Source organism: Pelophylax lessonae, assembly GCF_965119305.1.
Source record: "Pelophylax lessonae genome assembly, chromosome: 9".
Taxonomy (NCBI): domain Eukaryota; kingdom Metazoa; phylum Chordata; class Amphibia; order Anura; family Ranidae; genus Pelophylax; species Pelophylax lessonae.
Genome location: NC_138776.1, coordinates 231,933,176 through 232,005,264, shown reverse-complemented (window position 1 = coordinate 232,005,264; position 72,089 = coordinate 231,933,176). Strand labels below are relative to the sequence as shown.

The 72,089-nt window shown below is 52.0% G+C and overlaps 1 pseudogene across 1 annotated transcript; it reads left to right on the top strand.

Annotated features, from left to right (window-relative positions):
* Positions 1-14,498: 14,498 nt before the first annotated feature.
* Positions 14,499-34,847, top strand: LOC309564328 (annotated as a pseudogene). Its single transcript has 4 exons — positions 14,499-14,603; positions 32,273-32,369; positions 34,135-34,362; positions 34,447-34,847. The product of its transcript is annotated as an uncharacterized misc_RNA (transcript).
* Positions 34,848-72,089: the final 37,242 nt, after the last annotated feature.

Genomic DNA, 72,089 nt, shown 5'->3' with positions numbered 1-72,089 from the left:
ACGCAGTATGATCTCCTTCCTAGCATAATACAGTAACAAAGAAATCAGCCAGTCTTGAATACTTAGAGCGTCTAACTTGATCCGGGATACCCAGGAGTGCCAGCTCCAGGGTACACGTGACAGTGAGGTTGAGACGAGTGTTCAGTAGGTCAAACACCGCGCCCCAAAACTCCTCCACCCGCGGGCAAGTCCAGAACATATGTAGGTAGGAGCCCTCAGCCACCAGACATTTAGGACAGTCAGCCGATCGCGCAGGGTACATTCTATGCAGTCTCAATGGAGTGAAATAGACTCTGTGCAGAAATTTAGTGTAAATAAGTTTATCTCTGGAGGCAATAACCTAACCCGACCCCAGACCCAGGCAGTCCTCCCAGTCCTCTCTATCCAGATTAGGCAGATCCGAAGACCATCGCTGCCACAAACGCTCCAGGGCGGGAAAGTCCGCAACAAGCAGGGTGGCGTATAGGGCAGACAGTGGCTTGGGGAGCTCGGCCTGCGCGAGGACCTCCTCCAGACGGTCAGTCTGAAGTACTGGAGTGGTCGGAAATTGGGCACGAATCGCATGGCGCAGTTGGAGGTAGCGGAAACCTATCCAGCGGGGGAGGGCAAAGGAGCCACGCAAGTCCGGGAGCGTGCGCAGTGTGCCAATTGGCATTATGTGCCTCAGTCTGCGGACGCCGCAATCGGCCCACACCTGCGGGTCGGGAAGCATCCGCAAATGAGGGAGGGACGGGTTGCCCCACAAAGGCTGATAGGGGGACCAAGTGTTAGGTTGGATAAACCGCACTCTAGCCACCTTCCAAACCTGGAGGGTAGTCCTGGTGGGGAGGGGAAGAGACGGATAGGCACCCGCGTCACGGTAGGGCAGGTTGCCAAGACCCGCCAAGGAGCCCAGACAAGCAGCCTCGAGACACGTCGCCGCGTTCGACCGGGAACCCGCAAACCACCAATGGACGGTGACCAGGACAGCCGCCCAAAAATAAAAAAACATACAGGAATTTAAGCAAAAAAATCATTTTGATGATGTTGATACGGCCCAACAGGTTCAAAGGCAAGGACCCCCAGCCCGCACAGCGCTCACGAAGGCGGTCCAGGATAGGGGTAACATTGCGGGAGAGGTAATCTCCGTTGTTTTTAATAACCTGGATCCCCAGGTATTTGAATTCCTCCACCCACAACAAGGGAGTGCATTCCCTCCTCCTCCACCGTGCATTCGAATCCAGGGGAAACAACACCGACTTGGACCAATTAATATGGATCCCCGAAAACCCGCCGAAGGATTCAAAAATGGCCAGGGCAGCCTGCAGGGACGAGGACGCATCCGCTAGATAAAGTAGGGTGTCATCGGCATACAGGGACACCTTCTCCTCGAGGGAGCCCACCCGCCAACCGCGGACAGCCTCCGAGGAACGAAGCAGGGCCGCCAGGGGCTCCAGCGCCAGGGCAAACAGACCCGGGGAGAGCGGGCACCCCTGCCTCGTCCCCCTACCCAGAGGAAAGGCAGCAGAAGCGACACCATTAGTGCGGACCCGAGCCGACGGACGACGATAGAGCAGGCGCAACCAACCCAGAAAGCGAGGACCAAACTCAAAGCGGCGGAGAACAGACCAGAGATACGGCCACTTGACCGAGTCGAAAGCCTTCTCTGTGTCGAGGGAGGCCACCACCTGCTGGCCAGGGTTGAGATGTGAGGCAGAGAGGTTCAGGTGCAGGCGGCGGAGATTAATATCCGTCCCCTTCCCCGGCATAAAACCAGTCTGATCCACATGACCGAAGTCAAACGAATGGCCAGGACCTTGGCCAAAAGCTTGGCATCGGCATTCAACAGGGATATAGGACGATACGAGGCACAGTCCTCCGGGTCCTTACCAGGCTTGAGGATGAGCACTATGAGGGCCTCAGAGAAGGAATCCGGCAAGGCGTCCAGGTCCGTGAATTTACCCAAAAGCTCCACCAGGCGAGAAGCCAGGGGCTCTTGAAACGTGGAATAAAATTTCACAGGGATTCCATCCAGGCACGGGGCCTTGCCAGGCTGCATCCTCGACAGGGCCGTCTGGACCTCCTCCAACGTGTTGGGGCCATCCAAGCGGTCCCTAGCCCCATCATCTAGTTCCAGGAGTGAGACACCAGCCAGAAAACACTCCAGGTCATCTGCACCATAGTCCACCCTGGAGGTGTAGAGAGTATGATAATAATCACGGAAGCAATCATTGATGGCAGCTAATTCAGACACCGTGCCACCAGAAGGCGACCGGATCCGACCAATGTGCATGACGGCAGTCTGTTCCCTCGACAGCCAGGCCAAGAGACGGCCATTCTTGTCCCCATGTTCAAAAATGCGTTGAGCCGTCGAGAGAAGGGACTTCTCTGTGTCAGCAGCCCTGCACACCGAGAGCTCCCGCAACGCACGCTGGAAGGATGCATAATGGGCCGCATCAGGGGATGCCACATAAGACTCCTCCGCCAGGCGGGGGAAGCTTCCAATTGTTCCAGAGACTGCACAGAATTTCTGCGGGCCGCCGCAATACGTGTAATATACACACCTCGTAGCCAGGCCTTAAAGGCGTCCCACAAAACTAAAGGGTCAGGGTGCTCAGCATTGCGTAACCAGAAAATGGACAATTCAGTCGGCAGGGCCGCAAAAATAGAGGGTTCCATAATCCAGTATCTAGACAGCCGCCACCCACCACCCGACCTCCCATCAGACAACCGGAGAGAAAGTAATAGGGGAGCATGGTCAGATATGCCCCGGGGCAAAATAGAGGCAGATGCAACCATTCTAACAACCTCCATAGAGGCCAGTGCTAAGTCTATACGGGAAAAAGACAGATGAGAGGCCGAGTGACATGTAAACGCCCCGTCCGATGGGTGTAAGCACCGCCAGACGTCCACCAGGGAAAAGATGGACATCCAGCGGGCCAAGGCGTCAGACCAGACCGAGGGGGGGTGGAGGCGATCCAGATCCGGAGTGGGAGACATATTAAAATCACCCAACAATAATACATTAATAACATCAAAAGAGACAATCAATTGCATAAGAGTGTAGAGAAAAGCATGGTCAACCGGAGGAGGCAAGTAAAGACCCACCAAAAGGAAGGGCACAGAGTGTATGGTAGCATGTAACAACACATATCTTTCCGGCCGGGTCAGTCCGAACCTCCAGCAGCTGAAAAGGCAGTGAGCGATGCACAAGGACACTAACCCCCCTGGCGTAGCATGAATACGTGGCATGGTAGTGGGAGCCCACCCAGGCCCGCTTAAGGCCCTGGGTACGAGAACCCAGCAGGTGAGTTTCCTGTAAGACACAAATGTGCGGGGCATATCTGTGCAGGAAAGTGAAAACCAGGGAACGTTTGACCGCAGAATTCATACCCCGCACATTCCAGGAAAGTACATCAACCTTTGCCATAAGTAGCTGGAAGTTCCATCAGTACAGGATAGGCATACAACACCACGCCACCGACAGCAGGAGGGCCAGGCCACCCGTCCACCGCCCAGGCTTCATCAAAGGCCAGGCAAGGGGCCTCAGCCACACCAAACAATTTATAAAGAGCAACCATGAAAGCAATACAGTTAACAAATAAACCCCTGATCTTGTAAAAAAACCCAGAATGAGCAGTAGAAATAGCAGCATAAGAATCAGAGTTCAACAACCCTCGGTTCCCCCCTCCCCCCACCCCGCCCGACCCCAAAACAGAGGTAGGCATGGATCCCCAAACCCCACAACAGTCAAGTCAATAAGGTGACATGTAACCAAGGGCCAACGGGCACCCGGTCAGGGCAACAGATCTAGGCACAACCGGTACCAGTTCAGTGCAGCTGCGTGGTGCAGCCGAGAGCGAGAAACACCGGATCCAAACGCTTGAATAAGGGAAGCCAAAGTCAGCCAGCCAGCCGACAGAGAGGACAGGACAGCCATCCGAAGATGTCCAGGCGCAGGGCTTTAACACAACAGGGGCAATGTAGGTTACCACCAGCACGGCAACAGGGACATGAAAGAGTCAGGGAGGAAAGGAGCACAGTAGCCAGTGGTAACATAGAAGGGGGTAAAATAGTCTCAAGGCAGAAACAAAATGGAGAATACCCACTCAGCCACGGTATACGTGTTATAGGTAAGTAGTCTAACGTGGCTACCTATAGCGCTTGCTAAAATCAATTCATTCAATAAATATACATAAAATTCATAAATTAATTACATAAAGTGATAATAGTGCTAATATGGTGATAAATATAAATGAATACGTATGTAAAATTTCATATAAAAATTCCATAAAGTGACTAAGTGATATATTGTAGAAAAAGGTCCAGGAAATGTTTTCAATCAGTGATCCAATGAATAAATACAGTGAGTCTCTTGTGCACAAAGTGCTTATTCCAAATAATAAGTGCAAGTGCTCAGTATGATGATTTTTCAATTCGATCCGTGGTGCTCAGTCTAACTTTTATTTTCACCGTGACAAGTGGTAAGAGTGGATCACTTACCAGATGGCGTGGGTCATTTATGCCTTATGGCACCAAGAGCAACCAAGCTTGAGTAGCCTTCCAGGCTATGGTGCAGTCTCCTCGTGGCTTGCTAAGGTTGGGTGAGATGGCGAGTTCCCCCTCTCTCTCCTCTCACCTCAGGCCAGGTATGAAGGAAGAAAAAAAGGTCCGGATAGTGTAGTAATTTTGATAAAGTTTTATTTTCCAAATTGGATAAAAAACATAATAATACAGGGTCTTTAGAGCAATATAAGCCAAAATAAAAGATTTGCCAATTAAAAAAGCCGAGATCGGCCGCTCGTGAGCGTGGGTAACAGTGCAAACCGATTGCAGGGAAGCGAGCGGGAGAACTTGCTTGCGTTCCACCTGCGTTCCACGTCACGTACACTGTGCGTTTCGTCACTTCCGAAGACGTCACCGGAAGTGACGAAACACGTAAGATTGGAACGCACAGCGTACGTGACGTGGAACGCAGGTGGAATGCAAGCCGGAAGTTCTCCCGCTCGCTTCCCTGCAATCGGTTTGCACCGTTACCCACGCTCACGAGCGGCCGATCTCGGCTATTTTAATTGGCAAATCTTTTATTTTGGCTTATATTGCTCTAAAGACCCTGTATTATTATGTTTTTTTATCCAATTTAGAAAATAAAACTTTATTAAAATTACTACACTATTCAGACCTTTTTTTCTTCCTTCATACCTGGCCTGAGGTGAGAGGAGAGAGAGGGGGAACCCTACATCAGCAATGCTTTCCACCAATATTTTAGAGCTCCCCCAAACTTACATGAGGTCTCTTTAGTATTGCAACCTTTAATTAAAGAGCAGCCTTCATCAGAGAGGACAAATATATTCCATTGACCCCAGGTTTTCGTATATCGTTCGTGTTGGGGAGGTGTCGAGAGAACAAGGTTTTCCTGTCTATTTATTTCTTTGACCTTTTTGAGCCACATGCAAACAGTCAGGGTATGTGGGTTTTATAATTTTTTTTTTTTTTGAGAAAAATTTTATTAACGTTTTGCAACATTACAGGGAGAAAAGAAAACATGAAACCATCATGAACAGTACCATTCAAAAATCGTACAATACAGACAGCAGAACTGGATGGATCAAGCTAAACTGAGGGGGGGGGGAAGAGGTGAGGAAAAGGGCCCACAGTGTCCTTAAGTGGTACAGCAGAGGAAGGTGCAGTTCGGTAGCAAAAGAAGGGGTTGAGGGATTCCAAAGTTTGATTGGGAAGACCAGAGTCAATAAAGGCACACCAGCGTCTGTGAAAACGTTTCATGGACGGAGGGTGGTTGAAAACCGTATAAAGTTTTTCCCTATGTAACAATTGATTGAGATCCTGTTTAACCTGAGAAACAGAAGGGCAAGAAGTGGAAATTCAGTTTCTCAGAATAACTCTGCGGGCGATAAGAAGGCAAAGGAGGGACCACTCCTTGTGGTTAACAGGTTGCAGGGGAGACCATGTGAGAAGTTGTTTGTCCCAGTGTCCAAAAATCAATAGTAGGGGGTCCTTTGGTAATTGTAGCAGCGTAACACTGTGTATGAAAGAGAGGACTTGATCCCAGAAGGCCGATATGAAGGAGCAGGACCAAAAACGATGTGAGAGAGTAGGACGCGCTTGTTTGCAATAAGGGCACAGTGCCGAGTCCGGGTTATGTTTCTCAAGAATAAAAGGGATGTGGGCTCTGTGCAAGATTTTCATTTGTGATTCTCTCCACTGTTCGCATTGAATGAGTCTGATAGTCGTATTGTAGCCAGCCAGAATCTTGTCCAATAAATGCGGATCTGGGAAATCCTTATGCCAAGCAGTCGACAACGAGGAGTTTGCATGAGAGGAGATCTGTTTTGCCAGATGTTGATACAGTAAATGTCCGAGATTTTTTAAGAGCTTCCTTGGAGAAGCAGGTCCAGAAAACAGGGTTGAAAACGTTTATGTCCAACCGAGCAGGAGGAGCGTATGTAGTGTATACATTGCAAATAGTGAAAAGTGTGGGATGGCGGCAAGGAAAATTTCTGAGCGACAATTGTGAAGGGGAGAGGTGCCCCCCCTGTGTCTTCACGGCACAATAGAGAGAACTTTGTAAGTCCTTTTGCGCGCCATTCAGTAAATATAGTGCAATCCATCCCTGGGACGAAACCTGGATGTCCTTGGGTGACCTTAGAAATGAAAGGGGGCAGACAAAGGCATTTACGTGATTCCCTCCATGCAACAATAGTGTCTCTAAGAAGTGAGTTTTGTCTCAGGTCCCTGGGGATAGTGGTGAGTTTGGAGTGAAGCATAGCAGACAAAGAGTATGGATGTGCCATAGCCGATTCCAGTCCATAGTTGCAGTAATGAGAAGATTCTGATATCCAATCTAAACCAATTCTCAACAGAGCAGATAAATTATAAACTCTGATATTGGGAAGGCTAATACCCCCTTCGCTTCTGGGACGGTAAAGTCTCTTGAGAGCAATGCGCGGTCGTCTTCTCTGCCAAATGAATTTTGTGAGGGATTTATTGAGCAGTTTGACATCTACATGTTTAAGGAGTAATGGGATGGTTTGCATAGGGTAAAGTAGCCGGGCAAAACTGACCATTTTAAAGAGATGACACCGACCCAGAAGTGAAAGGGGGAGATCCATCCAGTTTTCCAACTCAGAGACAATCTTGCTGATCAAAGGGGGATAGTTTAGTGAATAAAGAGATGAGGGTAGTTTCCCTATTTTAATGCCCAGATAGGTAATGTGGGATTTTGCTATGGTAAAAGGAGAAAGGGTCGACCAGGCAGGGGTGGATGGACCGCAAAGGGGAAGAATTTCACTCTTGCCAAGATTTATACGGAGACCCGAGTAGATCCGAAAATCATTGAATATTTGTTTTATGACGGGCATGTCTTCCGTGGGGTTGGTGGTAAAAATAAGAACGCCGTCGGCAAACAAGGCAGTACGGAGATCATGGCCATTTATGTTGATACCATGGAGGGGAGCATGAGTTATAAGATACCTGGATAAAGGTTCCAGGGCCAGATTGAACAGCAGCGGGGACAGGGGGCAACCCTGCCTAGTGCCCTTATGCATTCGGAATTCATCTGATATCGTACCCGCTACCATCAATCTGGCCGTGGGTTTAGAGTACATGGAGTGGATCAGGGACATGAAGGAGCCGGAGAAGCCTAGTTTAGTCAACACCATGGAGAGCCATGAAAAACTGACATTGTCAAAGGCTTTCTCCGCGTCCAGGGTGATGATGGCTGTGTCTTGATCAGGGTGACTCTTAGCATGATCTAAAATCAAGAGGACTTTGCGTATGTTAAGGGTTGCCGATCTGCCCTTTACGAATCCTAAGTGGGCTGGGTGAATGAGGGAGGGGAGAATATCCGCTAGTCTTGATGCCACTATTTTGGAAGGGATTTTTATATCTAGATTAAGTAGCGAGATGGGCCTATAGGAGCCGGACTCTAAAGGGTCTTTGTTTTTTTTTGCTGAGAAGTATAATGGTTGCTTGGTTCCCCAATGGCAAGTAAGGTCCTCCAGACCAAATAGAGTTATAAACCGCCAGAAGAGTGTCCTCTAGCGGTTCACGAAGGGTCTTGAAAAATTCTCCTGTGAAACCGTTTGGACCCGGTGCTTTATTAGGCGCTAGGTGGGATATAGTGGCTGAGAGTTCCTGGGAGCATTGAGCAAATCTATTTGGGCTTGGGAAACCGTGGGAAGAGATAGTTTGTCTAGGAAGCTCATGGCGGCTGACATATCTATTGGATCAGGTGCATATAAAGAAGAGTAGTACCGATACATAGAATTGGCTATGGCTGTCAGAGTTTTAGCGATGGAACCGTCGGAATTCCTCAAAGCAGTGATATGGGTGGGGGAGTATGGGCCTTTACAGAGCCGGGCTAGGAGTTTGCCAGCTTTATTACCATGTTTGAAAAACACTGCATCTGACTTAGCTCGTTTTGTCAGTTCCAATGTCTGGGCCCAGGTATCAAAATCCTTTTTGGCTCGATACCATAGGTCCCTGTTTATGGTGGAGGGGTCGGCAGAGAGCTGGCGCTAGGCAGTTTGAAGTGAGGAACTAGCCAATTTATACTTGGACAACGCCGACCTTTTGTAGGCTACTGTGTAGGTGATAATTTTACCTCTGAGGAAGGATTTCACTGCGTCCCAGAACAGGTTAGGGTCATCTTTATGAGGGGCATTTGCCGTGGTATATTCATCCCACGCCTGGACGAGAAAGGATTTGAAATCAGCGTTTTGATATAGGAAAGCTGGGAAACGCCAGGAGGAAGGAGATGAAGCTGCATGTAAGTAATTTAACGATACGGAAACGGGAGCGTTGTCCGATATAGCTATCGCGTCAATGTTAGTGTCAGTGATAGCAGGGACAACACTATAGGTGCAAAAAAAAACATAATCTATCCTAGTTAGGACGTTATGCGGGGCCGAGTGAAAAGTAAATTCCCTGTCCGTAGGGTGAAATAGTCTCCAGGTGTCAATGAGACCTAAAGAATCCATGGTGGAACATAAAAGTGTGGGTGCTACGTGGTCCTTAGATTTGGAGGGAAATTCGGGGGGGGGGGGAGCGGTCATCTGTTGTATGGTAAATACAATTGAAATCTCCGCCTACTATATGGGGCAAATGCGGATTTTGCAAAAGTTTTGTGGAGAGGTCAGTGAAGAAGTGGGCATTCGGATTATTGGGAGCATATACGTTAGTGATAACTAGGTCCTTGTGGTAAATTCGTAAGTGTATTGTTATCAGGCGACCAGAGTCATCTTTATCAGAAGAAATCAATTCAAAGGGGAGATTTTTATGGAGAAGTATCAGGACTCCAGCTTTACGGCCCACGGCATCTGAACCAAGGACCGTGCCCACCCAAAATTTTTTCAATCTAGGGAAGTCTGATGATGTCAAATGAGATTCCTGAAGAAGGGCAATGTCGGCTTTCAACCTTTTGAGGTGTCGAAGAACTTTAGTACGTTTAATGGGGGATCGCAATCCCTTAACATTCCACGATATGATGTTCATATAAGGAAAAGTAGGGGAAAGATCTGAGCTGAATACTGCATACAGTACCGAACCGAAGTGAACGGGGTGAATGATGCGGGAAGCTGTGGGTAAGAGGAGGGAAGCAGAAAAGGCAGGTATACCCAGATTACTGTGTATGGCCAGGAGGGATTATCATGGAGTGGAAGGGCACCAAAAAAAAATTAAAGGAACAATAAAACAAAATCATAAGAGAAACAAAAACCTTGAAGAACTTCACTTTCTTCCACATGACAGCACCTTGAATCAGCTCCGGTGCAGCCACAGACCCATGGATGCGTATAGGTGCCCCGCTCATAGAAAAAGCATACGCAGAGGCCCCAGACAGGCATCCTGGTGGCCCAAAGGATAAGGCACAAAGTACAAAAAATGCATGAAAACAGGATACAATGAGTAGTGTAAAATAAAATACAGCAAACTCGCCGATATCACCTGAGAGAGGAAGTTCTTTACTAAATTAGCCAACAGTGGCTGCTGAAGACCAAGGAGTGGTAGGAGAACTTGGAATGGTCGCTCACCATGGATAATCAACGAAAGTTGTGCCGAGAGTTGGGACCTGAGAACCGCTGGCGTTTGGGGGAGTCTTTTCGTGGACTGCGTTGTTCCATTTGTCTACCAAGTGGATTAGCTCGGGAAGAGGGGTTGTTGGAGAAATCGGGTGCAATAGATTTCAAGAAAGCTTCCGCGGCAGAGGGTTCTTGGAATGTAAGTTGCTCGCCGTTGGGGGCCTTCAGATGCAGAATAGCTGGGAATGCCAGGGTGAATCTGATGTGGCGGCGATATAGTTCAGAGCAGATCTGTTGAAAAGCTTTTCGCTGCTTGGAAACTTCACTGGAATAATCGTCAAAAATAAGAATCTTGACACCATCCACTATTAAGGAGGAAGACTGTCTGTACTTTTGGAAAAGAAGGGTTTTTCCCGCGTAGTTGAGGAACTTAGCGATTATGGGATGCGGAGTGGTGCGTTCCGTTGAAGGAGAACCCAGCCGGTGTGCACGTTCCACAACACATGGGTTAGGGAGACCCAGAGCTTCAGGAATGCAATTTGAAACGAAATGTGAGATATCTGCGGTTTGCAGCGATTCGGGAATGCCCACGAATCGCAAATTACTTCGCCTGGATCTGTTTTCCAGATCCTCAAGCTTCTGCATCATGTATTGGTTCATTTTATCCTGCTTATGCTCGGTCGCTTGGGACTGGTACAGTTCATCCTCTATACTGGAGACCCTGCTCTCCATTTCATTCAGGTGTGATACATGTTCCCCCAGTTCCTTCTTAATCATTAACATAGCCGTGGACATTGCCTTCTCCACTGAAGCTGTTATTGTTGGAGTAAGTATAGCAGCTACAGCCTGGGTGATATCGTTGGTGTTAAGAGCCCCGGAGGGTGGGGGGAGCTCACCTCCATTGCCGGCGGTATTGTTAGTGCGGAGGACTGGGCCGCATCCCCGGCCTCAATTTGAGCGGCGGGCGGGAGCGATCGCACGCCGCTCTTCTCCAGGAAACGGTCCATAGGAGCAGAGGGAGCAGCGGAGATGGTCCGGGACCCGAAGTAAGTGCTGGGGGGGATGTAAATGCTGATTAGGGAGGCCCGGGTGTGGGAGCTGTAGCGCGGAGCTACTCCGTCATGAGGCGCCGGAACCGGAAGAGTTATCATTTAAGAGGGATGCACATTTTAGCAGCATTCAGAAGGTGACGAATGACAGAATTTTTATAGGTCTGGGCCGGGATGCTAGAAGCATGGAGAAGGAAGAGAGCAGGGTCTTTGGGGAGCGGTCGGTTTATAAACCTCTGAGACATTTCACGTACTATCTTCCAGAACTCCACTAGTTTAGGACCTGACCAAAAAACATGTAGGAGTGTCCCCCAGCCCTTCCTGGCATCTCCATCACTGATCAGTGAATGTGGGGAAGAACCTGCTCAACCTTGATGGCGTGTGGTACCACCTTGTTAGGAGTTTGAAGTTGTTTTCTTGTATTTACATGCAGATGGATGATGTAAATGTAAACGGAATGATGCAATTTTGTTGTTCTGGATTAAAGTTACAGTCTAAAGCTCGTTCCCTCTTAGCTAAGAATGGGGGTTGGTAAGTCCCCTGGGGTGTGATCAGTAATGCATAGGTCATGGATAATACCTGTGTCAGTATTCTGTCTTGAGAGCAATGTTCTTCGAAGGGTGTAAGTTGTGTGTTGCGTTCACTGGGAGGTGGCAATGAGTTTAAGAAATTATGGAGTTGTAATGCCCTCACAGAGATGTATAGTAACTAAGTAGAACTACTTCACTACTGTACTTAAGTACTTTTCGATGATTTCAATACTTCTACTCTGATATATATTTTTTTTTTTTTTGTGCTGCATAGTTACTCGTTACAGTTATAAAAATTACCACTGCCAGAACAGTAGATGGCAGGTTTCATGAAGTTCAAAAAAATGTGTATAATGTCATGTGTAAATCAACACATATGAAAATAAATGCTACTGTATGTATAAATAAAATGGTCTACATATCTGCTGTTAAGAGGAAAGAGAACCTCCCCCAACCAAGGAGAGTCACAAGCGTACATAGACCTTTTTTCTGGTAAGAGGCTGATTTTGCTTTTTTCACTGGAAGTTGAGAGCACAGGTTTTGCAGTTTTGTTTAACTGGAAGAGTCTATTTAGATATTCTTTTGCACTTACCTTCATCCGCTGGGTAAGGGAGAAATCCACAAGGTGGTGGGAGTCTGCACCTATTATTTGGAATAGCACCTGTTTGATTCCTGCACCTTTGAAAATATATTCATCTTGTTTTGTCACATATATATATATATATATATATATATGGTATTATGGCATTATGGCATTATATATATGGACTTTTTATTGACTTTGATTTCATACACTCTTCCTTTATTTCATTATTGGAATATATTGTTGTATATAACATTGGTTTATATATGATTTTGCTCACCAAAAAGCTGTGGAGAAAAAAAAAACATGCAGGGAAGAGAAGGAGGGATGCTTTCAAGGGGAAAGGGAGGGACATACTTTATCTGTTTTTGTTTACAAAAAGTTACAGCCAAAGGAATTGCGATTTGTCCTTTAGGTTAATCATTTGAAATAATAAAAAACAATATGATGTTCAAACTTTTGACTTCTTTCTTTAATAACTACATAACACAGTACTTGTACTTTTACTTTTAGTACTTGAGTAGCAAAATTAAAAAAAAAACTACTTGCAGTACTTAAGTACAGAAAATGTTGAATACTTTAGTACTTATACTCAAGTCACTTTTTGATAGAGCACTTCCGCTTCTACACAAGTCACTTTTTGATCGAGCACTTGTACTTTTACTCAAGTATGGCCCTTCAGAAACCTAGACGGTAGGGTCCCGAGGAGTCTATGAGGTCTTTGAGTGCAGGCCAACTAGATGATGTTGAAAAATGGGAGGCTTGGAAATAGCCTGACTCCATCAAGGTCCTGAATGTTTTATCTTGGTAGCCCGGGGTAAACTGGGGATTCCCCAGTATGGGTGTCAGCGGCGAGTGCGTCGGGGAAAGTGGAAGTTGTGTGAATAATTTAGAGCAGGTTCTTATCGTGTGACCTATGAGGGGATGGCGTCTTAAGGAGTCTGGTAGTGAATGGTGGCACGATGGAGCTCTATAAAGGGGTATGTCACATTGGGCCTGTTCTAATCTGGGCCAAAGCTTTGCTTCACCATGACGACACCAGTCTATGAGTCTCCCCAATTGTGCAGTCTGACAGTACTTGCATAAGTCCAGCACTGCCAGTCCACCTGGTCATTTAGGAAGCAAGAGTAGTCTCCTACATAGCCTAGGTCGCCTATGTGCCCAGATAAAATCCACTAGTAGGGTGTCCTCTTGTGTAAAGTAATGCGAAGGGATGAATATCGGAAGTGCTTGAAAGAGGTATAGTAACTTAGGGAGTATGCAGATTTTAATAATGTTGCATCTCCCAAACCATGAATGGAGATCAGATTTCGATTTATCTTATAGAATGTGGACTTTCTTTAGGAGGGGGAAAAAGTAGAGCGTGACGATGTGTGATAATTTGAGTGGTATGAGAGTGCCCAGGTATTTCAGCGCTGAGTTCATCCATTTTAGCTTAAAATGCAATCACAGTTGGTGGAGGAGGGGGTTTGATAAGCCTACTCCCATAGCTTCAGATTTAGTAAAGTACATTTTTAGATTGGACAGAGTGCCATATGCCTCAAATTCGTGAAGAAGATTCGGTAGAGAAATTATGGGATTCATGAGGGAAAATAACATATCATCTGGATACGCTGATATTTTCTGCTGGGTCACCCCAAGAGTCATGCTTGAGATATCTGGGTGGAGGCTTATTCTACATAAAAAGAATTCTAGTGATAATGCAAAGCGTAAGGGTGACAGAGGGCACCCCTGTCTTGTCCCATTCCTAATTATGAAGTAGTCCGATAAGACACCTGTTTGCCTTAACCTGGGCGGCAGGGGCAGAATAGATCTGTGAGATCCAATTTATCATGGTTTTGCTGATGCCCACTTGTCGAAGTACTGCAAACATAAAATGCAAATGTATTCAATCAAAGGCCTTCTCTGTGTCTGAGCTTAGGAGGACACAGGGTGTGCGGGTCTTGGTGGCTACATGTAGGAGGTTGAGGACCTTGGTTGTGTTATCCCGTGCCCCACGTGTAGGCACAAATCCAACTTGATCCGAATGGATCAGTTGCGTCAGATGTTGTTGGATCATAGTTGCTAGGATTTTGGTGAACAGTTTAAGATCAACATTTAGCAAAGAAATTGGTCGGTAGCTACTATAGGAGGTGAGATCTTTTCCCTCTTTAGGGATGACTGAAATGTGAGCTTGTAAAGTCTCCTTGGGGATATATGTCCCAGAGCCCCATGTATTAAACATGTCAGCCATAAACTGTCCAAGTTACGGCAAGAGTTTTTATAATATTGGGTGGTAAACCCATCTGGTCTCGGGGCCTTCCCCACTTTGGAACCACCTATGGCCTGTTTTAATTCAGCCAAGGTGATGGGATCCTCTAGGGATTTACTGTCCGTGTTGGACAACCAGGGCATCTGGAAAGAGAGCAGGTATTCCTCTATTTGGGTCTGTTGGGGGTTGGTGTTTGTAAGTTATAGAGCGAGGCATAGAAGAATTTAAATTAATGTGTGATATGTCTAGGTAACGTGGCTTTTTGACCTGTGCGGGAGATAATCGGTTTCTTCTCGGAGGGATCTAGTCAATAGTCTGCCACACTTATTTCCCGACTCTACCTCTGAGGAGAGTGACAGAGCTTGTTTGTGATGGGACTCCAACGCATGAAAAGCTTTGAGTAAAGCCCCATACACACGCACAGATTGTTTGTTTGCCAACTGATCGGCCAACTTTTGTCCAGTGTTGTTTGTTGGTTGAAATGTGCTCTAGACTTGCACTGGACTTTTGTTGGCCAACAAAAACCAACATCAGAAGTGATGTCATGTTCTGGTTGACTTTCAGTGTGTTTTTTCTTCTCTGAGCATGCCCAGTCTTGCTCATCTGATTTTTGTCTGCCGAAATCTGTACTGACTGAGGAACAATTGGCCGTTATTTGTTGGCCAACAAAAATTTTATAGCATGCACACAAGATTTTTTTCGGCCGAAAATTCGCAGTTGGTTGTCGGAAGCATCATACTAACAAGCCTACAATCGGCAGATCGGACGTTGGCCAACAATTTACGGCCAACAATCTGTGCGCGTGTACGGGGCTTTAAGCCCCATACACACGTACCGATCGTCGGCCGAACAATCGGCCGTCTTTTGTCCCTGGGCTGTTGTGTCCGCTGAAAAGTGTAAAAGACTGCACACAAATTTTGTCCGCCAACTGCAGAAGTGATGTCATGTGATGGTTAACTTTCCCTGTGTTTTTTCTTTTCTGAGCATGCCCAGTCTTGCAAATCTGCTGTCTGTCGGCCGAATTCTGTACTGACTGGCGAACAATCGGCCGTTCTGGTGTCGGCATACACAAATTTTAATGCTTGCACGACAGATTCTGTTCGGCCGAAAGTGCGCTGTCGGAAGCATCATACTAACAAGCCGAAAATCGGCCGTTCGGTCGTCGGCCGAATCTTTTCGGCCGATAATCTGCACGTGTGTACGGGCCTTTAGGAGTCTAGTTGTGCTGTACGCTGTTTTTTGATCCAGGAGCAATGCTTTATGAGCACCCCACGAATCACTGCCTTGTGTGCCTCCCAAATGATTCCAGGGTCAGTATCTGCAATGGTGTTAGTCTGAAAGAAATGGTCTAATTCTTTAGTAACATCTGTCAAAACAGTCTCATCTTGGAGTAGACTTTCATTTAGTCTTCACATCTGGGTTCTGGACCTTCGAAAGTCTGTTAGTGCGTAAGAAAGTATAGCAGGGGCATGGTCGGACCATGTAATAGAGCCTAATAAAGAGTCACAGATCGCGTGTAATTGACAATGCGGCATCAAGAAATAGTCTATTCTTTCTATTCCTCACCTCACCAACTATACTCTCGTATAGTCTCGTTCTCCGGGATGCATAAGGCACCAAACATTTATCAATTGTGCACTATGGAGGGACTTTGTAATACGTTTGCGGACGCCAGAGGGGACAGAGGAGGATCCCAGAGATGTATCCTACTAAGGAATCAGAGGGATATTAAAATCTCCCCCAATAATTAGTTGACCCTCAGAGAAATCCAGGAGCTTCTCCATACCTCTAGTAATGAACGCATTCTGCTGGCGGTTGGGAGCATAATAGGTGGTCAAAGTCACTCTGACGTCACCAACATCGCCCTTCAGAAACAGAAATCGGCCATTGGGGTCTTTTAGAATATGTGCACAGTGTCCATGGTACCGTACTAGAAAAAATGATAGAGGCTCCTTTTCGATTTAGCCTTCGGGTTAGTAGAGTGGTAGGCTAAGGGGAAAAACCGGTCCTTAAATAGTGGAAGCTTGTCATCCCTGAAGTGGGTCTCCTGTACAAAGGCGATATCAATTTTAGATCATTTAAATCGTTCAACAAAATTTGCCTCTTTTCTGGGACGTTAAATCAGTTCGCATTGATCGAGAGGATCCTGATGTTATCCATATGTTAAGAAGGGCGAGGGGAAGGTTGGGAAGTGAGGTTAGGAAGAGGTAGGGGAGGGTAAGTAATAGGGGGCAGATGAAGAGAATGGAGATAAAAAGAATGGAGGCAAAGATGGTATGAGAAAGGAAGAAAGGAAAGTCAGGCAAGCAAAGAATATGAGAGAGTGAAAGAGAAGGGGGCAATCCCACAGAGAGGCCTCAATTTACTAAGAGATAGCAAAACAAATGCTAAGACGCTCACTGCAAAGAGCCGGATGAATGAGCGTGTGCCTATGTGGGGCTGTGGTTGGAAAGAGCCAAGGAACGGGCCCCCGACCCGACCAAGGGACGGGCCGCCGACCCGACCCCCCCAGCCCAGCAGCTTTCTTGAATAAATGAAAGGTATATAAGGTGTAGCACTGCCCCCTAGAGGACTGTTGAATTTTCACACGTTAAGGATTCCCTTGGGTTACCTGTAGCAACTGCTTGCAGAACTTGCAGAAATCTTAACACTTTATGTTCTTGGCTCAGTCAATGATCAGTCTAGAGGTAGTTGTTTTTGTGGTTTTATTTCATATTGGGATAGGAGAAGGAATGAGTGGGATACTCCAACTGTTGAACTATTCACAATTTTGAGGACTTCTAGCTTGAGAATGCGGCAAGGCTGCTACTTCACCCTGCCACTTGAATGAAGCTGAGGTAAGTGTTCCTATTTGTGTTTCTCTTCAGGGTACTCCCAACAGTACCCCCTTTCTCTGTACTAGCTGACATCCGTCCACTGACTAAAAACTCTGGAGTGGTCCCCTTCCTGGGCAGACCCCTGGGCAAGATCCTCTGTACTCACGATACAGTTTTTCCAGATTTCTCGCAGTGCCCCAACTCCTCCAGTCAGCTCTCCTGGACCTCTGGGTTCAGCTCCTCTCCACTGGTTCACCAGGCCGACTGCCTGTGACAATCACCCACTGCTGCGGAAGAGGAGGCAGCCGCCACCCTCCTTCTGTGACTTTGCTTCCTGCCAAAAGACCTCTACCTCATGTGCCCCTGGCTTTTTATACCCTGCCACACAATTCACCGAGACAACCCCTCTGTGCCAATCCCTGGGGCTGTATCAAAAGTCTGTGTGTTATTGGCCAGGTTTCCTCCAGCATCAAATGTGCCTCCACATTGGATCAGCTGGGGACACTCCCTTAGACCAGATGAATCACACACTGGGCACACTGAGCAGACCTAACTCCCAGATCCTGCTCTCTGATAAGCAGAGTGCAATATAGAATTTACCTGCTGCTCCTCTGATAGGCAGACAGAGCCAAAACGTTACTCCCTTTCTAGACCTGACTAGGACGGTGCTACATCTTTAACCATTTGCCGCCCGCCGCATGACTATTTACTGCGGCAGTCAGCCCCCTACAGGCAAAGCGACGTAGTACTACATCGCTCGCCCACGAGCCTGTAGGGGGCGAGCGCACGCCGCCGGTGGCGCCCCCACTCATTCCCTGCCTAGCCAGCGCGTGTGACCAGCAGCTCCGATGTCCGCCAGCCACTTACGATTTCCCTCAGGAGGGGGAGAAAGACAGACGGCTGATGTAAACACAGCTGTCTGTCATTCTCCCTTAAATAATGACAGAGGCTATGCGATCCTGCTATGTAGGATCGTATGTGTCTGTGATTACTTCACTAGCCACGCCCCCTAACAGTTAGAATCACGCCCCTAGGGACACACTTAACCCCTTGATCACAAAGTTAACTCCTTCCCTGCCAGTGTCATTTTTACAGTAACAGTGCATATTTATTACTGTAGTAATGTCACTGGTATCCCCAAAAGTGTCAAATATCAGTCAGGGGTCCGATCTGTCCGCCACAATGTCACAGTCCCGCAAAAAAATTGCAGATCGCCGCCATTACTAGTTAAAAAAAAAACCCCAATAAAAATGACGGCATTTTTAAAAGGCACTACCTGCCTAGAGTTTGCATGTTCTCCCTGTGCCTGCGTGGGTTTCCTCCAGGTACTCCGGTTTCCTCCCATACTCCAAAGACATGCTAGTAGGTTAATTGAATCCTGTATAAAAAAAAAAAAAAATTGGCCCTACTGTGTATGTATATGAGTTAGGGACCTTTGATTGTAAGCTCCTTGAGAGTAGGGACTAATGTGAATGTACAATGTATATGTAAAGCGCTGCGTAAATCGACAGCGCTATATAAGTACCTGAAATAAATAATAAATAAATAAAATATTTCCCGTAGTTAGTAAAGGCAGTAACTTTTGCGCAAAGCAATCAAAATATGCTTATTGCGTGTTTTTTTTTTTTTTACCAAAAATATGTAGCAGAAAACAAATTGGCCTAACATGTTAAAAAATGTTTATTTTTAATTTTTTTTTTTTTATTTCATATTAAAAAATGTGAAAAATATTGTTATTCAAAATTGTCGATCTTTTTTTGTTCATAGCGCAAAAAATAAAAATCGCACAGGCGATCAAATACCACCAAAAGAAAGCTCTGTTTATGGGGAAAAAAAGGACGTCAATTTCATTTGGGTACAGCGTCGCACGACCCCGCAATTGTCCTTTAAAGTCACGCAGTGCCGAATCACAAAATAGGGCCTGGTCATTGAGCAGCCAAATTCTCCGGGGCTTAAGTGCTTAAAAGACGTGGATATCTGGGTAAATTTGAAAAGTTGTGGGACATGTGGTTGGATACCCCTGACCTTGGTCCACAAGAATTAACACTTCAAAGATTAGTCCTAGGACCACATTGAGGGTACCTTTGACGCTGACAGTGTGTTTGCTGGGTTTGGTGGAGGAAATGGCACCTCTTGGAGCACAAAGAATTTTATTGTTGGTTTCTCTGTTCTATGCGCGCAAGGCTATTCTTCTGCATTGGAGGAAGACCGAAGCGCCATTGGTAGAGTATTGGAAGTCACCAGTGAACAAGATGCTGCCATTTTACAAAGCCACATACCTGAATAGAGGATGCGTTAAAAAGTTTCAAAAGACATGACAAGGTTGGAATGAGAGCCCATCTACTCTTCTCGAAGGTGGTTGTGGTCTGCCACCAGTGAAGGTGATGGTCACCTTAGAGGGGTGAGTTGAGGTCCCCTAATACTTAGGGAGGTAACAAATGAAGTCTATGCCTAGCAGACAACAAGCAGTGGTGAGAGGGTGGGGGAGGTTGGCGTATGGACCTGGGTGAGAGTCTGTGTGGGGGAGACACTGCTGCGTTGAGGTTCTCCTTTTGCATTTTCTTATAAGTATTGTAGTACATGAGCATTGCACTGAGGTTGGGGGGATGGGGAGTTGTTTTAGTTATAAAGAAAAGAGGAGGCCAATGCGCTACCAATGGGGTATAAGTGGGGGATGAGTCTGTATATTTCAACCAAAATTCCTGAAACAGACAGCCAATTCTGAAGTGCCACCACTTACTAACAGACATATGAAAAAGAAGGGGGGGGGGGGGAAATTGGCGCTTGTTTCACTAGATAATGATCCAAAATTATGATTCAAAATGAAGTTCCTAGAACGAAGTATGTCACGAAATCCTGGTTGCTGTGTAATACACGCTCCAATGGGTAAATGTGATGAAACAAAATAATAAAGTGGATACAAATCGAATATGTGACTTCAGTGAAAAGTTTTTGTGACTTTAGTGAAAAAATAAAATATTCATAGGTGCATAAAACATATACGATAAAAGGTTGGTTGATGCAATAGAATGATAACAAAATATCCACAATAGGAAAATGATAATCAATAAATATATAGATAAAAAAATAAAATAAAAGAATAAATATATAATTGTGGGGTGATATTAAATTTATAAAAAGCAGTCCATGTGCAAGAAAGAGAGGCCCGGAGTAAAGGAGAGGAGAGACATCGACGGAGGGCCGGCATGACAGGGGTTAAAGGGGTTTGGGACAAGGAGGGGTTTTCAGCCCAGTACGATAGAACCACTGCTGTATTTTAGCCTAGGCCGACAAGGCCTAGGCCTAGGGCGGCACTTTGCGGGGGGCGGCAAAAAAGCCACCCCCCGCATAAAAAAACCCGATCTGAGACATGTCTGCAGTGCTCCGGGAGTCCGGTCATCTTGTGTGCGAGTCGCACCGCCTTGTCAGCTCCTGTCACTCACCTGGTCATTGCCTGCCTCCCGCCGCCTCCCACACACAAAGTCCGGCTTTCAGTAGGGGCGTACTTGCAAGGGAGGGAGGAACTCGCGCCCCCATAGAGCCGCAGTGAGTGGCCAAACCTGCTGCACTTCAATCAGTGGGTGGGGGCGGAGCCTAATGCTCCGCCTACCCTCCTCCGTGCGGCCTGTGGGATACTAGCTTCTCCCTGCGGCGGGGCGTGGTCTATGTCGAGGAGGAGGAGGAGAGCGAGGAGGACAAGGAAACCCCCGGCCAGGCCAGGATGACCAGACAGCACAGCAGGTAGGAACGATTTTAGGTTACCATCACTGCTATATTGGCAATTGCAATAAATAATAACATTTAATTTTTGCAGCAAATATATGTTCAACAACAAATATGGAGCAGTTTGCAGTACAGTACATGAACTTTCACTCCATGAGAACTGTTAAATGAGTGTGCATTGGTTTCAGCATGTGCAAAGTACTCCATGCATGCTGAAATCAATGCAAACTCATTTAACAGTTCTCATGGAGTGAAAGTTCATGTACTGTACTGCAAACTGCTCCAAGCTTTAACCACTTCTTGACTGGAAGATTTTCCCCCTTAATGACCAGGCCATATTTTGCAATTCAGGACTGCATTACTTTAACAGACAATTGCGCGGTCGTGCAACGCTGTACCCTAAAAAAATGTATGTCCTTTTTTTTCCCACAAATAGCTTTTTTTGGTGGTATTTGATCACCTGTGCGATTTTTATTTATTGCGCTATAAACAAAAAAAAGTGCAACAATTTTTTTTCACATTCTGCTATATAACATTCCCAAAAAAAAATTAAAAATCTAAATTTTTCATCCTTTTAGACCAGGGGTAATTAATTAGAATTCAAGGAGGTCCGGTCGCTAAAATTTTCTTTGGGCCGAGGTCCGAATCTGAAGTCTGTGCTATGACTCAGAAAGATGGGCAAAACAAAACGTGTCCATCAGCGTTGCTCTTAACATAAAATATGCCCATTTGAGTGCCCCTTAACATAAAATGTGTCCATCAGCGTGACCCTTAACATAAAATTTGCCCATCAGCGTGACCCTTAACATAAAATAAGGGGCACGCTGATGGGCACATTTTATGTTAGGGGGCACTCTGATGGGCACATTTTATGTTAGGGGGCACGCTGATGGGCACATTTTATGTTAGGGTGCACGCTGATGGGCACATTTTGTAAGGGGGCACACTGATGGGCAAAACAAAACGTGTCCATTAGTGTTGCTCTTAACATAAAATGTGCCCATCAGAGTGCCCCCTAGCATAAAATTTGCCCATCGGCGTGACCCTTAGCATAAAATTTGCCCATCAGCGTGCCCCCTAGCATAAAATGTGCCCATCGGCGTGACCCTTAGCATAAAATTTGCCCATCAGCATGCCCCCAACAAAAAATGTGCCCATCGGCGTGACCCTTAGCATAAAATTTGCCCATCAGCGTGCCCCTTAACATAAAATATGCCCATCAGCGTGACCCTTAACATAAAATAAGGGGAACGCTGATTGTCACATTTTATGTTAGGGGGCACTCTGATGGCCACATTTTATGTTAGGGGGCACTTTGATGGGCACATTTTATGTTAGGGGGCATTCTGATGGGCACATTTTATGTTAGGGGGCACTTTGATGGGCACATTTTATGTTAGGGGGCACTTTGATGGGCACATTTTATGTTAGGGGGCATTCTAATGGGACCATTTTATGTTAAGGGGCACGCTGATGGGCAAAACAAAACGTGTCTATCAGTGTTGCTCTTAACATTAAATATGCCCATTAGAGTGTCCCTTAACATAAAATATGCCCATTAGAGTGCCCTTTAACATAAAATATGCCCATTAGAGTGCCCCTTAACATAAAATATGCCTATTAGAGTGCCCCCTAAGATAAAATGTACCCATCAGCTTGCGCCTTATTTTATCTTAGGGGGCACTCTAATAGGCATATTTTATTTTATGGGGCACTCTAATGGACACAAATGTGTGCCCCTTAACAAAATATGCCCATCAGTCTGTATTTTATAAAACTGTGCCCCACATACCTTTGGGAGCGAAAAATGTGGGAGCCAGGAGCAGCGAACATCAGGGGGGCAGGGCGTGCATGTGATGTCCCGCGGCTAGGCTGAGTGTGAGAGTCAGGAGCCGCAGTTAGGAGCAGGGGGGCGGGGCACGCACGTGACGTCACGCCCCAACTCGCGGCTGGCTGGGAGGGAGCCGAAGAAAGAAGCAGGGGGCGGGGCGCACACACGGAATGTCACTGGTTGCTGGGACACCCGCGGTCCCAGCAAACCAATGATTACTTACGGTGGCGGCCTGACGGGTCCGGGTGGAAGCCTCGTGCGGGCCGCTCCTGGACCGCGGGCCGCCATTTAGTGACGGCTGTTTTAGACCAATTTGTTTTCTGCTACATATTTTTGGTAAAAAAAAATCCCTATGAGCATATTCTGATTGGTTTGTGCAAAAGTTATCGCGTCTACAAACTAGGACAAAGATTTATGTCATTTTTATTTATTTATTTTTTTTTTTACTAGTAATGTCGGCGATTTGCGATTTTTTAGCGGGACTGCGACATTGCGGCGGGCAGATCGGACCCCTAACTGACATTTCTGACGCTTTTGGGGGGACCAGTGACAATACTACAGTAATCAGTGCTAAAAATATGCACTGTTACTGTAATAATGACACTGGCAGGGAAGGGGTTAAGCCAGGGGCGATCAAAGGGTTAAGTATGAGCCTAGGGGGTGGTTTCTAACTGTATCGGGGAGGGACTTGTGAAATTACCATAGAGACCTGTGATCCTATATAGAAGGCGCTCTGTGATCATTTCAGAGAGAAGAACGGTCGGCTGTGTTTACAACATCTGACTATTCTTCTCTCTCAGCGGGGAGCAATTGCGGCCACTGGCCCTGTGCATCGGAGTCCCCGCTGCCTAGTGGATGCGGCCCCCTAGAACCACGCGCGTGACCGACGTAGTACTACATCGGTTCGCACAGCTGAGCCAGCTTGCCGCAGTAAAACTGCAGCGGGTGGTCGGCAAGTGGTTCTAGGGGGCCGCCCCCACTAGGCAGCGGGGACTCTGATGCACAGGGCCGGTGGCCGCAATTGCTCCCCGCTGAGAGAGAAGAATAGTCAGATGTTGTAAACACAGCCGACCGTTCTTCTCTCTGAAATGATCACAGAGCGCCTTCTATATAGGATCACAGGTCTCTATGGTAATTTCAAATGCCCCCCACAGTTAGTAAACACTCCCCTAGGCTTACATTTAACCCCTTGATCACCCTCTACGTTAACCCCTTCCCTGCCAGTGTCATTATTACAGTAACAGAGCATATTTTTAGCACTGATTACTGTAGTAATGTCACTGGTCCCCCCAAAAGTGTCAAAAATGTCAGTTAGGGGTCCGATCTGTCCGCCGCAATGTACAGTGGTGGGATTCAAAAATTTTAGTAACCAGTTCCGACTTTCCCAGCAGAATGACCAGCGTGCCCCCTTTTAATGCACAGTGACCAGCGTGCCCCCTTTCAATGCACAGTGACCAGCGTGCCCCCCTTTCAATGCAGAGAGACCAGCGTGCCCCCCCTTTCAATGCACAGTGACCAGCGTGCCCCCCTTTCAATGCAGTGACCAGTGTACATGCCCCCTTCAATGCACAGTGACCAGTGTGCCCCCCTTTCAATGCAGAGAGACCAGCGTGCCCCCCTTTCAATGCAGAGAGACCAGCGTGCCCCCTTTCAATGCACAGTGACCACAGCATTGCCCCCAATGATTGCAGAGTGCCAGCCACAGCATTGCCCCCAATGATTGCAGAGTGCCAGCCACAGCATTGCCCCCAATGATTGCAGCGTGCCAGCCACAGCATTGCCCCCAATGATTGCAGAGTGCCAGCCACAGCATTGCCCCCAATTGCAGAGTGCCAGCCAAAGCATTGCCCCAAATTGCAGAGTGCCAGCCAAAGCATTGCCCCAAATTGCAGAGTGCCAGCCACAGCATTGCCCAATGATTGCAGAGTGCCAGCCAAAGCATTGCCCCCAATGATTGCAGAGTGCCAGCCACAGCATTGCCCCCAATTGCAGAGTGCCAGCCACAGCATTGCCCAATGATTGCAGAGTGCCAGCCACAGCATTGCCCCCAATGATTGCAGAGTGCCAGCCACAGTATTGCCCCCAATGATTGCAGAGTGCCAGCCACAACATTGCCCCCAATTGCAGAGCGCCAGCCACAGCATTGCCCCCAATTGCAGAGCGCCAGCCACAGCATTGCCCCCAATTGCAGAGCGCCAGCCACAGCATTGCCCCCAATTGCAGAGTGCCAGCCACAGCATTGCCCCCAATTGCAGAGTGCCAGCCACAACATTGCCCCCAATTGCAGAGTGCCAGCCACAGCATTGCCCCCAATTGCAGAGTGCCAGCCACAGCATTGCCCCCTATTGCAGAGCGCCAGCCACAACATTGCCCCCAACTGCAGAGTGCCAGCCACAACATTGCCCCCAATTGTAGAGCGCCAGCGATTTCCCCCCCCCCCCGCGAGACCCATGCACTTACCTCACGGACGGTCTCGCAGTCGGCTCCCCGCGTCTCCAAGTCCTCCCGTGGCGCCTCCTCCTCATCCAATGGCACGGTGTTTGCCTTTCGGCCAATCAGGAAGCGGGAGGACCCGCTCCCTGATTGGCCAGGAGGAGGATCATGTGACAATAGCGAATTCTCATTCGCTATTGGCACAGAATGGGCGGGTCGGGCCGCACTGCTCCGCCCCCCGGCTGCCACATCTGCCCGAGCGCGGGACATTCAATTGTCCTGCGTAGACGCGCAGAGGGATTCAGCCGGTTCTGCGAACTTGCAGAAAGTTAGCAACCGGTTCTATGGAACCGGTGCGAACCGGCTGAATCCCACCACTGGTTACACCCAGTGGTGGGATTCAAAAATTTTAGTAACCAGTTCCGACTTTCCCAGCAGAATGACCAGCGTGCCCCCTTTTAATGCACAGTGACCAGCGTGCCCCCTTTCAATGCACAGTGACCAGCGTGCCCCCCTTTCAATGCAGAGAGACCAGCGTGCCCCCCCTTTCAATGCACAGTGACCAGCGTGCCCCCCTTTCAATGCAGTGACCAGTGTACATGCCCCCTTCAATGCACAGTGACCAGTGTGCCCCCCTTTCAATGCAGAGAGACCAGCGTGCCCCCCTTTCAATGCAGAGAGACCAGCGTGCCCCCTTTCAATGCACAGTGACCACAGCATTGCCCCCAATGATTGCAGAGTGCCAGCCACAGCATTGCCCCCAATGATTGCAGAGTGCCAGCCACAGCATTGCCCCCAATGATTGCAGCGTGCCAGCCACAGCATTGCCCCCAATGATTGCAGAGTGCCAGCCACAGCATTGCCCCCCAATTGCAGAGTGCCAGCCAAAGCATTGCCCCAAATTGCAGAGTGCCAGCCAAAGCATTGCCCCAAATTGCAGAGTGCCAGCCACAGCATTGCCCAATGATTGCAGAGTGCCAGCCACAGCATTGCCCCCAATGATTGCAGAGTGCCAGCCACAGCATTGCCCCCAATGATTGCAGAGTGCCAGCCACAGCATTGCCCCAAATTGCAGAGTGCCAGCCACAGCATTGCCCAATGATTGCAGAGTGCCAGCCACAACATTGCCCCCAATTGCAGAGCGCCAGCCACAACATTGCCCCCAATTGCAGAGCGCCAGCCACAACATTGCCCCCAATTGCAGAGCGCCAGCCACAACATTGCCCCCAATTGCAGAGCGCCAGCCACAACATTGCCCCCAATTGCAGAGCGCCAGCCACAACATTGCCCCCAATTGCAGAGCGCCAGCCACAACATTGCCCCCAACTGCAGAGCGCCAGCCACAACATTGCCCCCAATTGCAGAGCGCCAGCCACAACATTGCCCCCAATTGCAGAGCGCCAGCCACAACATTGCCCCCAACTGCAGAGCGCCAGCCACAACATTGCCCCCAATTGCAGAGCGCCAGCCACAACATTGCCCCCAATTGCAGAGCGCCAGCCACAACATTGCCCCCAATTGCAGAGCGCCAGCGATCCCCCCCCCCCCCGCGAGACCCATGCACTTACCTCACGGACGGTCTCGCAGTCGGCTCCCCGCGTCTCCAAGTCCTCCCGCGGCGCCTCCTCCTCATCCAATGGCACGGTGTTTGCCTTTCGGCCAATCAGGAAGCGGGAGGACCCGCTCCCTGATTGGCCAGGAGGAGGATCATGTGACAATAGCGAATTCTCATTCGCTATTGGCACAGAATGGGCGGGTCGGGCCGCACTGCTCCGCCCCCCGGCTGCCACATCTGCCCGAGTGCGGGACATTCAATTGTCCTGCGTAGACGCGCAGAGGGATTCAGCCGGTTCTGCGAACTTGCAGAAAGTTAGCAACCGGTTCTATGGAACCGGTGCGAACCGGCTGAATCCCACCACTGGCAATGTACAATGTAATATAATACAATACAATGTACAAATATACAAGTGGGCACTTTGTACCCACCTTTAATGTACAGAGAGGAAGAGGTGGAGATCTAAGAGGAAAAGGTGAATCTTAAAGAGGAAGGAGAGTGGTTTACGGATGACAGGGCGGGACTGAAACAGGTAGGGGTGTGGCCTTGAAAGGAAAGGGTGGGTCGTAGTTAAATTAGGGGGTGCACAAAGGTAGTCTGGCCTAGGGCAGCACAAAACCTAAATACACCACTGGATAGAACATATAAGTGGTGGGACTTTTAATTGGTGTTTTGGCCAGGAAGGGGTGGAGCAACAGGGAGAGGTCAAGCTAGGGAACTCTGGAAGTCTTCAGTCAGAGGAAAGCTGCATTGGAGAATATTTCCCACCCTCCCTCCCATTTTCTTGTTTTTTTTTCGGACTTTTGGTTTTTGCAGTTCACCGCCCTTGTTTTTGGTTTTTGTTTTAACAGAAGCTTTCTTCTTTTGGGGTGGTTCTTTGTCATGGCAGCAAGCGGGGTACAAGGTCCTGGTAGGTTAGTATGGTGCAAACTTATATTCTTTGGCAGGGACCCGTCTGAGGTACGGCTCCCTGATGGTGCAAACTTATACTTGGTAGGGACCCGTCTCAGGTACGGCTCCCTGATGGTGCAAACTTATATTTGGTAGGGACCCGTCTGAGGTACGGCTCCCTGATGGTGCAAAATTATACTTGGTAGGGACCCGTCTGAGGTAGGGCTCCCTGATGGTGCAAACTTATCCTTGCTAGGGACCCGTCTGAGGTACGGCTCCCAGTAGTTGGTATGTTGGTACCTGCGACTGGTTGTCTCCGAGCCGGTGCCGTGGCGGCTGGAGGCCTAATTAAGTCGGACGCAGGTACCTCCTTCTTTGATGCCTACCGGGACCTTGAGGCTCCAGTAAAAAAACTGGGTTTAACGTGTTATATACCGGTTATGTATACAGTTTAATAAAAGGCTGCTATGGCCATTTAACTCCAACCTGTGGTCATGTGGTTATTTATAATGGAGGAGGAGAGTGATGGTCAGAGCATAATGGAGAAAAATCATCTTTAATCCCCTAGTCAAGTGCAAATATTGCTTGAACGGAAAGGTGAATTTCATGACCGTGTCACTAGAAGTGAGCTATATCCTTTAACCGCTTGCCGACTGCCGCAAGTACAAATACTGCGGCGGTCAGCCCCGTGCAGGCAAAGTGACGTATATATATATGTCACTCGCCTGTGAGCCAATATGGGGGCGAGCGCACGCCGCTGGAGGCGCGCTCCCGCCCCCGCTCGTTCATGGACCCCCCCCCGCGTGTGTGAGCGGCGGACCGGCGTAACAGCAGAGATCATACGGTCCTGCTATGTAGGACTGTAGATCTCTGCTGTTACACCTCAAGCCACATTCAATAACAGTTAGAATCACGCCCCTAGGGACACACTTAACCCCTCCTTCTCAAATAAAGTTAACCCCTTCACTGCCAGTGTCATTTTTACAGTAACAGTGCATATGTATAGCACTGATTACTGTAGTAATGTCACTGGTACCCCCAAAAGTGTCAAAAATGTCAGTCAAGGGTCTGATCTGTCTGCCGCAATGTCGGAGTCGCACAAAAAAAAAAATCGCAGCTCGCCGCCATTACTTGTTAAAAAAAAAAAAAAACACCAAAAATTACAAAAATCTTTCCCTTAGTTAGTAAACGCAATAACTTTTGCGCAAACCAATCAAAATACGCTTATTTTGATTTTTTTTTTTACCAAACATATGTAGCAGAAAACAAATTGGCCAAACATTTTAAAAAATTTTGATTTTTACATTTTTTTTGGGGAATTTCATATAAAAAAAATGTGAAAAATATTATTTTTGCAAAATTGTTGCTCTTTTTTTGTTTATAGCGCATGATCAAAAAAATCGCACAGGTGATCAAATACCACCAAAAGAAAGCTCTGTTTGTGGGGAAAAAAAGGACGTCAAATTTGTTTAGGTACAGCGTCGAACAACCGCGCAATTGTCCGTTAAAGTCACACAGTGCCGAATCGCAAAATAGGGCCTGGTCAGGAAGGGGATAAAATCTTCCGGGGCTTAAGTGGTTAACAGGTGTAATGGCCGCTCACCTCCAAAAAACACCTTTTAAAGGTGTTTTAGTGATAACAATCACTGGACCAGGATATTTAATCCTCCTCCACTGGTGGGGACTTCTATTGGGATCTCTGGGATGTCCTTATTGTGTCTTAAATGGATGTTGTCTGCCTCGTTTATTAGTGGGTATTAATCCTCCTTTAATACTCCACCAGTACGCTCAGAAAAATGAATGGCTACTCGTAGTGAAGTATATCAAGGCATTTATTAAAAGCAAAACAAATAAACTTACAGTTGAGGTAAAACAAGTTCAACAGCCGCCGATGCGGTATTAGCTCCGATACTTCCGGTCCCGGCCATAGACCGGAAATGATGTCACCTGGCTTCTCCAGACGCGTTGCGTCACTAAAACACGTGACTTTTAACACTTTCTTGCACATGGACTGCTATTTATAAATTTAATATCACCCCACAATTATATATAATTAATATTTATTCATTTTTTTCATCTATATATTTATTGATTATCATTTTCCTATTGTAGATATTTTGTTATTCTATTGCATCAATTAACCTTTTAACTTATATGTTTTATGCACCTATGAATGTTTTATTTTTTCACTGAAGTCACATATTCGATTTGTATCCACTTTATTATTTTGTTTCATCACATTTACCTATTGGAGCATGTATTACACTGCAACCAGGATTTTGTGACATACTTAGTTCTAGGAACTTAATTTCGGATCATCATCTAGTCAGGGGTGTCAAACTTCATTTTATCGCGGGCCGCATCAGCATTATGGTTGCCCTCAAAGGGCCGGTTATATCTGTAGGATTAGATGTCCATAGCACCCCATGTCCTGGGGAGGCAAAGAAGAGCCTTTCTACAGCTGCACAGAGGAGTGCAGGATCTGGCAAAGGAGTTCTGTCCTCTCTGCTGTCGACTACAGAGACAAGGTGGGGGCAGAGACGGGGGGGGGGGATGCAGCTGCAGGAGAGGTGCGAGGGCCACATGATATGGCCTGGGGGGCCACATTTGGCCCGCGGGCCTTGTGTTTGACACCTGTGATCTAGTGAAACAAGCGCCGATTTCCCCCCTTCTTTTTCCGAGTTGTTTTAGTTGCCTTGTTGTTTCGTGTTATTTTTACTTTACATGGGCTGGAGAGGTAACCAGTAACAATGGCAGACCCACATCAGGCCACAGGCCTAGAAAACCTGCTACACGCGCAAGGCTATTCTTCTGCAATGGAGAAAGACCGAAGCGCCATAGGTGGAGTATTGGAAGCCACCAGTGAACAAGATGCTGCCATTTTACAAAGCCACATACCTGAATAGAAGATGCGTTTAAAAAGTTTCAAAAGATATGATAGGGTTGGACTGATAGCCCATCTACTGTTCTCGGATTGTGGTCTACCACCGGTGAAGGTGATGGTCACCTTAGAGAGGTGAGTTGAGGTCCCCTGATACTTAGGGAGGTAACAAATGAAGTCTATGCCTAGCAGATGACAAGCAGTGGTGAGAGGGTGGGGGAGGTTGGTGTATGGATCTGGGTGAGAGTCTGTGTGGGGGAGACACTTGTGCGTTGAGGTTCTCCTGGGAGGTTCTCCTTTTGCATTTTCCTATAAGTATTGTAGTACATGGGCATTGCACTGAGGTTTAGGGGGATGGGGAGTTGTTTTGGTTGCCTTGTTTGTTTCTTGTCTGTTTTTTTGTGTTATTTTTTCTTGTCTGTTTTTTTGTGTTATTTTTACTTCTATGTTTAAAAATTAATAAAAAAAAAAAAAAAAAAAGATGAGTCCTAGGAATGAATAAACAGTAGGGATCACGGGATAAGGCGCAGGCCAAGGAGATAAACTTAATGAGATGTTGGGGGAGTGGGTGGAGTCAGTGGAGGTGGCGAATGGAAACATGCAGGATTGACTATATATGAAGGTTACGATCGCTGTGTCTATGACTGTACAAAGCGTAAATATTGTGTACGGAATGGAATGGACTTTTCTTTCTTTATAATAAAACTTTTTCTGATTTAAAAGAAAAAAAACACTCCGAAAAGATGAGTAGGGAAAATGTTAGTGGCCTCCACCTGTAAAACCATTCCTGTTTTGGAGGTTGTTTCATTGTTGCCCATCTAGTGCACCTGTTGGTAACAACCCCCTCTGCTACTTCACTGACCAGATGAATATCCCAGGAGTTTCCCTGACTTGATGCTATACTCTGATTATAAAGTGTTGAGCAGTGTATATGAGTGTGGAAAACTCTTGGCAATTTTTCTTGTCTTCTGACAGACGGACTCTGTGGTGGGAATAGAAGGACATCGGAGGAAGATGTGACTACAGAAGATAATGACATGGCATCTTCTCCAGAAGTAAATCCTGTTCCTCATAATATACATGACAGATCTCACCATTGGAGGAGATCATTGGATATGTCTAATTCTGAGGAATCTCCTGATACTTCACATAGTCCTCTAATATCTGACAATGCAGACGGGTGCAGGAAACCATCTAATCTCAGGGAATCTTCTTTATACCATAAAAGGGGTTCATACAGGAGAGAATTCATTGTCATGTTCAGAGTGCGGGAAATGTTTTAAAACCTTCATCAGCACCAGAGAATTCACACAGATGAGCTTCCCTATACATGTTCGGAGTGCAGGAAATGTTTTAAACACAAAAGAAGCCTTGTTAGCCATCACAGAATACACACAGGGGGGCGTCCCTATTCATGTTTCGAGTGTGGGAAATGTTTTAATCAAAAAGGAGGCCTTCTTAGAGAATACACACAGAAGACTTTCCCTATTCATGTTCAGAGTGTGGGAAATGTTTTAAACACAAAAAAAGCCTTCTTAGCCATCAGAGAATACACACAGGTGACCTTCCCTATTCATGTTCAGAGTGCGGGAAATGTTTTAATTTTAACGAAACCTTCTTCGCCATCAGAGAATACACACAGGTGAGCTTCCTTATTCATGTTCAGAGTGCGGGAAATTATTTAATCATAAAGGAAGCCTTTTTATCCATCAGAGAATACACACAGGTGACCTTCCTTATTCATATTCAGAGTGCGGGAAATGTTTTAATATTAAAGTAAACTTTCTTAACCATCAGAGAACACACACAGGTGAGCGACCTTATTCATGTTCAGAGTGCTGGAAATGTTTTGGTCACAAAGGACATCTTCATGAGCACCAGAGAATTCAGAAAAGAGAACATTTTTTGTCTACGATTTGCCACACATATTGTCTAGTTTCCTCCATCCCTATATTTATATATAAACAAGGATAAAAACAAGGTTGTGGGACTTTGAGTGAGGCAACTAAAAAGAGTTTATTAATTAAATAGCTGTACATATAACAATATTGGTATCATGAACACATACAGGGATATAGTATACAATGAATTGCATAATACATATTAATGATATATATAAATCCGCGCTTAGGATATTAATAGATTCCTTATTCGTAATGGCTGCTGCCCACCTGTTAAACTATATTTCCGAAGATATATAGTATGAAAATAAAAACTCCAAGCAGGTGTATGGCGCTGCCAATATACCAAATCTTCTGTATACTTAATCCTCCATACACATCTCCACAAGTGTAAAGTGCAAAATAAACAATCTTAAATGTAATAAATAGTGTTGGACTCGTAAAGTGCTAAGTGCAATGATCCTGTGCTATGTGTATTATAAATCAATAAATCCGTGATAAGTGACCCCTTTAGGGTAAACAATCACACTATCAATCCACTTAAAGTAACCATATGCCAACACAAATAGAAATATAAATATGTAAATAGTGATATACTGATGAAAAGTGGGTGTGGTATATAACAAAAGTGATAAAAATCATAAAAAATATATGTTTAAAATATATAAAAATATATAAATATATATAAACACCTATATAAATCTGTAGGAGGAATGGCATAAACAACTTTAAAACACTGTAAAAACTAGCAGCAGATGTATAGAGACAACCATAAATTATAGCAGCATTAATCAAAGTAATATAAGAACCAATAGGTCATAAACATTTGAAACAAAATGGATTATGAGTCCATAAATATAAGGTGCAAACAAAGTGACTTCAGTGCAGGTGCATTCAAATGCTGTTTTGAGGGTGCCCGGATTCCAGTGACCACTCTGTGCTCCCTGCACCCTTAGGACCACACTCACCGACAATAATCACCCCTGCAGGGGTATCAGGCCTTGGAAATATTGCCACTGTATCCCCTCTGCTCTCCCTGGGTGGTCTTATAAGTAGGGGTATGGTCCCGACCTGCCCGAGTCCTCTGTCGCACTGTCCTTGGAAACTGGGGTATCCTCGGGTATGTGGGAAATAAGGCTCACATAGGGTAGTACCGTTTAACAAGGCTTTATTAGTATAAAAAAAGGTACTCACAAACATAAAGAGTCGATCGGCAGGTATACAACTATTGCGGTCGCGCACTTCCGGGACGCCGTGCGTTCCACAGACCGGAAGTGCGTTCCACCAGGCGGATGTGACGCGATGACGCTCTACGCGTTTCGTCAGAATGACGTCTTCAGACTCCTGAACTCCTCCTACTCCTACTCCTTTGTAGGCATTTTGTGGACCTCCGTCCACTCATCAGGAGCTTAAATGTAAGTTTGTGTGTCTAAGAAGAAAAATATATATCATAAAAATGAGCATCATCAGCACCAGAGAATTCACACAGATGAGCTTCCCTATACATGTTCGGAGTGCGGGAAATGTTTTAAACACAAAAGAAGCCTTGTTGGCCATCACAGAATACACACAGGGGAGCGTCCCTATTCATGTTCCGAGTGCAGGAAATGTTTTAATCAAAAAGGAGGCTTTCTTAGAGAATACACACAGATGACTTTCCCTATTCATGTTCAGAGTGCAGGAAATGTTTTAAACACAAAAAAAGCCTTCTTAGCCATCAGAGAATACACACAGGTGACCTTCCCTATTCATGTTCAGAGTGCGGGAAATGTTTTAATTTTAAATGAAACCTTCTTCGCCATCAGAGAATACACACAGGTGAGCTTCCTTATTCATGTTCAGAGAGCAGGAAATGTTTTAATCATAAAGGAAGCCTTTTTATCCATCAGAGAATACACACAGGTGACCTTCCTTATTCATATTCAGAGTGCGGGAAATGTTTTAATATTAAAGTAAACTTTCTTAACCATCAGAGAACACACACAGGTGAGCGACCCTATTCATGTTCAGGGTGCGGGAAATGTTTTGGTCACAAAGGACACCTTCATGAGCACCAGAGAATTCACACAGGGGAGCGTCCCTATTCATGTTCAGAGTGCGAGAAATGTTTTAATAAGAAAAGAAGCCTTCTTTACCATCAGAGAATACACACAGCTGAGGGTCCCTATTCTTTTTCTGAGTGTGGGAAATGTTTTAGTCTAAAAGGAAACCTTTTTCGGCACCAGAGAATTCATACAGGGGAGCGTCCCCATTCATGTTCAGAGTGCGGGAAAGGTTTTAATAAGAAAATAAGACTTCTTAAGCATCAGAAAATGCACAGAGATGAGCTTTCCTATTTATGTTCAAAGTTCGGGAAAAGTTTTAATGACAAAGGAACCCTTTTTTAGCACCAGAAAATTCATACAGGGGAGAGTCCCTATTCATGTTCAGAGTGCCGGAAATGTTTTACTTGTAAACGAAACCTTCTTCACCATCAGAGAATACACACAGGTGAGCGTCCCTATTCATGTTCAGAGTGTGGGAAATGTTTTAAGGAAAAAGGAACCCTTCTTAACCATCAGAGAATACACACAGTTGAGCATCCCAATTCATGTGCAGGTGTGGGAAATGTTTTAATCAGTAAAAAAACCTTGTTAGCCATCAGAGAATTCACATGGGTAAGCTTCCCTGTTCATGTTCAGAGTGCGGGAATTTTTTATAGTAAAGGTAGACTTCTTAGCCATCAGAGAATACACATAGGTGAGCGCCCTTTATAATGTTACAAGTGCGGGAAATGTTTTCCAAACAAAGGTTTATTTCTTAGAAACCAGAATGTTCATACGGGCGAGCGTCCCATTTCTTGTTCAGGGTGCGGGAAATGTTTCACCCCTTATGTATGCTTCAAACGGCAAAGAATTCACACTTATATTAGAGGCTCCTTTTTCATGTTCAGAGTGCGGGAAAGTTTACAAATAAAGGGAATATAATGAAACATCAGAGTGCACCCCTGCTGGTACTACAGGAAATGGACGCTGGATTGTAACGGGTGGAACTGTTTAGTCCATAAACAAATGTGAAACCACCACAGTCCACTCGGGGTTGGTTTACACCCCCATCGCCCTCTGACCCGCTGTGGGGTTGGCAGGCAGCTGGGAGCCCTTATGTTAACCCTTTATCTTCCATTGGTGAACCTTTTTTATTGGTTGCTTCATGTTGTTGATCCTTTTTTATTTATTGAATAGCCAACTTTTTATTGGTCCAACCAATGTATGATTATTAATACATTTGACACATTTGTTAATTCTATTATAAAAGATTTAAGCTTTATTTTATTCATATCATTAACTGTGTGGTAATCGCTTATTCTGATCTTGTACAATAAAAACGCTTTGTACAATATTCTGTGCCGAGTCTTCTTTTTTACCAATGATTAGATGATCGGTGATTGGAATGTGATCAGTTCATAGAGAGTCATCCATTGGGGTTTTAGTAGTGAAATGGAGAGTCGAGAAGGCACCACATTGACAAGCCATTGGAGGCCCTTTCTAGTCTTCCAAACTCTATCTCACTGACCTAAGGCCAAAAGAGTTCCAGGAGTTCTACTCTGTCCACAGTTCCCAAACCAAAAGGAGACATCTGCCACATCTTCAATCTTAAGGCCCTATATGTCCTCAGCTGGCACAGAAGTTCAGCATGCAATCCACCAGGTCATAGCCTCTCTCTTTATCAGGGAGACTTTTTTTTTTTGACCACCCCACGTATATGTCCTGCAGCAGGGCAGCCATTCTGTGCAGAATCACGTACCTGTACATCATCTGCATTTCCGGGTCTGGGGCCAGAAAAGTTCCAGGAGTTCTACTCTGATCACAGTTCCCAAACCAAAAGGGGACATCCACCACATTTTCGATTATAAGGCTCTAAAAGGGGGTGGCGTGGCTAGCAAGGGCATGTGAGCGGTCGTACCTTCACAAGGCCCCCGACACTTACCCTGCACCGATCCTTCCCTCTTCCTCTGACAGGCTCACAACCGCTCCAGCCTGCAGCCCTGTGCCTCATAAATAGGGTTGAGCGGACACCTGGATGTCCGTGTTCGGCGGGTTCGGCCAAACTTGAAAAAAAGGTCCGGGTCCGTGTCCCAGACTTTTTCCGAACTTTACCCGGACACCGAACGCCATTGAAGTCAATGGGGACCCGAACTTTCAGACACTAAAATGGCTCTAAAACACCAATGGAAAGGGCTAGAGTGCTGCAAATGGCAGCAAAACGTAGTTAAGAGCATGGCAAGTGCTCTGAAAACAAAAGTGGATAGGGAAATAACTTAAAACAACAAACAAAAACAGAAAAATAAAACAATTTTCTTCATCTGTGAAGGATGAGGCCCAAATGGAGTAGGAGGGAGGTTGAGGTGGTGGTGGATGTGGCGGTGTAGGTGGAAGCGGCGATGGAGGAGGACGAGGTAGCCAACACTGCTTTTTTTCAGTCATTTTAAATGAGGGTACACCCCAAAAGAGTGAGAAAGATCAAAAATAGAACAATGGCTGGGTAAGGTCGGTATCCATCTCTATTCTGCACAAGGTACGGAAAAGTCCTGTGGGATCCATGCCTGGTTCATTTTAATGAACGTGAGCCTGTCCACATTGTCTCTGGACAGGCGGCTGCGCTTGTCTGTGATAACGCCCCCAGCCGTGCTAAATACACGTTCAGATAATACACTGGCTGCAGGGCACTCCAGCACCTCCAAGGCGTAAAGGGCAAGCTCAGGCCATGTGCCCAATTTGGAGACCCAGAAGTTGAAGGGGGCAGACCCGTCATTCACTACATGTAGGCGTGTGCACACATACTGCTCCACCATGTTGGTGAAATGCTGCCTCCTGCTAAGACGTTCCATATGAGCTGCTGGTGCTGCTGTTTGTTGTGGCGTGCTGACAAAGCTTTTCCACATTTCGGCCATGCTAACCCTGCCTTCTGAGGTGCTGGCGGTGCCCTGGTTGCGTTGGCGACCTCTTCCTCCTCTGCCTTGGCCTTGTGCTTCCACTGTGGCCCCGCTGTTAGGTGGGAATGCCAGCAGCATCGCGTCTACCAGCGTGCGCTTGTACTCGCGCATCTTGCGATCGCGCTCCAGTGAGTGAATTAAGGACGGTACGTTGTCCTTGTAACGGGGATCCAGCAGCGTGGCCACCCAGTAATGAGCACAAGTTAGAATGTGGGCAACTCGGCGGTCGTTGTGGAGACACTGCAGCATGTAATCGTTTATGTGTGGGAGGCTGCCCAGAGGCAACGAAAGGCTGTCCTCTGTGGGAGGTGTATCGTCTGTGTCCTCTGTATCCCCCCAGCCACGCACCAGTGATGGCCATGAGCTGGCCTAGGTGCCACCCTGCTGTGAACATGGTTCCATCTCCTCCTCCATCTCCTCCTCCTCATCCTCCAGAACTGTGCCCCTGCTGGACAATTGTGTCCCTGGCGTTTGTGGGTGCAGGAACCCACCCTCGGAGCCACTTGCGAATGACTGCCCTGAAAGCCTTGGAAATGTTACCTCTTCATCCTCCTCCTCCTCATCCTGTGCCACATCCTCTTCCATCATCGCCTGAATCGTTTTTTTGAAGGAGGCATAGAAGTGGGATAGTTAAGCTGACAACGGCGTCACCGGCACTGGCCATGTTGGTGGAGTACTGAAAACAGCGCAACAAGGCACACAGGTCTCGCATAGAGGCCCAGTTATTGGTGGTGAAGTGGTGCTGTTCCGCAGAGCGACTCACGCGTGCGTGCTGCAGCTGAAACTCCACTATGGCCTGCTGCTGCTCGCACAGTCTTTCCAGCATGTGCAAGGTGGAGTTCCACCTTGTGGGCACGTCACATATGAGGCAGTGAGCGGGAAGGCCGAAGTTACGCTGCAGCGCTGACAGGCGAGCAGCAGCAGGGTGAGAATGCCGAAAGTGCGCACAGATGGCCCGCACTTTCTGCAGCAGCTTTGACATATTGGGGTAATTTTTAAGGAACCTCTGCACCACCAAATTCAGCACATGCGCCAGGCAAGGGATGTGCGTCAAACTGGCTAGGCCCTGCTATGAGATTTCGCCCGTTATCGCACACCACCAGGCCGGGCTTGAGGCTCGCTGGCAGCAACCACTCATTTGTCTGCTGTTCCATGCTCCTCCACAACTCCTGCGCGGGGTGTGGTTTTTACCCCAAACAGGCAAGTTTTAAAACTGCCTGCTGTCGTTTACCCCTGGCTTTGCTGAAGTTGTTACGCTGACCGGATGAGGAGGCGGTAGAGGATGAGGAAGCGGAGTAGGAGTTAGGAACAGGAGGCAAACTTAAGCGCCCTGCAATCCTCGGTGGTGGAAGGACATGCGCCAAATTGCTATCCGCCTCAGGCCCATCCGCCACTGCATTTACCCAGTGTGCCGTTAGGGAGATATAACGCCCCTGACCGTGCTTACTGGTCCACGTATCGGTAGTTAGGTGGACCTTGGCACAGATGGCGTTGCGCAGTGCACACCTGATATTTTCCCCCACTTGGTTGTGCAGGGAAGGGATGGCTTGCCTGGAAAAGTAGTGGCGGCTGGGCACGACGTACTGTGGGACAGCCACCGACATAAGGCTTTTAAAACTGTGCGTCTCCACCAGACGGAATGACAGCATTTCAAAGGCCAAGAATTTTGAAATGCTGGCATTCAGGGCCAGGGATCGCGGGTGGGTAGGGGGGTACTTCCTCTTCCTCGGAAGTGTTTGGGAGATGGAAAGCTGAACGCTTCCACGGGACATTGTGGAGATGGTTGGTGACCCAGGTGGTGGTGTTGCTGACAGATCGTCTGTTTGCGGGGTGGCAGGTGCCGGTATCACTACAGAGGTGGATGAAGAGGCAGAGACTGCAGCAGAAGAGGAAGCAGGAGGAGCCAGAGACCTTTCTTGGTTTTGAAGGTGTCTACTCCACTGCAGCTCGTGCTTTGCACTTAGATGCCTGATCATGCAGGTTGTGCTCAGGTTGAGAAGGTTTATGCCTCGCTTCAGGCTCTGATTGCACAGGGTGCAAACCACTCGTGTCCTGTCATCAGCACATTTTCTGAAGAACTTCCATGCTAGAGAACTCCTTTGAGCTGGCTTTGGTGCGCTCAATCCCTTGCTGCATTGGGCAGTAGCAGGCGTAGTGTCTAGGGCACGGCCGCTCTGCTTCTGCACCCTGCTCCCTCTTCTGATGTGCTGGTGGCTCTGTGCGACCACCGCCTCTTCCTCCAAACTACTCAGGTCACCTGCATGACCTTCATTCCATGTGGGGTCGAGGACCTCATCGTCCTCCACATCATCTTCCACCCAGTCTTCACCCCTGCCCTCCTTGTCGGTCTCCACAATTCTGAGTGCCGCAGCAGTTGGCACCTGCGTTTCGTCATCATCGGAGACGTGCTGCGATGGTCCTTCCATGTACTCATCTTGAGAAATAAGTGGTTGGGCATCGCTGCAATAAATCTCTTCCACTTCTGGGGCAGGGCTAGGTGGATGGCCCTGGGAAACCCTTCTGACAGAGTCATCAAAAAGAAGAAGAGACTGCTGCATGACTTGGGGCTCAGACTGCTTGCCTGATTTGCAAGGGGGTGAGGTGAAAGACGGTTGAACATCAGCTGCAGGTGCCAACTCTGACCTTTCTGCAATAGACTGGGTGGGAGACAATGTGAAGGAACTGGAGGCACTGTCAGCAGCAAACCAATCTACTATCGCCTCTACTTGTCCTGGCCTCAACACTTGTAGAGGCGCATGATGCCCTACCAAATACTGCTGCAGGTTCTGTGGCCTACTCACACTTGAGGAAGGTGTTTCACTTGTGCGTGTAGCTGGCACAGATCGACCGCGTCCTCTCCTTGCAACAGGAGCTCTACCAGCAGCACCACGACCCAGGCCACGGCCCCTATTCGACGGTCTCCTCATATTTCTGTAATTTATGATCTTGCCCTAGAAAGGTTTATATTGAATAGCGGAACAAAACAACAACGCATCGCACGGGTGTATCTCACAGTCAAATATGCAAACTATGCCGCAATTTAATTTTTTTTACCCTAAAACAGTGTTTATTAAATAGCGGAATAGAAAAACTGTATACAAATACAACGGGTTTATCTCACAGTCAAATATGCAAAGTATGCCGCAATTTAATTTTTTTCACCCCAAAAGGGTGTATATTACATATAGTTACAAAGTTACATAGTAGATGAGGTTGAATAAAGACAATAGTCCATCCAGTTCAACCTGTGTAGGTGTGTGTGGCTGTAATCATCTCACATAGCCCTGAATGTTCTGATCCTTGAGATGTACGTCTAAGAGTCTTTTGAAAGTCTTTTCCCGCAGAAACCACCTCTTGTGGTAGAGAATTCCACAATCTTGTAGCCCTCACAGTAAAGAACCCCCCACTTTGCCTGAGGTTAAAACGCTTCTCCTCTAATCGCATTGTATGCCCTCGAGTCCTCGTGCAATCCCTTTGATTGAACAGCTTTTTTTTCTAAGCTGAGATCCCCATTGAGATATTTGTAAATTGCTATCATGTCCCCTCTCAGGCGTCTCTTCTCCAGGGAGAATAAATCAAGCGATTGCAGAGGCTCTTCATAATTAAGGTCCTCCAATCCCCTAATCACTTTAGTTGCCCTTCTCTGGACTCTCTCCAGCTCCAACACATCCCTCCTGAGGACTGGCGACCAGAACTGGACAGAATACTCCAGATGCGGTCGGACCAGAGTTTTATAAAGTGGAAGGATTATAGTCTTATCTCTGGAATACATCCATTTCTTTATGCATTCTAATATTCTGCTGGCTTTGGCAGCTGCTGCTTGACATTGCATGCTATTGCCTAATCTATCATCAACCAAGACTCCCAGATCTTTCTCCATTTTTGATTCCCCCATGGGTTCCCCTCCTAACATGTATTGTGATTTTATGTTTTTAGTCCCCAAGTGCAAAACCTTACACTTCTCAACATTAAACCTCATTTGCCATGTCGTTGCCCACTCCGTTATTTTGTCCAGGTCATTCTGTAGGATATATGCTGTGAAGTTATTGCCCTGGCCAATTTTGTGTCATCTGCAAAAACTGATATCGAACTACTGACCCCAACCTCAATGCTGTTTATGAATAAATTGAACAAGGTTGGTCCCAGGACTGAGCCTTGGGGCACCCCGCTTACTATCTCAGACCAGTCTGAGTATGTACTGTTTATTACCACCCTTTGGACACGCCCTTTTAGCCAGTTCCGTATCCAAGAGCAAACCCTGCTGTCGATACCTGCCGACCTTATTTTATAAATTAAGCGCTTGTGGGGAACTGTATCAAACGCCTTAGCGAAATCCAGGTACACCACATCCACTGGTCTGCCCCTATCTAGCTCACAGCTCACCTCCTCGTAGAATGTTAAGAGATTGGTTTGACAAGAACGCCCATTTGTAAACCTGTGCTGATTACTGCTGATGATGTTGTTGTCTTTAGCAAACTGTACGATATAGTCCCTTATCATCCCCTCCAGAAGTTTACATACCATTGATGTCAAACTGACAGGCCTATAATTTCCCGGGATATGCCTTTGCCCCTTTTTGAATATCGGAATCATGTTGGCTTTCCTCCAATCCCCTGGTACATCTCCTGTCCTAATACTGTCAGCAAAGATCAGGAACAGTGGTCTAGATATAACCATACTGAGTTCCTTGAGTACTCTCGGATGTACGCCATCCGGGCCTGGTGATTTGTTTGTGTTAATTTTATCCAGCCTTTCCCTGATTACACCCTCTGTAAGCCATAGTGGCAAGTCCTGTGTATTACTACTACCCATATAGTCATAGTCAGGTGTAAAGACTGACGAGAAAAAAGCATTCAACACGGTTGCTTTTTCAGTGTCCTCTGTAACCATCCTCCCATCATTAATTATGTGTGCAATATGCTCTGCCCTAGTTTTTTTGCTGTTGATATATTTAAATAATTTCTTTGGGTTTTTTTTACTATCCTCCGCTATTTGTCTCTCAAAGTTGATTTTAGCCATCTTGATTTCGTGTTTACACTTCTTATTTTCCTCTTTGTATTGCTCAAAAGCCGATACTGTGCCCTCTGCTTTATATTTCCTGAAGGCCAATTTTTGAATATTATATTGAATAGCGGAATATTTATATTGAATAGCGGAATAGAAAAAAGGATATAAAACAGTGTATCTCACACGTACAAACACAGACTAGGCCTGATTACAATTTTTTGTACCCTAAAGGGAGGATGAGGAAGAGGAGTAGGAGGAGTTCGGAACAGGAGGCAAAATGAAGCGCCCTGCAATCCTTGGTGGTGGAAGGAGATGCGCCAAACAAATTTAAAAGGTGTATCTCACACGTACCGATACAGACTATGCCGTAATTTAATTTTTTTCACCCCAAAAGGGTGTATATTGAATAGCGGAATAGAAAAAAAAATTATAAAACGGTGTATCTCACACGTACAAACACAGACTAGGCCCCGATTACAATTTTTTGTACCCTAAAGGGAGAATGAGGCTGAGGAAGAGGAGTAGGAGGAGTTCGGAACAGGAGGCAAACTGAAGCGCCCTGAAATCCTCGGCGGTGGAAGGAGATGCGCCAAACAAATTTAAAAGGTGTATCTCAGACGTACCGATACAGACTATGCCGTAATTTAATTTTTAGTTTCAATAGATTTTTATTGAGTTTGACAAGTAAATAAGGGTAAACAGCCAAGTAAAGCGGTACATATGGGTCAAGGTGTAGCAGGCATGACAAAAAGATAAATCAACTACACATAACATTATAGCATAGCATACTAATACAGTCGGGTGAACATATCCATAAGAAGTCTGACATCGCCCCCCCGGGCACCCCAAGGGGAACAAACTGTGCCCCGGGAGGATGGTATAAGACAGATCAATACAGGTTCACAGACCTCCAATGCGAACAATCTTACAAACGGTGAATCAAACAACATGCTCAAAACGTAGAGCCAGGTGCCTAAGGTCAACCCAAACACTAAAGTAGAGCACTTGGGGGAGGCATAAGCTGGAAAGGCAAAATGGTGGGAAGGAGAGATAATGGGAGCAGGAATGGAGGTAAGGGAGAGCAGAAGAGAGGAAAGAAAGGGGATGAAAGAACAGGACAGGGAAAGGTCCAGCTAGATCCAGATAACAAATTCACAGCAACATATCAGTCTAAAACCGTACACTTGGGGTGAGATAGCCAAACTTCCCACCTCCTCCGGAATGAGGAAGCGGCAAGGTTGACCACCGCAAGCGCTCTTTCCATCAGACAGTGGTGGTTAAGTGCAAGGATGACTTCACTACAGGAAGGGGTTACAGGAGATTTCCAGTGCGTGGCTATAGCAGTTTTTGCTGCGAGAAGCAGGTGTATAATAACCGCTCTGTGACAAGGCTTAAATTCATGAATATTGACATGCAAAAGGGCCAACGCTGGAGATGGGGAGACCTTCTCTTGTGTTATATCCGAAATTAACATAAATAATTTATTCCAAAAGGACCGTAGTGAGACACAAGACCACATGGTGTGATACAGAGTACCTATTTCTCCACACTGTCGCCAGCACAGAGAGGGGTGTGATGGGTAAAACTTAGAAAGCTTGAATGGGGTGAGGTACCAGAAGTGGAGCACCTTCTGGTACTGTTCCCAATGGGTAACACATTTTGTGGCCGCATAGGTGTAGGCAAAGGCTTTCAGCCAAGAGGTATCAGAGTATGAGGACGACAGGGTACTTTCCCATTTGGTGACTGACGGGTGTTTAGAGAAAACATTATGGTTATTGTAGATGGCGTAGAACAGCGTGATACCTTTTATGTGAGTAGCTGTGTTTTGAAGGAAAAGATATACCAAACTGGGGATTTCTACACAAGTGGGAAGGGGGTATTTGTGGAGGAACGATTGGATCTGGAGGTAAGAGAAGATTGCTCCCTTTGGGAGGTCGAAGCGGGTTTGTAAGCTATCAAACGGGCTCAGGCGAGATTCGTGGAACAGGTCGCTAAGGAGTAATACTCCCTTGCGCAGCCAAGGTTGTATATTTAGGTGCGGGAGAAAGTGGCACAGCACCTTTAGTGGGACCTGTATTTTGTACATGGAAGCAGCAGGTGATTGTAAGCGACAAAATTCCCTCCACACCGAGAGGGAGGCTTGAACAATCGGGTTCTCGGAAGTCCCAGACCAGTTTCCCAGTATAGTAGCAATGAGATTCAACTGTAAGTCATGCCCAGGGACCTCAGAGGACTCAATGGAAGCCCACGTCTTGTGCGGAGACGGCGCCCACCAAAATTTAAGTTGGTCTAGAATACACGCCTTGTAGTAGGCGGTCAAATTAGGGACTCCCATACCTCCATGTCTTCTATGTAAGACCATGGTTTTAAGGGGGCACCTTGGAGGCCTGGCATTCCATATAAAACGGGTCAACTGTTTTTGGAGAGCAGAGAAGAAAGACACAGGCAAGGGTATGGCAAGGGTCCTAAATAGATAAAGTAGCTTTGGGAGGACAAGCATTTTAAAGGAAGCTATCCGACCCATAGTGGACAATTCATGCGTACGTAACTGTTGTAAAAGTGAGGGCAGGGAATCTAAAAAAGGTTTAAAGTTGTGTGCATACAGTTGTGACGTATGGGGTGTAAGGTGAGTACCGAGAAAGGGGATAGAATGTGAGGACCAGATAAAGGGAAACCTTCCGGCTAGGGAACTCTGTAGTGTGGGCGGTATATTAAGGCTCAGTATTTGTGATTTGTTGGCATTTAGTTTATAGTAAGACACCCTACTGAACTCATTCAGGAGGGTGTACGATTCTGGCAGGGAAGTGGCAGGGTCTGTAAGCATAAGCATAACATCATCTGCAAAAAGGCTTATCTTATGTTCCAACCCGGCCACTGACACACCTTTGATGCAGGGGTGAGAGCGAAACCGTTCTGCCAGGGGCTCCATGAGAAGGGCAAATATGATGGGGGACAAGGGGCAGCCCTGCCTAGTACCATTTGTGATCTGGATAGGTTTCGATTTCATACCTGAGTTGAGAACAATCGCGGACGGGTTGGAATACAGAGACAGGACTGCTGACCGTATCCATCCTCCAATCCCGAAGGCATCGAGGACTGCCCGTAGGTAGCCCCAGTGAAATCGGTCGAACGCCTTCTCCGCATCTAAATAGAGAAGCAGAGAAGGCGTCCGAGCAGCCCCAACTCTGGAGATCAAGCCGACAAGCCGTCTCGTCCCGTCCGGAGCTTGGCGGCCCGGGACAAAGCCAACCTGATCCGAGTGAACCAGAATAGGTAGAATTTTTTGGATCCTAAGGGCCAGCAGTTTAGCAAATACCTTAAGATCAGTATTTAAAAGCGAGATTGGCCTATAGTTGGCCGTAACCACAGGGTCCTTGCCTGGCTTAGGAAGGGCCACTATCACAGCCCTCAACATTTCCGGAGGGAGCGTAGATGAGGAGGAAGCAAGTTCAAAAACAGGTTGCAAGTGTGGAGTAATAATATCAACCAAAGCTTTATAATACTCATTGGGGAGACCATCTTCCCCTGGGGATTTATGGTTGGGGAGCCCGCGGATGGCTGAGCTGATTTCAAGGGAAGTAAAGGGTTGAGAAATAGACTGGAGTTGTTCGGTCGTGAGAGCGGGGAGCTTAACCTTGTTAAGAAAATCCGCAATCAGTTCAGGACAAGGCTGAGGAGTGTCAGGGTCCGATCGCAGGTCATAAAGCGATTGATAATAATCCGCGAATGCGTTGGCTATATCTTTTGGATTAGCCACAGAGACTTTAGTGTTGGGATGTATCACCGAAGCAATTTTACGTTTAGCTTGTAGCGTTTTGACCCGCCTGGCTAGCCACGCCCCAGCCCTATCCCGAAGACCATAGAATTTGGCCTTGGTGTATTTCAGGTGATTCTCATATTTATAGAGAAGTAGGGATCTTAATTTTTGCCTGTCAGTTACCAATTCCTGGGTAAGAGTAGGACTCGGGTTCGATTTATTGGTCGCCTCTTTGGTTTCTATAGTAGCCAAAAGTTCCTCAACTTGCTTCCTCCTGCGGTTCTTAAGACCTGAAGCAAGTTGGAGTAAAATACCCCTCATATACACTTTATACGTGAGCCACAGGGTGAAACATCATCCTTATCATTGAATTCAAAGAAATCATGGTGAGCCTGCACGATCTTTTGGTATGAAATCTTGTCCTCCAACAAGGAGGTATTCGTCCTCCAAATAGGGGGGGGGGGGGAATTGCCAAGCTTATCATCAAATTCCAGTGTTATCGGAGCGTGGTCGGACCAAGATATCGTACCAATTTCAGCGCGCAAAACATTTTGCAGAGACCTTTTGTCGGTCAAAAAATAGTCTATCCGGGAGTAGGATGAATGGGCAGCAGACAGAAAGGTGAAATCCCTCTCGTTCCCATGGAAGCACCTCCATACGTCGTATAGATCATGTTTCTGCAGCAGGGAGGAGAGAGAGCAGGATGGCCTTCTAGCTTGGGTAGTAGAGTCCATAGACGGTTGTACAACAGTATTGAAGTCCCCTCCAATGAGAAGTGTGCCTTGCACAATACCTTCCAGTGATTTAAAGAGGTGGGTGAGAAATGTCCTCTGCCTGGTATTGGGAGCATAGAGATTCACCAGTGTGAAAAGGGAACCGTTGAGTTTACAGATAAGAACAATATACCTCCCCAATGGATCCTCAATGGTGCGTATATGCAGAAAAGAGACAGAGGCGTTAATGGCGATAAAAACCCCACAGGACTTCTTGGGAGCATTAGCCATATACAGGTGAGGGAAGTTGGAGAAGGACAACTTCGGGCACTTTTCCTTGGCAAAGTGGGATTCCTGCACAAACAGAACATCTGCGCGGAGAGACTTTGCTTCTCTCAATAACGAGGCCCTTTTAGCAGGACAGTTCAGGCCTTTAGTGTTTAGTGACATGAACTTCAATGGCATGGCAGCATGGGGGGATTACTTGGTAGAGTGGCAATGAGACATAACAAGAGAAGATGCAATGCAACTGCTTGCCAGTAGAAGATCCTGTACTTGGATGGATTAAAGGACAGGAAGAAGAAACATCCAAGGGAGTAGCCGTCATGATGGTATTGGAGCAGTATTGCACGGTTGAAGCAGAGCAGGAAAGGGATGACAAGCATAACAAGCCACTGTGGGTGCTGGACCAAAAAGAAGAGAGCAAAGGAGGGGGCAGGCAGGGAGAAAAAAAGTAAACAAAAACAATACACAAGTACATATAAAAAAAGCCTGAGCATGCAGGCGCAATGGGCGGCCGTGGCCGCTAAAGTACAGCGGGGGGGATGATGAAGAGGCATCACTGAGGATCGAGCGTCCAGTCAAAACATTGGACTGGCGGGCATCCGAGGAAAAAAGAAAAAAAAGAACTGGAGAAAAAGGATATAGTAGAGGGTTCCCCGGCTCATCCATCCTGTGGTAGCTGAAGGAAACGGGGAGCAGAGCATTCAGGTTTCCATTCCAGATCCGGCTTGGCTCGGGCGCTCGGGGGTAGACCTCCCGGGAGGCACAGAATCCTCCGGCAGTAGATGCCACTGTTTAAAAAGCTGGATGCCCTTATCCACACTATGAACAGGATACATTTTACCATTCCATGTGACTAGCAATTTGGTGGGGAAGCCCCATTTGTAGATAACGCTGTTGTTACGAAGAATTTTCGTGAGCGGGGACAACTTCTTTCTATTGAGAGCCGTTTGCTGGGATATATCGGTGTAGAGGGTGATACCCGCAAATTCATCCGGCACCACCGGGTCGTGCTTGACTGCCGCCATGACCCTCTCCTTAACGTGATAATAGTGAATACGGGCCAAGGTATCCCTAGGTGCAGTGTCAGGCAGGAAGTTAGGCTTAGGGATGCGGTGGGCCCTATCCACACATAGCTCAATATCACTGAGAGATGGTATAAGGGATTTCATAAGGCGCTGAACAAATTTGGTCAAGTCTTTATGTGGCACCGATTCAGGAATGCCCCGGAACTTAATGTTATTGCGCCTAGAGCGGTCCTCTAGATCCGCAAGCTTGTACTGGAGGCACTGCATCTCGCTTTCTTGGTCGGCATAGGCATCAACAAGGTCATTGTGAGCAGTGTACAGATCCGCCATTTTGGTCTCCAGATGCTGTATCCTGTCATCATGTATTTGCACAGTATCATGAAGTGGAGAGAACATGGTGGCCAGCTCACTAAACAATGTGCTTTTCATGGATAGGAGCTTTTATTTCATAGTGGCCTCAGAAAGAGCCTGGTCTGTGGCTGGAAAGGCCTCTATTGGTATGCCTGGCATAGTGTTAAGTAGGGCTTGATAGGCTGCATTATAAGCTCCAGGGGGGGCTTCCCCCTCATGCCTGCGGTATTTCGTCTTGGTGGGGCTGCTTGTTGTAGGTGACAAGGGGGGGGAAGTCTCATCCAGGGCAGTCTGGGGGGGTCCCAAGACACTAGCAGACAAGGCAGTGTCGGGTGGGTTACCTCCTGAGGAGCGCGGGAGGCCGATCCCGGGGCCGGCGCCATCTTGCCGTCCCCTGTGAGGAGCCGCCGGAAAGAAATCAGTGAGCCTCTGCGGCGGCTTGTTGTTCTTCCGCCGCTTTGACATGGCCGGGAACGATCGGCGGGATTCCCTGGAGGCTGCAGGTGAGTCGTGGAGGGAGAAGCTCGCTTCACTCCGTTGCTGAGAGCAGCTACGAGGAGGGATGGCAGGGAGCTCTCGCACTAAGCGGCCATTAACATCGCCGGCCGGACACGCCCCCGTAATTTAATTTTTTATACTCCAAAAGGGTGTATATTGAATAGCGGAATAGGAAAAATTTTACAAAACGGTGTATCTCACACGTATAAACACAGACTAGGCTAGGCTAAAGTTGCTTGCGAAAGGTCAGCATACAGCGCAATTCCCGCATAAGGGTCAGGGAGAGATGTGTTTTGCCTGGAGAACCTCATAAACTGATCTTTGACATGGTAGAAATGAATTCTAGCTATCACATCTTGTGGTACTGAGTCAGGGATATGAGCCAATTTGGGGAGCCTGTGTGCCCTGTCAATGATCACATCTGCCACTGTGAGACCAGGCAAGGTTTTTGTCATTTGCTGCTGCAGAAAAGGTGTAAGGTCTGCTGGTTTCACTGTTTCTGGGATCCCCCTGAACTTGATGTTATTTCTGCGGGATCTATCTTCAATATCCGCTACTTTAAGTTTGAGCTGCTTAAGTTCATCTTCAAGCTCAAAATGTACATCAACCAGCTCATTATGTGCTCCTGTGAATTCATCCATCTTTTTTTCTACAAAATCCACTCTTTCCTCTACTACAGATATCTTTCTATTAGTAGATTTCATGCATGTTTCCATGTCTTTCTGGAGGGCCCCCCTTAAGGTTTGAAGCATATCTTTCATTGTGCTGTCTGTGATAGTTTGCCCTGTAGTGGGGAAAGCATTAGGACCAGAGAATCTCATCTTTTGTTTAACTGGGCTGATAGAAGGGGAGGATGGCGGTGGATGCAGTGCATCATCAGACTCACCCACTGTCTGGTCGGATGGAGATGAATGTCTGCTGCTGACACTCTGAGGGGACATGCTGCTGTGCCTGTCACTGGCTCCATCTTGCTTGATGCGGCCTGCTGCTGGAGAGAAGAATTCTGTGAGTTTTTTAGGTTTCTCTAGGTCCTTTCATTTCACCGCCGTAGCCATCGTGTTCCTCAGGTGTTAGATGCGGTGTGTGGCGGAAATCCCTGCTCGGATGGCTGCTTAGTATGGCTGTAAGGGACCCGATGTGCAGAGCAGAAGGATCACACTTCCATCAGCTCTGGCTGCTGGCTCCGCCCCCTTGTATGGAATTCTTACCAGCAGGTCCCGTTGCTGTGCCCAGCAAGAGTAACTGTGAGGGGTTGCGGTGTTCAGGCACCACCAACAGCAAAGGCCCAATTTTTGACACCTGTATGACAAGTACATGCAATTTCAAATTTGTATGGAATTCTTACCAGCAGGTCCGTTGCTGTGCCCAGCAAGAGTAACTGTGAGGGGTTATGGTGTTCAGGCACCACCAACACCAAAGGCCCAATTTTCAATATCAGTTTCAGTTTCTGCCGATACTAACCTTCCAGGTCCCCATCACTCCAGAAGATTTGAATAGCCGGTAACCAACCAGGTTAGGTTAAGTTGGCCAGGTCAGATGACAGCATTTCGCACCCACTTGATCAATAATAAGAACACATACAACACTTGATCTTTACCAATTTCAAATTGGTATGGAAATTTTACCAGAAGGGCCAGTTTCTGCGCCCAGCAAGAGTAACTGCAATGGGTTGCGGTGTTTAGGCACCACCAACAACCAAGGCCCAGTTTTTCTGCACCTGTATGACAAGCAGGGGCGGATCCAGGGGGGGGGGGGGGAAGAATGGGTCAATTGCCCCCCCCCCCCCCTTCCGACATCCAAAGGAGCTTCCCTGTTTGCCCTGATAATAGCACCGCAGACAGAGCTCACTGAGGACAGGGACACGGGAAGCAAAGCTGTATTACACAGCCAGCACAGGGGAGGGTGGGGCCGGGAGCTCCACTGATGCCCTGACTCTGCCCCTTTCAGCCTGTGTACTCGTAATGAGATAGTTCAGGCCCGGACTGGGACAAAAAATAGGCCCGGGCATTTTAGACTGAGCAGCCTTTTTTTTTTTTTTTTTTTATTAAAACCAAATTACTAATGACAGCTACCAGTTTCTCAATGTCTTTTAGTTCTATTTAGCCTGCTACAGTCACTGCTCACTGATTGCTAGAGGTTACTGCACATTTTTAGCACTAACCCATTGGTGGCTGGGGAGGGGGGAGGTGTAATTAGTGGCAGTACTGGGGGGAGGGGGGTGAATTGAGTGGCAGTGCTGGGGGGGAGGAATGAGTAGCAGTTCTGAGGGAGGGGAAAGGGGTATGAATTAAGTGGGAGGTCTGGGGAGGGGGTGTGAATTGAGTGGCAGTGTTGGGGAGGGGGTGTGTGAATTGAGTGGCAGTGCTGGGGGGATGGAATCAGTGGCAGTGCTGGGGGGATGGAGTCAGTGGCAGTTCTTGGGGGGATGGAGTCAGTGGCAGTGCTGGGGGGGTATGGAGTAAGTGGCAGTGATGGGGGGTATGGAGTCAGTGGCAGTACTGGGGGGGTGTGATGAATGTCGGGGGGGATTGGATGTGGGGGGGATGAATGACAGTACGAGAGGAGGGTGAGATGACTGGTAGTGCTGGTGGGTTGTTGGGATGAGTGGCAGTGCTGAGGGGGATGAGATCAGTAGCAGTACTGGGGGGGGGGATGGAATTAATGGCAGTGTTAGTGGCAGTATTGGGGGGGGGAATTAATGGCAGTGCTGGGGGGATTGGATGGGATCAGTGGCAGTATGGAGGGATGGTGGGATCAGTGGCAGTGCAGGGGGGATAGGATGAGTGACAATATGTGGAAGGTGGAATCAGTGGCTGTGCGGGGGGACGAGATGAGTGGCAGTGCTTGGGGGGAATTGAATGGGATCAGTGGCAGTGCTTGGGGAGTGGGATGAGTGGCAGCATAGAGGGAGGGAATGGGATGAGTGGCAGCGTGGAGGGTGGGGAGGAGTGGCAGCGTGGAGCAAAGGGGATGGGAGGAGTGGCAGCGTGAAGAGAGGCAGCATGGAGGGAGAAAAGAGGAGTAGTGTCAGTGTGGACGGAGGGGAGGAGTGGCAGCGTAGAAGGGAGGCAGTGTGGAGTGAGGCAGCATGGAGGGAGGGAGGAAAGGGGAGAAGTGTCAGTGTGGAGGGAGGGAGGGTAGGAGTGGCACCATGGAGGGGATGGGATGAGTGGCAGTGCTGGTGGTGGGTGGCATCAGTGGCCATGCTGGGTGGAGGGATGGGATCAGTGACAGTGTTGGGGGGGGGGGGGGTCCGTAGCAGTGCTGGGGGGGATCAGATCAGTGACAGTGCTGTAAGGGGATCAGTGACAGTGCTGGGGATCGGATCAGTGACAGGGCTGGGAGGGGATCGGATCAGTGACAGGGCTGGGGGGAATCGGATCAGTGATAGGGCTGGGGGGAATCGGATCAGTGACAGGGCTGGGGGGGGTCGGATCAGTGACAGGGCTGGGGGGGATCGAATCAGTGACAGGGCTGGGGGGGGGGAGTCGGATCAGTGACAGGGCTGGGGGGGGGAAGATGATCGAATCAGTGACAGGGCTGGGAGGGAGGGGATCAGATCAGTGACAGGGCTGGGAGGGGATCGGATCAGTGACAGGGCTGGGAGGGGATTGGATCAGTGACAGGGCTGGGAGGGGATCGGATCAGTGACAGGGCTGGGAGGGGATCGGATCAGTGACAGGGCTGGGGGGAATCGGATCAGTGATAGGGCTGGGGGGAATCGGATCAGTGACAGGGCTGGGGGGGGTCGGATCAGTGACAGGGCTGGGGGGGATCGAATCAGTGACAGGGCTGGGGGGGGGGGGTCGGATCAGTGACAGGGCTGGGGGGGGGGGGGGATGATCGAATCAGTGACAGGGCTGGGAGGGAGGGGATCAGATCAGTGACAGGGCTGGGAGGGGATCGGATCAGTGACAGGGCTGGGAGGGGATCGGATCAGTGACAGGGCTGGGAGGGGATCGGATCAGTGACAGGGCTGGGAGGTGATCGGATCAGTGACAGGGCTGGGAGGTGATCGGATCAGTGACAGGGCTGGGAGGGAATCGGATCAGTGACAGGGCTGGGAGGGATCGGATCAGTGCAGGGCTGGGAGGGGATCGGATCAGTGACAGGGCTGGGAGGGGATCGGATCAGTGCAGGGCTGGGAGGGGATCGGATCAGTGACAGGGCTGGGAGGGGATTGGATCAGTGACAGGGCTGGGAGGGATCGGATCAGTGACAGGGCTGGGGTGGGGGATTGGATCAGTGACAGGGCTGGGGGGGGGGAATCAAATCAGTGACAGGGCTGGGAGGGATCGGATCAGTGACAGGGCTGGGAGGGGAGGGATCGGATCAGTGACAGGGCTGAGGTAGGGGGATTGGATCAGGGACAGGGCTGGGGGGGGGGGGGTCGGATCAGTGACAGGGCTGGGAGGGATCGGATCAGGGACAGGGCTGGGGGGGATTGGATCAGTGACAGGGCTGGGGGGGATTGGATCAGTGACAGGGCTGGGGGGGGAAATCAAATCAGTGACAGGTCTGGGAGGGAGGGATCAGATCAGTGACAGGGCTGGGAGGGAGGGATCAGATCAGTGACAGGGCTGGGAGGGGATTGGATCAGTGACAGGGCTGGGAGGGGATCGGATCAGGGACAGGGCTGGGAGGGGATCGGATCAGTGACAGGGCTGGGAGGGAATCGGATCAGTGACTGGGCTGGGAGGGATCGGATCAGTGACCGGGCTGGGAGGGGATCGGATCAGTGACAGGGCTGGGAGGGGATTGGATCAGTGACAGGGCTGGGAGGGATCGGATCAGTGACAGGGCTGGGAGGGATCGGATCAGTGACAGGGCTGGGGTGGGGGATTGGATCAGTGACAGGGCTGGGGGGGGGGAATCAAATCAGTGACAGGGCTGGGAGGGATAGGATCAGTGACAGGGCTGGGAGGGGAGGGATCGGATCAGGGACAGGGCTGGGGGGGGGGGGGGGTCGGATCAGTGACAGGGCTGGGAGGGATCGGATCAGGGACAGGGCTGGGGGGGATTGGATCAGTGACAGGGCTGGGAGGGATTGGATCAGTGACAGGGCTGGGAGGGATTGGATCAGTGACAGGGCTGGGAGGGATTGGATCAGTGACAGGGCTGGGAGGGATTGGATCAGTGACAGGGCTGGGGGGGAAATCAAATCAGTGACAGGTCTGGGAGGGAGGGATCAGATCAGTGACAGGGCTGGGAGGGGATCGGATCAGTGACAGGGCTGGGAGGGGATTGGATCAGTGACAGGGCTGGGAGGGGATCAGATCAGTGACAGGGCTGGGGTAGGGGGATCGGATCAGGGACAGGGCTGGGGGGGGGAATCGGATCAGGGACAGGGCTGGGGGTATTGGATCAGGGACAGGGCTGGGGGGGGGGGGGGGTTCGGATCAGTGACAGGGCTGGGGGGGGGGGTCGGATCAGTGACAGGGCTGGGAGAGGGTTCGGATCAGTGACAGGGCTGGGGGGGGGAATCAAATCAGTGACAGGGCTGGGAGGGGAGGGATCGGATCAGTGACAGGGCTGGGAGGGGAGGGATCGGATCAGTGACAGGGCTGAGGTAGGGGGATTGGATCAGGGACAGGGCTGGGGGGGGGGGGGGTCGGATCAGTGACAGGGCTGGGAGGGATCGGATCAGGGACAGGGCTGGGGGGGATTGGATCAGTGACAGGGCTGGGAGGGATTGGATCAGTGACAGGGCTGGGAGGGATTGGATCAGTGACAGGGCTGGGGGGGAAATCAAATCATTGACAGGTCTGGGAGGGAGGGGTCGGATCAGTGACAGGGCTGGGGAGGGGGGTCGGATCAGTGACAGGGCAGGGGGGAATTGGATCAGTGACAGGGCTGGGGGGAATCGGATCAGTGACAGGGCTGGGGGGGGGGGGGTCAGATCAGTGACAGGGCTGGGAGGGATCGGATCAGTGACAGGGCTGGGAGGGATCGGATCAGTGACAGGGCTGGGAGGGAGGGGATCGGATCAGTGACAGGGCTGGGAGGGAGGGGATCGGATCAGTGACAGGGCTCGGAGGGGATCGGATCAGTGACAGGGCTGGGAGGGGATCGGATCAGTGACAGGGCTGAGGTAGGGGGATCGGATCAGGGACAGGGCTGGGGGGGGGGATCAGATCAGTGACAGGGCTGGGAGGGATCGGATCAGTGACAGGGCTGGGGTAGGGGGATCGTATCAGGGACAGGGCTAGGGGGGGAGGGATCGGATCAGTGACAGGGCTGGGAGGGGAGGGATCGGATCAGTGACAGGGCTGAGGTAGGGGGATTGGATCAGGGACAGGGCTGGGGGGGGAGGGATCGGATCAGTGACAGGGCTGGGAGGGGAGGGATCGGATCAGTGACAGGGCTGAGGTAGGGGGATTGGATCAGGGACAGGGCTGGGGGGGGGGGGTCGGATCAGTGACAGGGCTGGGAGGGATCGGATCAGGGACAGGGCTGGGGGGGATTGGATCAGTGACAGGGCTGGGAGGGATCGGATCAGTGACAGGGCTGGGGTAGGGGGATCGGATCAGGGACAGGGCTAGGGGGGGATCAGATCAGGGACAGGGCTGGGGTAGGGGGATTGGATCAGGGACAGGGCTGTGGGGGGGGGGTTCGGATCAGTGACAGGACTGGGGGGGGGGTTCGGATCAGTGACAGGGCTGGGAGGGGATCGGATCAGTGACAGGGCTGGGGGGGGGGGGTCAGATCAGTGACAGGGCTGGGAGGGATCGGATCAGTGACAAGGCTGGGAGGGATCGGATCAGTGACAAGGCTGGGAGGGAGGGGATCGGATCAGTGACAGGGCTCGGAGGGGATCGGATCAGTGACAGGGCTGGGAGGGGATCGGATCAGTGACAGGGCTGAGGTAGGGGGATTGGATCAGGGACAGGGCTGGGGGGGGGGGGATCAGATCAGTGACAGGGCTGGGAGGGGATCGGATCAGTGACAGGGCTGGGAGGGGATCGGATCAGTGACAGGGCTGGGAGGGGATCGGATCAGTGACAGGGCTGGGAGGGGATCGGATCAGTGACAAGGCTGGGAGGGATTGGATCAGTGACAGGGCTGGGAGGGAGGGGATCGGATCAGTGACAGGGCTGGGAGGGGATCGGATCAGTGACAGGGCTGAGGTAGGGGGATTGGATCAGGGACAGGGCTGGGGGGGGGGATCAGATCAGTGACAGGGCTGGGAGGGATCGGATCAGTGACAGGGCTGGGGTAGGGGGATTGGATCAGGGACAGGGCTGTGGGGGGGGGGTTCGGATCAGTGACAGGACTGGGGGGGGGGTTCGGATCAGTGACAGGGCTGGGAGGGGATCGGATCAGTGACAGGGCTGGGGGGGGGGTCAGATCAGTGACAGGGCTAGGAGGGATCGGATCAGTGACAAGGCTGGGAAGGATCGGATCAGTGACAAGGCTGGGAGGGAGGGGATCGGATCAGTGACAGGGCTCGGAGGGGATCGGATCAGTGACAGGGCTGGGAGGGGATCGGATCAGTGACAGGGCTGAGGTAGGGGGATTGGATCAGGGACAGGGCTGGGGGGGGGGGGGGATCGGATCAGTGACAGGGCTGGGGGGAATCGGATCAGTGACAGGGCTGGGGGGGGGGGGGGTCGGATCAGTGACAGGGCTGGGGGGGGGGGGTCAGATCAGTGACAGGGCTGGGGAGGGGGGTCGGATCAGTGACAGGGCTGGGGGGAATCGGATCAGTGACAAGGCTGGGGGGAATCGGATCAGTGACAGGGCTGGGGGGAATCGGATCAGTGACAGGGCTGGGGGGGGGGGGGGTCAGATCAGTGACAGGGCTGGGAGGGATCGGATCAGTGACAGGGCTGGGAGGGAGGGGATCTGATCAGTGACAGGGCTGGGAGGGGATCGGATCAGTGACAGGGCTGAGGTAGGGGGATTGGATCAGGGACAGGGCTGGGGGGGGGGATCAGATCAGTGACAGGGCTGGGAGGGATCGGATCAGTGACAGGGCTGGGGTAGGGGGATCGGATCAGGGACAGGGCTGGGGGGGGATCAGATCAGGGACAGGGCTGGGGTAGGGAGATTGGATCAGGGACAGGGCTGGGAGGGGATCGGATCAGTGACAGGGCTGGGGGGAATCGGATCAGTGACAGGGCTGGGGGGGGTCGGATCAGTGACAGGGCTGGGGAGGGGGGGGTCGGATCAGTGACAGGGCTAGGGAGGGGATCGGATCAGTGACAGGGCTGGGAGGGGATCGGATCAGTGACAGGGCTGGGAGGGGATCGGATCAGTGACAGGGCTGGGAGGGATCGGATCAGGGACAGGGCTGGGGGGGATTGGATCAGTGACAGGGCTGGGAGGGATTGGATCAGTGACAGGGCTGGGAGGGATTGGATCAGTGACAGGGCTGGGAGGGATTGGATCAGTGACAGGGCTGGGAGGGATTGGATCAGTGACAGGGCTGGGGGGGAAATCAAATCAGTGACAGGTCTGGGAGGGAGGGATCAGATCAGCGACAGGGCTGGGAGGGATCGGATCAGTGACAGGGCTGGGAGGGAGGGGATCGGATCAGTGACAGGGCTGGGAGGGAGGGGATCGGATCAGTGACAGGGCTCGGAGGGGATCGGATCAGTGACAGGGCTGAGGTAGGGGGATCGGATCAGGGACAGGGCTGGGGGGGGGGGGGATCAGATCAGTGACAGGGCTGGGAGGGATCGGATCAGTGACAGGGCTGGGAGGGAGGGGATCGGATCAGTGACAGGGCTGGGAGGGAGGGGATCGGATCAGTGACAGGGCTCGGAGGGGATCGGATCAGTGACAGGGCTGGGGTAGGGGGATCGGATCAGGGACAGGGCTGGGGTAGGGGGATCAGATCAGGGACAGGGCTGGGGGGGGATCAGATCAGGGACAGGGCTGGGGTAGGGGGATTGGATCAGGGACAGGGCTGTGGGGGGGGGGGGGTTCGGATCAGTGACAGGACTGGGGGGGGGGGTTCGGGTCAGTGACAGGGCTGGGAGGGGATCGGATCAGTGACAGGGCTGGGGGGGGGGGGTCAGATCAGTGACAGGGCTGGGAGGGATCGGATCAGTGACAAGGCTGGGAGGGATCGGATCAGTGACAGGGCTGGGAGGGAGGGGATCGGATCAGTGACAGGGCTCGGAGGGGATCGGATCAGTGACAGGGCTGGGAGGGGATCGGATCAGTGACAGGGCTGAGGTAGGGGGATTGGATCAGGGACAGGGCTGGGGGGGGGGGGATCAGATCAGTGACAGGGCTGGGAGGGATCGGATCAGTGACAGGGCTGGGGTAGGGGGATCGGATCAGGGACAGGGCTGGGGGGGGGGATCAGATCAGGGACAGGGCTGGGGTAGGGAGATTGGATCAGGGACAGGGCTGTGGGGGGGGTTCGGATCAGTGACAGGGCTGGGAGGGAATCGGATCAGTGACAGGGCTGGGGGGGGGGTCGGATCAGTGACAGGGCTGGGGGGGGTCGGATCAGTGACAGGGCTGGGGGGGGGGGGGGGTCGGATCAGTGACAGGGCTGGGGAGGGGATCGGATCAGTGACAGGGCTGGGGGGGGTCGGATCAGTGACAGGGCTGGGGAGGGGATCGGATCAGTGACAGGGCTGGGAGGGGATCGGATCAGTGACAGGGCTGGGGGGGGGGGGGGTCGGATCAGTGACAGGGCTGGGGAGGGGGGGTCGGATCAGTGACAGGGCTGGGGAGGGGGGTCGGATCAGTGACAGGGCTGGGCTGGGGGGAATCGGATCAGTGACAGGGCTGGGGGGAATCGGATCAGTGACAGGGCTGGGCTGGGGGGAATCGGATCAGTGACAGGGCTGGGGGGAATCGGATCAGTGACAGGGCTGGGGGGAATCGGATCAGTGACAGGGCTGGGGGGGGGGGGGTCAGATCAGTGACAGGGCTGGGAGGGATCGGATCAGTGACAAGGCTGGGAGGGATCGGATCAGTGACAGGGCTGGGAGGGAGGGGATCGGATCAGTGACAGGGCTGGGAGGTGATCGGATCAGTGACAGGGCTGGGAGGGAATCGGATCAGTGACTGGGCTGGGAGGGGATTGGATCAGTGACAGGGCTGGGAGGGGATTGGATCAGTGACAGGGCTGAGGTAGGGGGATTGGATCAGGGACAGGGCTGGGGGGGGGGATCAGATCAGTGACAGGGCTGGGAGGGATCGGATCAGTGACAGGGCTGGGGTAGGGGGATTGGATCAGGGACAGGGCTGTGGGGGGGGTTCGGATCAGTGACAGGATTGGGGGGGGGGGTTCGGATCAGTGACAGGGCTGGGAGGGGATCGGATCAGTGACAGGGCTGGGGGGGGGGGGTCAGATCAGTGACAGGGCTAGGAGGGATCGGATCAGTGACAAGGCTGGGAGGGATCGGATCAGTGACAAGGCTGGGAGGGAGGGGATCGGATCAGTGACAGGGCTCGGAGGGGATCGGATCAGTGACAGGGCTGGGAGGGGATCGGATCAGTGACAGGGCTGAGGTAGGGGGATTGGATCAGGGACAGGGCTGGGGGGGGGGAGGGGATCAGATCAGTGACAGGGCTGGGAGGGGATCGGATCAGTGACAGGGCTGGGAGGGGATCGGATCAGTGACAGGGCTGGGAGGGGATCGGATCAGTGACAGGGCTGGGAGGGGATCGGATCAGTGACAGGGCTGGGAGGGGATCGGATCAGTGACAGGGCTGGGAGGGGATCGGATCAGTGACAGGGCTGGGAGGGGATCGGATCAGTGACAGGGCTGGGGTAGGGGGATCCGATCAGGGACAGGGCTGGGGGGGGGGGGGGGAATCGGATCAGGGACAGGGCTGGGGGGATTGGATCAGGGGACAGGGCTGTGGGGGGGGGGGGGTTCGGATCAGTGACAGGGTTGGGGGGGGGGGGGTTCGGATCAGTGACAGGGCTGGGAGAGGGTTCGGATCAGTGACAGGGCTGGGAGGGGATCGGATCAGTGACAGGGCTGGGGGGGATCGGATCAGTGACAGGGCTGGGGGGGGTCGGATCAGTGACAGGGCTGGGGAGGGGATCGGATCAGTGACAGGGCTGGGAGGGGATCGGATCAGTGACAGGGCTGGGGGGGGGGGGGTCGGATCAGTGACAGGGCTGGGGAGGGGGGGTCGGATCAGTGACAGGGCTGGGGAGGGGGGTCGGATCAGTGACAGGGCTGGGCTGGGGGGAATCGGATCAGTGACAGGGCTGGGGGGAATCGGATCAGTGACAGGGCTGGGCTGGGGGGAATCGGATCAGTGACAGGGCTGGGGGGAATCGGATCAGTGACAGGGCTGGGGGGAATCGGATCAGTGACAGGGCTGGGGGGGGGGGGTCAGATCAGTGACAGGGCTGGGAGGGATCGGATCAGTGACAAGGCTGGGAGGGATCGGATCAGTGACAGGGCTGGGAGGGAGGGGATCGGATCAGTGACAGGGCTGGGAGGTGATCGGATCAGTGACAGGGCTGGGAGGGAATCGGATCAGTGACTGGGCTGGGAGGGGATTGGATCAGTGACAGGGCTGGGAGGGGATTGGATCAGTGACAGGGCTGAGGTAGGGGGATTGGATCAGGGACAGGGCTGGGGGGGGGGATCAGATCAGTGACAGGGCTGGGAGGGATCGGATCAGTGACAGGGCTGGGGTAGGGGGATTGGATCAGGGACAGGGCTGTGGGGGGGGGGTTCGGATCAGTGACAGGACTGGGGGGGGGGGGTTCGGATCAGTGACAGGGCTGGGAGGGGATCGGATCAGTGACAGGGCTGGGGGGGGGGGGTCAGATCAGTGACAGGGCTAGGAGGGATCGGATCAGTGACAAGGCTGGGAGGGATCGGATCAGTGACAAGGCTGGGAGGGAGGGGATCGGATCAGTGACAGGGCTCGGAGGGGATCGGATCAGTGACAGGGCTGGGAGGGGATCGGATCAGTGACAGGGCTGAGGTAGGGGGATTGGATCAGGGACAGGGCTGGGGGGGGGGGAGGGGATCAGATCAGTGACAGGGCTGGGAGGGGATCGGATCAGTGACAGGGCTGGGAGGGGATCGGATCAGTGACAGGGCTGGGAGGGGATCGGATCAGTGACAGGGCTGGGAGGGGATCGGATCAGTGACAGGGCTGGGAGGGGATCGGATCAGTGACAGGGCTGGGGTAGGGGGATCCGATCAGGGACAGGGCTGGGGGGGGGGGAATCGGATCAGGGACAGGGCTGGGGGGATTGGATCAGGGGACAGGGCTGTGGGGGGGGGGGGGGGGTTCGGATCAGTGACAGGGTTGGGGGGGGGGGGGTTCGGATCAGTGACAGGGCTGGGAGAGGGTTCGGATCAGTGACAGGGCTGGGAGGGGATCGGATCAGTGACAGGGCTGGGAGGGGATCGGATCAGTGACAGGGCTGGGGGGAATCGGATCAGTGACAGGGCTGGGGGGGGGGGGGTCGGATCAGTGACAGGGCTGGGGGGGGGGGTCAGATCAGTGACAGGGCTGGGGAGGGGGGTCGGATCAGTGACAGGGCTGGGGGGAATCGGATCAGTGACAAGGCTGGGGGGAATCGGATCAGTGACAGGGCTGGGGGGAATCGGATCAGTGACAGGGCTGGGGGGGGGGGGTCAGATCAGTGACAGGGCTGGGAGGGATCGGATCAGTGACAAGGCTGGGAGGGATCGGATCAGTGACAGTGCTGGGAGGGATCGGATCAGTGACAGGGCTGGGAGGGAGGGGATCTGATCAGTGACAGGGCTGGGAGGGGATCGGATCAGTGACAGGGCTGAGGTAGGGGGATTGGATCAGGGACAGGGCTGGGGGGGGGATCAGATCAGTGACAGGGCTGGGAGGGATCGGATCAGTGACAGGGCTGGGGTAGGGGGATCGGATCAGGGACAGGGCTGGGGGGGGATCAGATCAGGGACAGGGCTGGGGTAGGGAGATTGGATCAGGGACAGGGCTGGGGGGAATCGGATCAGTGACAGGGCTGGGGGGGGGTCGGATCAGTGACAGGGCTGGGGGGGGGGGGGGTCGGATCAGTGACAGGGCTGGGGAGGGGATCGGATCAGTGACAGGGCTGGGAGGGGATCGGATCAGTGACAGGGCTGGGGGGGGGGGGTCGGATCAGTGACAGGGCTGGGAGGGATCGGATCAGGGACAGGGCTGGGGGGGATTGGATCAGTGACAGGGCTGGGAGGGATTGGATCAGTGACAGGGCTGGGGGGGAAATCAAATCAGTGACAGGTCTGGGAGGGAGGGATCAGATCAGCGACAGGGCTGGGAGGGATCGGATCAGTGACAGGGCTGGGGGGGGGGGGGTCGGATCAGTGACAGGGCTGGGAGGGATCGGATCAGGGACAGGGCTGGGGGGGATTGGATCAGTGACAGGGCTGGGAGGGATCGGATCAGTGACAAGGCTGGGAGGGATCGGATCAGTGACAGGGCTGGGAGGGAGGGGATCGGATCAGTGACAGGGCTCGGAGGGGATCGGATCAGTGACAGGGCTGGGAGGGGATCGGATCAGTGACAGGGCTGAGGTAGGGGGATTGGATCAGGGACAGGGCTGGGGGGGGGGGGAATCAGATCAGTGACAGGGCTGGGAGGGATCGGATCAGTGACAGGGCTGGGGTAGGGGGATCGGATCAGGGACAGGGCTGGGGGGGGGATCAGATCAGGGACAGGGCTGGGGTAGGGAGATTGGATCAGGGACAGGGCTGTGGGGGGGGTTCGGATCAGTGACAGGGCTGGGAGGGAATCGGATCAGTGACAGGGCTGGGGGGGGGGTCGGATCAGTGACAGGGCTGGGGGGGGGGTCGGATCAGTGACAGGGCTGGGGGGGGGTCGGATCAGTGACAGGGCTGGGGGGGGGGGGTCGGATCAGTGACAGGGCTGGGGAGGGGATCGGATCAGTGACAGGGCTGGGGGGGGGGGGGGTCGGATCAGTGACAGGGCTGGGGAGGGGATCGGATCAGTGACAGGGCTGGGGGGGGGGGGTCGGATCAGTGACAGGGCTGGGGGGGGGGGGTCGGATCAGTGACAGGGCTGGGGAGGGGGGTCGGATCAGTGACAGGGCTGGGCTGGGGGGAATCGGATCAGTGACAGGGCTGGGCTGGGGGGAATCGGATCAGTGACAGGGCTGGGGGGAATCGGATCAGTGACAGGGCTGGGGGGAATCGGATCAGTGACAGGGCTGGGGGGGGGGTCAGATCAGTGACAGGGCTGGGGAGGGGGGGGTCGGATCAGTGACAGGGCTGGGGAGGGGATCGGATCAGTGACAGGGCTGGGAGGGGATCGGATCAGTGACAGGGCTGGGAGGGGATCGGATCAGTGACAGGGCTGGGGGGGGGGGGGTCGGATCAGTGACAGGGCTGGGAAGGATCGGATCAGGGACAGGGCTGGGGGGGATTGGATCAGTGACAGGGCTGGGAGGGATTGGATCAGTGACAGGGCTGGGGGGGAAATCAAATCAGTGACAGGTCTGGGAGGGAGGGATCAGATCAGCGACAGGGCTGGGAGGGATCGGATCAGTGACAGGGCTGGGGGGGGGGGGGGTCGGATCAGTGACAGGGCTGGGAGGGATCGGATCAGGGACAGGGCTGGGGGGGATTGGATCAGTGACAGGGCTGGGAGGGATTGGATCAGTGACAGGGCTGGGGGGGAAATCAAATCAGTGACAGGTCTGGGAGGGAGGGATCAGATCAGCGACAGGGCTGGGAGGGATCGGATCAGTGACAGGGCTGGGAGGGAGGGGATCGGATCAGTGACAGGGCTGGGAGGGAGGGGATCGGATCAGTGACAGGGCTCGGAGGGGATCGGATCAGTGACAGGGCTGAGGTAGGGGGATCGGATCAGGGACAGGGCTGGGGGGGGGGGGGGATCAGATCAGTGACAGGGCTGGGAGGGATCGGATCAGTGACAGGGCTGGGAGGGAGGGGATCGGATCAGTGACAGGGCTGGGAGGGAGGGGATCGGATCAGTGACAGGGCTGGGGTAGGGGGATCGGATCAGGGACAGGGCTGGGGGGGGATCAGATCAGGGACAGGGCTGGGGGGGGATCAGATCAGGGACAGGGCTGGGGGGGGATCAGATCAGGGACAGGGCTGGGGTAGGGGGATTGGATCAGGGACAGGGCTGTGGGGGGGGGGGGTTCGGATCAGTGACAGGACTGGGGGGGGGTTCGGATCAGTGACAGGGCTGGGAGGGGATCGGATCAGTGACAGGGCTGGGGGGGGGGGGGGGGTCAGATCAGTGACAGGGCTGGGAGGGATCGGATCAGTGACAAGGCTGGGAGGGATCGGATCAGTGACAGGGCTGGGAGGGAGGGGATCGGATCAGTGACAGGGCTCGGAGGGGATCGGATCAGTGACAGGGCTGGGAGGGATCGGATCAGTGACAGGGCTGGGGTAGGGGGATCGGATCAGGGACAGGGCTGGGGGGGGGATCAGAACAGGGACAGGGCTGGGGTAGGGAGATTGGATCAGGGACAGGGCTGTGGGGGGGGGTTCGGATCAGTGACAGGGCTGGGAGGGAATCAGATCAGTGACAGGGCTGGGGGGGGGTCGGATCAGTGACAGGGCTGGGGGGGGGGGGGTCGGATCAGTGACAGGGCTGGGGAGGGGATCGGATCAGTGACAGGGCTGGGAGGGAATCGGATCAGTGACTGGGCTGGGAGGGGATTGGATCAGTGACAGGGCTGGGAGGGGATTGGATCAGTGACAGGGCTGGGAGGGATCGGATCAGTGACAGGGCTGGGGGGGGGAATCAAATCAGTGACAGGGCTGGGAGGGATCGGATCAGTGACTGGGCTGGGAGGGGATTGGATCAGTGACAGGGCTGGGAGGGATCGGATCAGGGACAGGGCTGGGAGGGATTGGATCAGTGACAGGGCTGGGGGGGAAATCAAATCAGTGACAGGTCTGGGTGGGAGGGATCAGATCAGTGACAGGGCTGGGAGGGGATTGGATCAGTGACAGGGCTGGGAGGGGATTGGATCAGTGACAGGGCTGGGAGGGAGGGGATCGGATCAGTGACAGGGCTGGGAGGTGATCGGATCAGTGACAGGGCTGGGAGGGAATCGGATCAGTGACTGGGCTGGGAGGGGATTGGATCAGTGACAGGGCTGGGAGGGATCGGATCAGTGACAGGGCTGGGGGGGGGAATCAAATCAGTGACAGGGCTGGGAGGGATCGGATCAGTGACAGGGCTGGGAGGGGAGGGATCGGATCAGTGACAGGGCTGAGGTAGGGGGATTGGATCAGGGACAGGGCTGGGGGGGGGGGGGGTCGGATCAGTGACAGGGCTGGGAGGGATCGGATCAGTGACAGGGCTGGGAGGGGATTGGATCAGTGACAGGGCTGGGAGGGATTGGATCAGTGACAGGGCTGGGAGGGATTGGATCAGGGACAGGGCTGGGAGGGATCGGATCAGGGACAGGGCTGGGGGGGGAAATCAAATCAGTGACAGGTCTGGGAGGGAGGGATCAGATCAGCGACAGGGCTGGGAGGGGATTGGATCAGTGACAGGGCTGGGAGGGGATCGGATCAGTGACAGGGCTGGGGTAGGGGGATCGGATCAGGGACAGGGCTGGGGGGGGGGTTCGGATCAGTGACAGGGCTGGGGGGGGGGGTTCGGATCAGTGACAGGGCTGGGAGAGGGTTCGGATCAGTGACAGGGCTGGGGGGGGGGAATCAAATCGGTGACAGGGCTGGGAGGGATCGGATCAGTGACAGGGCTGGGAGGGATCGGATCAGGGACAGGGCTGGGGGGGATTGGATCAGTGACAGGGCTGGGAGGGATTGGATCAGTGACAGGGCTGGGGGGGAAATCAAATCAGTGACAGGGCTGGGAGGGATCGGATCAGTGACAGGGCTGGGGGGGGGAATCAAATCAGTGACAGGGCTGGGAGGGATCGGATCAGTGACAGGGCTGGGAGGGGAGGGATCGGATCAGTGACAGGGCTGGGAGGGATCGGATCAGGGACAGGGCTGGGAGGGATTGGATCAGTGACAGGGCTGGGGGGGATTGGATCAGTGACAGGGCTGGGAGGGATTGGATCAGTGACAGGGCTGGGGGGGAAATCAAATCAGTGACAGGGCTGGGAGGGAGGGATCAGATCAGTGACAGGGCTGGGAGGGGATTGGATCAGTGACAGGGCTGGGAGGGGATCGGATCAGTGACAGGGCTGGGGTAGGGGGATCGGATCAGGGACAGGGCTGGGGGGGGGGAAATCGGATCAGGGACAGGGCTGGGGGGATTGGATCAGGGACAGGGCTGTGGGGGGGGGGGGTGGGGGATTGGATCAGGGACAGGGCTGGGGGTGGGGTCGGAACAGTGACAGGGCTGGGGAGGGGATCGGATCAGTGACAGGGCTGGGAGGGGATCGGATCAGTGACAGGGCTGGGGAGGGGGGTCGGATCAGTGACAGGGCTGGGGAGGGGATCGGATCAGTGAAGGGGTGGGAGGGGATCGGATCAGTGACAGGGCTGGGGAGGGGGGTCGGATCAGTGACAGGGCTGGGCTGGGGGGAATCGGATCAGTGACAGGGCTGGGGGGAATCGGATCAGTGACAGGGCTGGGGGGGGGTCAGATCAGTGACAGGGCTGGGAGGGATCGGATCAGTGACAAGGCTGGGAGGGATCGGATCAGTGACAGGGCTGGGAGGGAGGGGATCGGATCAGTGACAGGGCTGGGAGGGAATCGGATCAGTGACTGGGCTGGGAGGGGATTGGATCAGTGACAGGGCTGGGGGGGAAATCAAATCAGTGACAGGTCTGGGAGGGAGGGGATCGGATCAGTGACAGGGCTGGGAGGGAATTGGATCAGTGAAAGGGCTGGGAGGGGATTGGATCAGTGACAGGGCTGGGAGGGGATTGGATCAGTGACAGGGCTGGGAGGGATCAAATCAGTGACAGGGCTGGGAGGGATCGGATCAGTGACAGGGCTGGGAGAGGGTTCGGATCAGTGACAGGGCTGGGGGGGGGAATCAAATCAGTGACAGGGCTGGGAGGGATCGGATCAGTGACAGGGCTGGGAGGGGAGGGATCGGATCAGTGACAGGGCTGGGAGGGATCGGATCAGGGACAGGGCTGGGAGGGATTGGATCAGGGACAGGGCTGGGAGGGATTGGATCAGTGACAGGGCTGGGAGGGATTGGATCAGTGACAGGGCTGGGAGGGGATCGGATCAGTGACAGGGCTGGGAGGGGATCGGATCAGTGACAGGGCTGGGAGGGGATTGGATCAGTGACAGGGCTGGGAGGGGATCGGATCAGTGACAGGGCTGGGAGGGGATTGGATCAGTGACAGGGCTGGGAGGGGATTGGATCAGTGACAGGGCTGGGAGGGGAACGGATCAGTGACAGGGCTGGGGTAGGGGGATTGGATCAGGGACAGGGCTGGGGGGGGGGGAATCGGATCAGGGACAGGGCTGGGGGGATTGGATCAGGGACAGGGCTATGGGGGGGGGTTCGGATCAGTGACAGGGCTGGGGGGGGGGGGGTTCGGATCAGTGACAGGGCTGGGAGAGGGTTCGGATCAGTGACAGGGCTGGGGGGGGGAATCAAATCAGTGACAGGGCTGGGAGGGATTGGATCAGTGACAGGGCTGGGAGGGGAGGGATCGGATCAGTGACAGGGCTGAGGTAGGGGGATTGGATCAGGGACAGGGCTGGGGGGGGGGGGGGTCGGATCAGTGACAGGGCTGGGAGGGATTGGATCAGTGACAGGGCTGGGGGGGAAATCAAATCATTGACAGGTCTGGGAGGGAGGGATCAGATCAGTGACAGGGCTGGGAGGGGATTGGATCAGTGACAGGGCTGGGAGGGGATCGGATCAGTGACAGGGCTGGGAGGGATTGGATCAGTGACAGGGCTGGGAGGGATCGGATCAGGGACAGGGCTGGGGGGGGAAATCAAATCAGTGACAGGTCTGGGAGGGAGGGATCAGATCAGTGACAGGGCTGGGAGGGAGGGATCAGATCAGGGACAGGGCTGGGGGGGGAAATCAAATCAGTGAGAGGTCTGGGAGGGGAGGGATCGGATAAGTGACAGGGCTGGGGTAGGGGGATCGGATCAGGGACAGGGCTGGGAGGGGATCGGATCAGTGACAGGGCTGGGAGGGATTGGATCAGTGACAGGGCTGGGAGGGATTGGATCAGTGACAGGGCTGGGGGGGAAATCAAATCAGTGACAGGTCTGGGAGGGAGGGATCAGATCAGCGACAGGGCTGGGAGGGATCGGATCAGTGACAGGGCTGGGGGGGGGGGGGGGGGTCGGATCAGTGACAGGGCTGGGAGGGATCGGATCAGGGACAGGGCTGGGGGGGATTGGATCAGTGACAGGGCTGGGAGGGATCGGATCAGTGACAAGGCTGGGAGGGATCGGATCAGTGACAGGGCTGGGAGGGAGGGGATCGGATCAGTGACAGGGCTCGGAGGGGATCGGATCAGTGACAGGGCTGGGAGGGGATCGGATCAGTGACAGGGCTGAGGTAGGGGGATTGGATCAGGGACAGGGCTGGGGGGGGGGGGGAATCAGATCAGTGACAGGGCTGGGAGGGATCGGATCAGTGACAGGGCTGGGGTAGGGGGATCGGATCAGGGACAGGGCTGGGGGGGGGATCAGATCAGGGACAGGGCTGGGGTAGGGAGATTGGATCAGGGACAGGGCTGTGGGGGGGGTTCGGATCAGTGACAGGGCTGGGAGGGAATCGGATCAGTGACAGGGCTGGGGGGGGGGTCGGATCAGTGACAGGGCTGGGGGGGGGGGGTCGGATCAGTGACAGGGCTGGGGGGGGGGGGGTCGGATCAGTGACAGGGCTGGGGAGGGGATCGGATCAGTGACAGGGCTGGGGGGGGGGGGTCGGATCAGTGACAGGGCTGGGGGGGGGGGGTCGGATCAGTGACAGGGCTGGGGAGGGGATCGGATCAGTGACAGGGCTGGGGAGGGGATCGGATCAGTGACAGGGCTGGGGGGGGGGTCGGATCAGTGACAGGGCTGGGGGGGGGGGTCGGATCAGTGACAGGGCTGGGGAGGGGGGTCGGATCAGTGACAGGGCTGGGCTGGGGGGAATCGGATCAGTGACAGGGCTGGGCTGGGGGGAATCGGATCAGTGACAGGGCTGGGGGGAATCGGATCAGTGACAGGGCTGGGGGGGGGGTCAGATCAGTGACAGGGCTGGGGAGGGGGGGGTCGGATCAGTGACAGGGCTGGGGAGGGGATCGGATCAGTGACAGGGCTGGGAGGGGATCGGATCAGTGACAGGGCTGGGGGGGGGGGGGGTCGGATCAGTGACAGGGCTGGGAAGGATCGGATCAGGGACAGGGCTGGGGGGGATTGGATCAGTGACAGGGCTGGGAGGGATTGGATCAGTGACAGGGCTGGGGGGGAAATCAAATCAGTGACAGGTCTGGGAGGGAGGGATCAGATCAGCGACAGGGCTGGGAGGGATCGGATCAGTGACAGGGCTGGGGGGGGGGGGGTCGGATCAGTGACAGGGCTGGGAGGGATCGGATCAGGGACAGGGCTGGGGGGGATTGGATCAGTGACAGGGCTGGGAGGGATTGGATCAGTGACAGGGCTGGGGGGGAAATCAAATCAGTGACAGGTCTGGGAGGGAGGGATCAGATCAGCGACAGGGCTGGGAGGGATCGGATCAGTGACAGGGCTGGGAGGGAGGGGATCGGATCAGTGACAGGGCTGGGAGGGAGGGGATCGGATCAGTGACAGGGCTCGGAGGGGATCGGATCAGTGACAGGGCTGAGGTAGGGGGATCGGATCAGGGACAGGGCTGGGGGGGGGGGGATCAGATCAGTGACAGGGCTGGGAGGGATCGGATCAGTGACAGGGCTGGGAGGGAGGGGATCGGATCAGTGACAGGGCTGGGAGGGAGGGGATCGGATCAGTGACAGGGCTCGGAGGGGATCGGATCAGTGACAGGGCTGGGGTAGGGGGATCGGATCAGGGACAGGGCTGGGGGGGGATCAGATCAGGGACAGGGCTGGGGGGGGATCAGATCAGGGACAGGGCTGGGGTAGGGGGATTGGATCAGGGACAGGGCTGTGGGGGGGGGGGTTCGGATCAGTGACAGGACTGGGGGGGGGTTCGGATCAGTGACAGGGCTGGGAGGGGATCGGATCAGTGACAGGGCTGGGGGGGGTCAGATCAGTGACAGGGCTGGGAGGGATCGGATCAGTGACAAGGCTGGGAGGGATCGGATCAGTGACAGGGCTGGGAGGGAGGGGATCGGATCAGTGACAGGGCTCGGAGGGGATCGGATCAGTGACAGGGCTGGGAGGGGATCGGATCAGTGACAGGGCTGAGGTAGGGGGATTGGATCAGGGACAGGGCTGGGGGGGGGGGGGGAATCAGATCAGTGACAGGGCTGGGAGGGATCGGATCAGTGACAGGGCTGGGGTAGGGGGATCGGATCAGGGACAGGGCTGGGGGGGTGGGATCAGATCAGGGACAGGGCTGGGGTAGGGAGATTGGATCAGGGACAGGGCTATGGGGGGGGTTCGGATCAGTGACAGGGCTGGGAGGGAATCGGATCAGTGACAGGGCTGGGGGGGGGTCGGATCAGTGACAGGGCTGGGGGGGGGGGTCGGATCAGTGACAGGGCTGGGGGGGGGGGGGGGTCGGATCAGTGACAGGGCTGGGAGGGAGGGGATCGGATCAGTGACAGGGCTGGGAGGTGATCGGATCAGTGACAGGGCTGGGAGGGAATCGGATCAGTGACTGGGCTGGGAGGGGATTGGATCAGTGACAGGGCTGGGAGGGGATTGGATCAGTGACAGGGCTGGGAGGGGATTGGATCAGTGACAGGGCTGGGAGGGGATTGGATCAGTGACAGGGCTGGGAGGGATCGGATCAGTGACAGGGCTGGGGGGGGGAATCAAATCAGTGACAGGGCTGGGAGGGATCGGATCAGTGACAGGGCTGGGAGGGGAGGGATCGGATCAGTGACAGGGCTGAGGTAGGGGGATTGGATCAGTGACAGGGCTGGGAGGGGATTGGATCAGTGACAGGGCTGGGAGGGATCGGATCAGTGACAGGGCTGGGGGGGGGAATCAAATCAGTGACAGGGCTGGGAGGGATCGGATCAGTGACAGGGCTGGGAGGGGAGGGATCGGATCAGTGACAGGGCTGAGGTAGGGGGATTGGATCAGGGACAGGGCTGGGGGGGGGGGGGTCGGATCAGTGACAGGGCTGGGGGGGATCGGATCAGTGACAGGGCTGGGAGGGGATTGGATCAGTGACAGGGCTGGGAGGGATTGGATCAGTGACAGGGCTGGGAGGGATTGGATCAGGGACAGGGCTGGGAGGGATCGGATCAGGGACAGGGCTGGGGGGGGAAATCAAATCAGTGACAGGTCTGGGAGGGAGGGATCAGATCAGCGACAGGGCTGGGAGGGGATTGGATCAGTGACAGGGCTGGGAGGGGATCGGATCAGTGACAGGGCTGGGGTAGGGGGATCGGATCAGGGACAGGGCTGGGGGGGGGAATCGGATCAGGGACAGGGCTGGGGGGATTGGATCAGGGACAGGGCTGTGGGGGGGGGGGGGGTTCGGATCAGTGACAGGGCTGGGGGGGGGGGTTCGGATCAGTGACAGGGCTGGGAGAGGGTTCGGATCAGTGACAGGGCTGGGGGGGGGAATCAAATCAGTGACAGGGCTGGGAGGGATCGGATCAGTGACAGGGCTGGGAGGGATCGGATCAGGGACAGGGCTGGGGGGGATTGGATCAGTGACAGGGCTGGGAGGGATTGGATCAGTGACAGGGCTGGGGGGGAATCAAATCAGTGACAGGGCTGGGAGGGATCGGATCAGTGACAGGGCTGGGGGGGGGGATCAAATCAGTGACAGGGCTGGGAGGGATCGGATCAGTGACAGGGCTGGGAGGGGAGGGATCGGATCAGTGACAGGGCTGGGAGGGATCGGATCAGTGACAGGGCTGGGAGGGATCGGATCAGTGACAGGGCTGGGGGGGATTGGATCAGTGACAGGGCTGGGGGGGATTGGATCAGTGACAGGGCTGGGAGGGATTGGATCAGTGACAGGGCTGGGGGGGA